The following is a 60948-nucleotide window of genomic DNA, read 5'->3' on the forward strand; positions in this document are numbered from 1 at the left end:
TGCTTTTTCACTAGCCTGCCATGACAGAAGTGTCCCAGGAGAACGTCAGCCTTAAGTAATCCTGCCAAGAGTATGCGTTTGGGAAAGGTTTGTGTGGCCAGATCCTGCCTAAGCTCTGTGAAGTGGTTTCTTAGATAAAGTGTTTCTGCAGACAACTATCCATTTGAGAACACAATGGTATTTGCTTCTTGCATTTCTGAAACACTGTGTTAGACCTGCTCGAGCTTATTGCAGTAACAGTGCCCACAGAAAACAGCACTCAAGTGTTACAAGTATTTCTGACGTGGCTGAAAGTCTCAGTTTCTTTTAATGATCACTGTTTCTTTTTCCAAATGAACTGGCAGCAACTAGGTAGGAACTAGAGAGTCATCTATAGATTTTTTTTTGTAATTGTGAGGACTAAAACTGCAAACAACACACTCCATTCCTAGAACATATTCCAAAACCACAGTGACATTTTTCAGATACAATTAGGCCGATAATTAATTAATATAACATGATCCAGAAAGAAATCTTATGAAGACAGCAGGTTGTTAGGAGCCACCCAGAAGATAATCAACTGAAAAACTAAAGTGTCTGTGCCCTGCTGCAGTACAAAGAAGATCCCACCCCATCTCTGTTAAATCCTGTGGCTTTTTTGAGGTTCCTTCAGCTTTGCTAAGATGACACTAAGTCTGACAGCATTAAGGTCTTTTTTCCAGTGTGGGTTCACTGGTGTCTGAGCTCAAAATGCAGAATTTACTTCTGGAGGAGTTCTAGGATTTCTCTAACCCTGATTTTCTGCTTACACAAACTGATATAAACTTATGTTTGAGACATCTACGCTGCTGTCAAAGTTCTCCTACAAAGGCTTTCAAAGCTTTTCAGTCAGCCTCTGTGTTTGAAAAGAAAGTATTTTCTAACTCTTGTTTTCAGCTCAATGTTTGAACTTGCTTAAAGTCTGCATCTAGAAGTTCTGTGCTGTGCATGGTTCGTGGCTCTAACCCTCAGTTCAATCCAGGTGGCCTCGATCATTGAACTGAGATCAATGCCACCTGGAGTTCATTTAGCTCAAACATGGTCATTTCCCTAGTCTCCACACTTGAACAGAAGTCTAACACAAGTCAAATAGTCAATAATTAATACAGGGTAATACATGACAACCTTCCTCTACCACTCCTTGACCAGAAATTCAAGAAAGTAAGTGCTCTTCATTCTCCCATTGCTAACAGGGCAGTAACACCCTCATGCACATGCGGGTACACACACACAGAGCTATTTAAAATTAGAAGCTTTTCATTGATCCACTTCTTGGCAGAAGAGTACAAGTGTGATTCACACAGCTGTATTATTGTCTGTCTTGTTCAATGAAATTATCACTAGTCTTTTGAAGATTGTCATCTCATCTGCTGAGAAGCACGAGTTCCCAGGAAATGCAACAGGGAAAGAGTAACAAACTGCATTGAAAAGATGGCAAAAAATGAGGACCCTTCAGCAGTGGCAGCTTCCTGCATGACATGTAATTTAAAGAGCCTTCATTATCAAGAGCAATGCAACCCAAGCCAAAATGCTGAAAAGCAAGTCAAACAGTGGCTAGAGAGGACAACTTAAAACTGAACTAAATCATATTCTAGTTTTACAGCAGCATTGTCCCTACTCTCTACCCATCGCTGCCTGCATCCCTGAAGGAGAGACAGATCCTCTTGAAATTAGTGGGATGATCTATTCCTCACACTGAGTACATGTCAGTGGAAGAGATGTACAGATTCACAGGGTCATCCAGATTAGAAAGGACCTTGGGAGCGGTCATCGTTCCAACCTCCTCTTCAAAGCAGATTCACTATGAAGTCAGCCCAGGCTACTCAAGGCTTATGCCAAATCCTTGGGCTGGGTACTGTATGTCTTTTTTTTAAATGTTAAAATCTTCTGAAGACAATTCCCCTTCTAGAAACCGAATTTGTGGAAACTGCATGAAGTGAAGCTTGAAGAAATCAACTTGCCTTTAAAGTGTCCTGAAAAATAAGAACTTTGCTATGAAATATCAACCCCGAGCCTCAGCAGGGAGTTCATTACTCCAGATTTAGGGAATACTGTATGTGGCTGATCCTATTGTTTCTTGCTTTTATCATTAGGACAAAGATATAAACTAGTTTCACAATATAGTGTTATGTGTGTAATTAACATTCTAATTTCACTTTTCATGTTATTGTTGTCCATCCTAACTTGAGTTCCTGTCACCAAAATATTGCTTCTTATGCCATAAATTAGATCTCAAAGACATTAATTCTATTTCCCAAGACATATCAAAAACCTATATTATGTTATTGCTTTACTTCCCTTTGAAACATGAACCAGCTGTCTGATCCAATATTTCAAACCCTAAAGTTCTTAAACAGAAGCCACCAAGGCACTGAATGTAAATTACTTCTACTGGAAAAAACTTCAGGAAGTACTGACTGCTGAGCAGCATTTATTTCCTTTCCATGTTAACACATTTAGGGGTGCTCTCCTTCAGTATGACACTTTTTTAACACAATGAAATATGACCAAGACTGTGCAGATCAGAACAGAAGCAATACAGTGATAATTATAGAGTCTTTCTGCCTTAGGTCCACAGCAGTAGAAACCCCGGGGCTTACTGAAGAGATTAGCACAAAGTGATCTTTAACACACCTATTGCTTGTAAAGTTTTTTGTTAAATGCCAGTACAATTGAATTATTCTGAGATATGATTTAATATTTCAGCACAAGTGTACTCCCATACAAAATGTGAATGAATAAAGATTTAGGATTGCAAACACTAGCAAGCCAAGAAGAAAACATTACTACAAGTCTGATCCTATGACTAAGATCAGCACAGGCACACAGACATGCCTGAGCAACTGTACTGATACACAGATCATTCTGGCTGCACAGAGCAGATACTAGGCTGAGACCTATGCCTCTGAAGTCTTCCTATATTATAAGGCCTACAAAACTAGGAAAAGCATCACAAGGCTTGGACTGCTTGTATGCTGAGACTTCAGCTTATCATGCTGATCAATATTGTCCCCTTACTGTGTGTACTTTTATGTCAAAACTGCACACAGTATGGAGACAGCAAATACATCTTGTCTGTCTTTACTAATGACAGCAGGTCTCTTCAACTTACCCAGCCCCATGAAACATTAGTTTGGGGTTCTCCTGTACGGGCAAGTTGTATTAATTGAAATGTCTTATGCAGTTCTGCCTTTCAATGTAAGAAAACAACAACCACTGCACTAGGCAGAGGCACATTTATGAGGCATCAAAAGATCCCGCAGCAGTTTGCTTCCATGTTTGGTAGCTCAGGGTTTTTCCCCTCGCAGCAATAATGTTCTAGGCCTTGGACATAGAATCATGTATTGGGAAAAGCAGCAACAAAAAACAAAGAAGCTGTGGGAACTGACATCAGTAGAGAAAGACAGCATAACAGGCACAACTTTGAAAAAAGTAAATTAATTTTAGAATAATAAATTCTAATATAGGATGTCTCTTTTCACACTTAGCATTTTCTACTTAGATCTATCTCAGATTGAAGTATTTGAAATAAATAATTGGATCCAAGTACATGCCTTTAAGTACAGGTAACTTTTCCAACCTCACCCACTCTCAGAAATGGATGTTATCTCAATCACATATAGCAGAGGCTAAGGTATTAAAGCACACTTCCAATTAACAGTGGCAGTGAGCTCTTTTTTATTTTGGATTCAAGTCTTAGGTATTGCCATTATGGAAACACTAACAACTTATACCTAGCTGATCCACCATGAAGGAACAACAGCTCCACTGGCTTCCCCTGCCCCTCACCATCTCAGTCAATGTGTGAATGGGAAAGACAAGAGTTTTGCAAGTGATGATAGCAAGTTGCACTAGAGAAAAAAAAAACATGAAAAAACTGGCAGATTACATATGGCTTTACATTGACTGATTTGAAGGCACAGTGTATAGCACACTCTGAAAGCACCAGCTGTTGAGTGTAACACTTGACACTGCTGAGACATTTGGAAGCCAAACATTGAACACTGAAACAGAAACCAAGATTTTTTGTCAAAAAATTTTTGAAGTCTTAGAGGGAAGAATTAACTGGATTTGATTACTCAAACTGGCAATATCAATATGAAGGCACTTGAGCCTTCTTACTTGGCATCTCTGTGAATCACGTAGCCTTACAGAAAGGCAGTGTTGCCAGAGGTCTTTGCACAATAGTCAACTTCAAGATGCAGAGAGCCATAAGCAACAGCATGCAGTCTGTATGTCCCACTGTGCCATCTGGCCCTGGGTTAACATGTCTGTCAGTGACTGCTTTCACACTCCCGACAAACTATTACTCAGCTACATAACTGCTAGGTAAATTGCAGTCTGCTTTGATTTGTAAGCTGTCTACCCCAAAGTTACAATTTTTTAAGGTTATATCCTGACTCAAAGAAAGATTTATTTCAAGAAGCATTTTTCAAATATTTTAGACTTAAAAATCTTGCTACAGTGAGATCTCATAAAAAAGCACGTATGAAATATCACAGTTGGAGCAACTTTTACTCCTAAGTTCGTATGATTACATGATTTTATGCATGCTATCAAGGGCCTGATAGCAACATTTCTGCCTACAGGCTTACTAGACAGACAGTCCATGTTGTTCTTGCAGCCTAGTCAGACTCCATTAGCAATCCTGAACGTAAACCTTTCGGAAGACAACTTCTCTCCCCTTCACCCACACACAGAGGTGCAGTGATGTTGATTTCTGTTTGACAACAATCAACATAACAGCTCAACCTAGTCAAACTTTAAGTTCATTTTCCATAAAACCTAAGCAATTCATAATTGTATTCAAGGTTCACATCCTACAACATGGGCTGAATGTTCTGCTTCCCAGTATGGATTAACAAAATCCCCACTGACATGAATAGCAGTCTAGCAAGCACATGACTTGCTGCACATATAGATTAACAGACCTATGAAATTGCTCTTTGTGAACATCCACAAGAATTGGAAAGTAATTGAGAGGCAAACAACAAAAAAACCCCAAAATTAAAAGATAGTAAAGCATACTCCAATATGTTCACAAACAGTATGACAAAGGGGGGAGGGGGGAATAATTTTTGGTGGTTTATTTAATCACTTTTATTTTTACACATTCCTGTGTCTCTTCTTATGGATTAAAGGTACCAAGGAACTAAGTTTATTGACATTCAACTATCAGCATTAAAACCAAAACAAGATCACTACCCAGCATAGCCCCTGACATGGGAGACTTAAAGGCTCCTCTGATGTCTCCTCTCTATGAAATTTTTCAACATTGAATTTCTAATTTTTGGTAAACCATTTAAAAATTAAGTGTGAAGAGAATGAAAATCTTCAAAAAAATAATTCTGTAGAACAGAAGATCATAGAACATTAAAGATGCTAACAGACAATACAAACTGTTGCTGCTCCACCTTTTTCCTCTAGGAATGATCAGCAATCTACCCAGCCTAAATCTTCAGTAATTATTTCCACACAAGAGTGCAGTATTGATTTCTCTAAAGCACATAGAGGGCCAGGAGTGCTTTAGCATCATTTGAGAGAGAAGTCTTAAAAACACAGTGGCTGCTGAAGAACAACGCTTACTTCATTTGCAAAAAAGAAAACCCAAAACCCACAACGAATTGCCAGAGCCATGAAGTTTGCAAGTAAGCCTTTCCCTAGCTTCTACATTCATTTTCTCATAAAAAATGACAACCATTAATTATCTGTATTTCCTTGTTATTATTAGTAATAAATATTGTCTTACAATCCATTAAAGCTAATGAATCTGTCTTGGGTTCTTTAAGCATGCTACTGTTATAAATAAATAACAGTGGCTTTAATACAGAGTTACACAAGGGCAGACTTTGACCTTTTGATATTTGCATATTCCCAGTGATGTAACATACAAAAAACCCCAAAACCCAAACAAACAAAAAAAGCAGAAAGCATTTACTTCTTTGTTTATCAAGTGGTGTTGTCTTCAAGCAGCAGGTTAATGATTGTCAAGGTTTTGATAGGAATGCTATCACACCATTAGACAAATGGTACCGCTCACAGGAAAAATAAGTCTACTTTCTGTATGCAGTACACCAGCTCAGCTATAACCTTCTCCTCTTTTGTGGAGAGGATTCCTCTTAACGGCTAAAAGGAGATTAAATAAAATTTTGTGTAAAATCTCCCTGCCCAGAGGACAGATACACTATCAGCTTTGAAGGTTGCTCTCAAACACATCAGTACTGCCTACAAAGTAGCAGTTAATTTTCATTACTTGATCTGCAAGACAGACTATTACTTAAAACAAAACCAAACCAAACCAATGTAAGTTACTATTCAGTGATACTACACTTGGCAAACAAAAGCACAACATATTCCTTATGGAACCTGTGTTGTCAGTTTCTACAGTAACAACAAAAGAAAATCTATGATGAAACCTGAATGTAAAGAATTTGATTAATTATAAACTGATCATATTTTAAGACTACTTCATTTTCTCTGAGTATTCCGTACAGTAACAGAAATTGCTTATAGCACAGTGAAAATGTCTCATACACAAGCACTTTTTTGGGGAAAAACTGTAAGAAAACAAAGCTACTGCTATAAGAGAATTCAAGAGCAAATCCAATATTGATTGTTAGTGCTACTCATAAGCTTTAATTTACCCTTTTCAAGCACACAGTAATAAAACGCCTTACAAACTACTACAGTGAAGATGGTTTTGAATAAAGAAAAGAGAAAGCAAAGGGAACAGAAAAGGAACAAGCTTTGTGTGTTTTTTGTGTTATATTTAATGCATTTTTGCGTCTTACAACCACCCTCAATAAAGGAGTCCTCTGGCCTAAAGACAATAATCAAATAATTAGTCATAGAAATTCACAGGCTGTGAAATACATACACAAACCCCAAACAAAACAAAGCTACCAAAGGATACATGGTGTATCTGTATAACTTGCCAGAATAAGGTGTTCAATAGACAAAAACACCATGCTAAAAAGAAAAGAGGGGATTTTACCTCATTTTTTAAAGAAGTAAATAGCATCTTTATACAATTTATAAATTCATAAAGAGGTAAGTAACTCTAGGTATGAAGTGAGCATCTCTATGAATTACAGCAAGCTTATAATTAAAAAGAGCTAGAAATCCTTAACCACTACTCTTCACCTAGTCATTAATGCAGCCAGTTACATACTGCAGTCAGTAACATACTGATAAATTGTTTACCTAGCTACTGTTAGACAGCAATTCTGTATTTAAAATGTGATTCCACTTCAATTGGATTGGAATTACCATATGTTTTATATGTGGATGCTACAGTAATGCCAGAAATAACAATAAAATCTGCTCAAAAAGTCATGACAATTTAGAGAATATCTTCTTTAAGAGAATAATTATGTACAATTCCAGTGTTCAAGAAAACCTTGCAGGTTCCGTGCATCCCTCCCTAAAGAACACAGCAGCTTTTTTGTTAAAAGACACCACTGAGATAAAATAAAGTCTGACGGCAGTGCGGTTTCATGCCAAGTTCCATAATGAACAAATGATGACCAAGAAACAAACTTAGCTCTTGGCTCCAGCTTGACCAAGCAGAGCATTTTCTACAAAAATAACAAACCTTCTTCAATAGTTTGAGAGTGCTAATGTCAGGATTAATATAGTGATACGCAAGCTTTGTATTTTTACTACATAAAACATCACACTTGCGCTGATCATTTAAATCTTTTATGATAGCACTCTCATATATAGTTTTGTCCCCTTACAACCAATACAGAAGAATACAAGCCTGTTCTTTGAATTTATATCAAAACCCTCTCCCAAATTATAGCTTCTTAATTAACAAAAAATTCCATGTTTCTCTACTGAACTGCTTACCTATCCCATGCTTTGTGTTCTGCAGAGTCCCTAACCCCAGAGCTTCAGATTTCGTATCGCCTGTGTGCTTGGAATAACATTTGACACATTCTTTTGGTATGCTGAATATTTCTTTATACAGCTGAAACATGATATAAATAGTATTTTACTTTAGAATCAGCACAACATACTTTTCTTTCAAACCTACTTCAGAACTAAAAAATAAATGTTATTGCACACTTTTAGCTAAAGATAAACTGCAAAACAATACTAGATGACTAGATTTCCATTAAGATAGAGAAGAAAAGACTGGTATACACCTAGGAAAAGAAGGCTTGTTTTTACTTGCTTTCCTACCTACAGCAAAATCAAAAAAGAGCGGGAGACTGAGAAATACTAATTTTGCAAATTTTTCCTGTTACAGCTAGCCTCTTCTCATCATAGCCAGGACAGCTAGGGCTAATCAAGGGTCTGAATGAAACAGCATGAGCATCCTACCACATAAAGACTTTAGAACACATAATATATCTATATATATAAACACATATAGACTTCTGTCTATAGTAATTTCAGAGTATTTTTTCTTATTAGTAAAGTTGGATTTGTCTTTAAACATGGTAAAAAAAGCATACCCTATATTACAATTAGCACCAAGTTTCCTTCCCGATGATGGTGTACAGTAAAAAGCACTAAAAAAAAAAATGGATAAAAAGTTTCGTTTTTTACACATACTGGGATAATAGGATGGGTGCTTTTTTATTGCAATGCAAATTCATAATGCGTTATGACATGCTTTCTTAAATACATCAAAGATCCCTGTATGTGGTCTGCTCACCATCCTACCTTTTTTCCTCAGGTACTCAATAATCTGAAGGTAACTGTTGTGCTCGAGTCGTTCCAGAAACTTCTCTTAATCCCTCTTCTGTTTACAGGCAACAGCCTAGAACACCACATGCTGTAACAAACAGCAAGGTGCTGCCCCAGGCCTCAGGTTTCACACTGTCCCCTTTCTCAAAAACAGATGTGTGGTTCTCCTTTTCCATTTCTTTACATTATTTTCAAACCACCAAACACAAATTACTTTTTAAAGTCTTAATAATTCAGTGGGAACATTATCAATACCTGGTGCTTTATTGTTCCTGGGTGTTCTGTTGCCTCTTGGTTCTTCTACAAATGGCTCAGCTGGCTAGAAAATTGCTGTTTGTTCGCCTTTATCCATTTCACCATTAAAGAGATCATTAAAATACTCCCTCCATCTTTCTCTAATTGCATTCTTTTAACTAAGATTTCAATTTTTGTCATTCACCTGACTCATGCACAGTTCACGTCTGTCTCAAATGCTGATATCCTGGTAAAATAATCTGAAGTTATCTTATTACACTGCCACTTCAACTGCATAAAGCCACTTCTGTGCCATACTATCTTTTTGCTGAATCCTTTGCATTATCAGAAGACCTAAGGAAGGCACAAAATCCTCACCACATATTGCTTTATTATACACCCCAGAAAAAATTCATTTTTTTTTCTTGGAGTTCTATTGTTTTCTCCTGCTCTTCTCTTTACTCCAAATGTTTCCCAGTTGGTATAAAACTTTTGCACAATGATCGAGTGTTCTGACCTGCATCCTTGGTGTTCAGGTCTTTATTTAGTTTCTCAAAGGTGAGTGTTACTCTTAGAACTTCATCAAACAACTCAAGTCATTATTTTTGTAAACCAGTAAGATATGTCTGAAGCATCTACGTTTAGCAGATTTGTTTACTAAGAGCTTTGAAGTATCAGAGTTACCGGCAACTTCCATATATTTGTTGCAAAGGACACATATGTTCACTCCGGAAGATTTTTAACCATCTTTTCTAGGACATGGAGCAGCAAGTGGAACTGTATATGCATCACTATTACCCAAAAGCAGCATTACAAAGTTTACTCAGATTTTGTTGTTCACTTTGAAAGATACTGTGGAAACACCATATACTGTTTTCAATTTCATGACTGCAGATGAGTAAAGGAGCATCCAAGCAAGTTTCTAGATTCCTCCTCCACCAAGTTTATGTGGTAGCAGGTATTTCTAAATGCTAACACAAGCTATTAATCTCTTTTCCAGTGCTCGCGCATGACTTTTCTCATGCTACTTCACATATTTTGTTCCTTTGTACACAATGATACCAGTAAGTTGCCCACAAAACCCCCAGCAGCTCTGCCTGTATTTACGGGTGCCCAAACCCCCCATCACCAGGGCGCTGGCCTCGCTCCCACAGGGGCTTCCTGACAGACCTGTATTATACACCACACAAAATGGTTCTTTACACTTCCTGAAAGAGTGATGAAAATCCTAAATCTGAGGTAAATGATACTGAGAATTTCAGTCCAGAGTACACAATTTTAGCAAAGAAAAGTTTATTTTATAAATTTTTTGGAAAAAACTTTCCTTAGCACCTCAGCCCTCCCGCCTTGGCTGACCGGGCCCTCTCCCAGCGAGCTCCCCAGGCGCGGCCTGAGGGGAACGCCGCCGGGCGCCTCCTCGGGCGGGCCGGGCGCCTCCGTCTCCTTGGGCTCCATCGCCGCCCGCCTCACCGGCAACTCCCGCCATCAGGCCCCTGTGGGGCCCCTCAGCAGCGCGACAAACGTCGGAAGCCACGACTCCCTACCCTGCGCAGAGCCTCCGGCCCCTCCCTCCTTTTTTAAAGTTCCACATAGGCATTTCAGCGGGGAAAGCGCCCGAGGCCCCTCACCAGCCCCGAGGCTGCAGCGAACCCGCCGCGGTCCTGCTCAGGCACGCCGACCGCCTCAGAGGGGCCGCCCCGCCCCCCGGCTCCGCCCCGCCCCCCGGCTCCGCCCCGCCCCCGGCTCCGCCCCGCCCCCCGGCTCCGCCCCGCCCCCCCGGCTCCGCCCCGTTCCTGCGTTCCGCACTTTCGTCACACCCGCGGCGTCACAGCCCCTCCGTGTTGCCCGGCTGTTGTCGCTGGCCGCCGCCTGCCCCGCCGGGACGCGGAGCCGCGCCGCCCTTTCACGTCGCCCTCAGGCTCCCGAAACCGAGGGCGAATCTGCGCGGTGCCGGAAGCCAGCCGAGCCTCCGCTCCGCTAGCGGAAGCGGAAGGCTCGCCATTTTGTTTCAGGTGATGGCGACTGTGGTGCTCTGGAGCTGGAGAGTTTAGTGCGGGCCCGGCCTTCTGGGGGACTCGCTTCTCGGACAGTCGTTGTTACTGCGAGTTTCCTCCTCCTCGCTGCATCCCCTGGTGATGTACGGAGGGGTCGGAGGTTCTCGACGGACTGCAGAAGAAGCAGGCCCGCCGCCCCTAATGTTGTTGTCAGGCGGGGGAGCGGTCCCCGGGCCCCCCGGAGGAGGTGGAGGAGGAGGTGGAGGTGGGAATAGCCGTGTGGAGCTGCTGGTGTTCGGCTATGCCTGCAAGCTGTTTCGAGATGATGAGAAGGCTCAGTACCAGGAGCAGGGGCGACATCTTATTCCTTGGATGGGAGACCCCAAGATCATGATCGATAGGTCGGTGTAACACAACCCCCAGACTGCTGCGAGATCTCCTGTTATAGCCTCTTTCTGTTCCTCCCCTTGTGCTGTGGGCAGGTGAGGGCGGGGGATGAACAAAGGGCTTTCTCTGGCAGACGTGTGGGGATTTTCTTCAGTGGCAGAGTTGGAGGGCAGCTCCTCCTGGTAGAGTGCTTCCAGTGCTGCTTTTGTAACGCTGCAGGGCCGCCCCCCTGGCAGCGGGAACTTGGGGTTCCCCGCTCTGGCAGTGTTGGGAGGTTCCCCTCCTTCTGGCAGTCTGTGTGTGTGGGTCTTTCCGCTCCACTTGTCAGGGTAGGGTTTATAGGGTGGAGTGGAGAGTGGGAATGATCTATTCCTTTTCAATGCAAACCAGAAACATCATCTTTTCTCACTTGGAAACCAAGGGAGCCTTATTGCATGGGAATGCTTGTTAGGCACTTTATAATGCTCTGTAAGTGAGAACTTAAGCGATGTGCGGAGTGGAAGGTTATTTATCCACCTTAGGGGAAATGGACTTTTCTTATTTCTCCTATGTAATCTGGCTGCAGGCCGTTAGTGGGATACCCCAAAAGCAGTTCTTGACCTAATAACTTTTTCCATGTGCCGTGATTCACTGTCTTAGGCAGAATGGCTTTGATTTTGGGTGCTTGCTTTTCAAATTTTATGTTGAGGTGGCGGTTTTGGTTGTTTTGCAGTAGCCACAGGTTCATGGCCAGAGAGGATAACAGAATCTGTGTTGATGTTTCTTCTGGTCTCTTAAGTTTTTTCAGCACTGCAGGGTGGGATTTAGAAATAAATTCATTCAGAATAAATTGTCTGAACGTTTTCCTGGGGAGGGGGGAAAATGGGAGGTCAGGTTGGATATATTTGAGTGGAGCGCTGAAAGTGCAATTTAAGAGTTATGGCTGACCCTGAAAACCTCAGTGGGAAAGATGGAAGGATTTTGGTTTGAAAAGGATCACATGACATACTATAGATATTTGTTCCCTCAATTTCATCATTGCTTTGGTGCTATACATGATTTTTCTTGCTTTGATTTAACAACTGTGTTTGGCTTGGAACTACTATCAGTAAGGGGAGGTCTTTCCATTTCTTTCCATAAGACTGGAAAAGAAAGAAATGCCCTTGCGCTACTTTGGGGTTTATGCCTTTAATGATTTTTATGATTAAAATTAATTTCTTAAATAAGAATAAACGCAAAGACATGAAAAAAGCTACCATAAATATTTGTAGCTGTATTTAATTTCTTTCTTATATGAAAATAGAAGTGTTACAATGCACACTTCTAATCCAGATCACTTTCGTGACAGACTTCATTAATAGGTACAGGCTATTTTTGTGGTCCTGTGCAGCAGTAACCCAATTTACAGGTGTTACAGAAATTGCGGGGAGCAAAACCTAAGTATGTGCATGTATGTGCATATAATATGGAAAAATCTAAATAACATTACATTTGTAAGTTAAGGTAGCTTGCAATTACTAATCTTATAAACTGCTTTGGAAGCTTAGATTCTTTTCATCTCCAGCAGCAGGAAGTCCTCATTTTCACCATTTTAAGAAAAGCGTATTGCTATGAGAAGAAATGGGTTGAAGTTTGCCTGTGGACAGAACTTGATTAACCAGACCTACGTGTTTCATTAACTTTTTGCTATGAGACTACTTACTTTCTTTGGTTTTGGTCTAGCAAGTTGGCACAAGTCAAGAGTTGTGTGTGGGAAGACACCTCAGCGGAGTCGAGTTTACTGTCACTTTACTTTTTAATCAGTTTCTCTTACTGATGCATAAACATTATCCCAATGCAGTGCTTTTCCTGCAAATAAGATTATTTCTGCATAGTAGAAAGGAACTGTACGTCATTGATCTTTGCCGTTTTTACGGTGAACCTCCTTAAATTGCATGTATATGTTACTGTTCCTATGTATGTGTGTCTCTCTATCACATAACCCAGAACTTATTTCCTCAGCCAAATGGCTAGGGGCCGAGCCTAGCCATGATTTTACCTCCAATGGACGCAAGTTTCTATGGTGAAGATATCTCCTGAGAGTTCGGGACTAGCAGAAAGAAGCGAGGAAATTTCGACCGTTTGGTTCTTACGGATAGGTATTTATGTATTCGGGTTTGTGTGAATGTAAGCTATTTGACTTTGCAGAAAAACGTATTTTGCAAGTGACATTGATTGGTTGGTTGAAGCACGTACGGTAAGAGCTGTTAAGGAAATGGATCCCACTTAAACTATTAAAGGATACCTTTGCCTTTAATTGTAATAATTTATTATTTGAGAGGAATGTAGACTATTAAACAAATTTTCAGTAGTTGGTGACAAATGATTAGCAAAATTAAACGTAACTTCTAAAAGGAAGTATGCTTTAATGTATAAGTTTGTGGTTTTTTTTTTTCATTTTTAATGGGTAAGTATTTAAGTAGTCGCATAAACACAAGCCCTAAGTTTTTTGCATTGACCAGCTGTTTCATCTTGCAGGTACGATGGGCGTGGTCACCTACATGACCTTTCTGAATATGATGCTGAATATTCCACGTGGAACAGAGATTATCAATTGTCTGAAGAGGAAGCTAGAATAGAAGCCCTCTGTGATGAAGAGAGGTATTTAGCCTTGCATACGGACTTGCTTGAGGAGGAGGCGAGGCAAGGTATTGCTCAAGGAAACTTCCCGAGTTTAGCACATGTTTAAATAAATAATTATGAAATTAAATTTACTCCTAATTTTATACTCTCTTTTTCTGATGTTATCTTGACAGTACCCAGTGGATTCGAAAAACAGGAGTCTTTGCGTATGTGAGAGGACCTCAGGATAGTTTAAAAATAGATCAACAGAGAAATTGGCCAGATACTGAGGGCAGACTGGGATTTCAGACCCAACCCCCCCCAAATAAACACATTCTGCTTCATTTTTAGTGTTCTTAAATGAAATTCTGTGCTTTTGTATGCATAATTACATTAGAATGTTTTAACCCGCAGCCTTTATCTCTTCAGGAAGAAGTGGTCAGCATATGTACATGCTGTCTTTTTCTATTCAGTTTTAAATCAAAGCTAAAACGATTAGATGAAAACTTCTCATTTAAAAACTAAAGTAAGATACATTATACTTTAAAAAAAAAATAAATTAGCTTTTAAATGTGTTCTAATGATCGGTAATTGCATTTTTGTTCAAGAGGAGGAATATAAAAGACTGAGTGAAGCTTTGGCAGAGGATGGTACCTATAATGCAGTGGGATTCCGTTATGGAAGTGATTATTATGACCCTTCAGAACCCACTGAGGAGGAGGAGCATCAGCCTGCAAAACAAAGAGGTAAGGGGTAAAAACAGGAGGGGTTAATTGAGATGAAGAACATAGCACCCCTGTCTCTCACTTGCAGTTGAAGGTTGAAAATGTGTGTTACATTAAAATGCAAGTTAAAAATCTTGAAGCATTTCAGGAAAGTTTTTATGGAACTGCGTTACTGAGTTTTTGCAGACTTTGCTCTTGGTGTGCTTAAATGCTGCTACAGCACGTTTTTTGAGTGTTTCTTGTCATAGGGGTGTATTTCATGTTGTGTGGATCTGCGTATATAGAGGGAAAAGCCTACTGAAAAATTGGAGGTGATAGTGAAGAACATGTTTGTACTTTTGCTCCCCTGTCTTTCTCTACTGCATAGTGATTAAAAAGGTGAATGCCCTCTCTCTGTTGGTCACTAAAACTGGAATCTGTCAAACCTTAAAGGCTGTCTGTATTGTAGGAAGCCTTTGCAAGACTGTGACAGTGTGCCATAATGTTACAGAATCTACCTTTGATCAATTATATAAGGAATAAATAAAAAGTCCCGCTTCATTTGATAAGAGAACTGCATTCAAGTTGTGTCTGGCTTGCCTCACTTTTGTTTTTCTTACCAAGAATGATGAGATTTATAGAATAATATGCTGCTGGGTGAGGTGGGTGCCCTGGTGACAAAGGATACAGAGGAGGTGGAATTACTGAATGCCTTCTTTGCTTCAGTCTTTAATGCTAAGGCCAGCCCGCAGGAATCCCAGGCCCTAGAGGCAAGAAAGCCTGGAGACTTTCCCTTGGTCAAGGAGGATTGTGTTAGAGATCATTTAGGCAAACTTGACCCCCGCAAATCCATGGGCCCCGACGGGATGCACCTGAGTGCTAAGGGAGCTGGCAAATATTATTGCTAAGCCGCTCTGTGTCATCTTTGAAAGGTCATGGAGGACAGGAGAGGTGCCTAAAGACTGGAGGAAAGGCAGTGTCACTCCAGTCTTCAAAAAGGGCAAGAAGGAGGGCCCAGGAAACTGCAGGCCAGTCAGCCTCACCTCCATCCCTGGAAAGGTGATGGAACAGCTCATCCTGGATGTCATCTCTAAGCATGTGCAGGAAAAGAAGTTTATCAGGAGTAGTCAACATGGAGTCATCAAGGGGGAATCGTGCCTGACCAACCTAATAGCCTTCTATGGTGGAAGGACTGTCTGGGTAGACAAAGGGAGTGTGGTGCATATTGTCTGCCTTGACGTCAGCAGGGCTTTTGACACTGTCTCCCATAACATGCTCATAGGTAAACTGACCAAGTATGGGTTGGAGGAGTAGACAGTGAGGTGGATTGACAACTGGCTGGATGGTAGAGCTCAGAGGGCTGTGATCAGTGGCACAGAGTACCTGGAGGTCTGTTGCTCCTGATTTATCCCAGGGGTCAGTACTAGGTCCAGTCCTGTTCAACTTACTCATCAGTGACCTGGATGAAGGGACACTGTGTACCCTCAGCAAGTTTGCTGATGATGCGAAAGTACAACAGAAGCGTGTGCTGCCGTTCAGCAAGACCTGGACAGGCTGGTGAGTTGGGTGGAGAGCAACCTAATAAAGTTCAGCAAAGGAAAGTGTAAGGTCCTGCCCCTTGGGAGGAACAACCCCATGCACCAGCACAGGCTGGGGCTGGCCTGCTGGGAGGCAGCTCTGCAGAGAGGGACCTGGAAGCTCTGGTGGGCAGCAGGTTGCCCGTGGGCCAGCAGTGTGCCCAAGGGACCAGTGGGGTCCTGGCGGGGCATGAGGAGGAGCGTGGCCAGCAGGTCAGGGGGGTGATCCCCCCCTCTGCTCTGCCCTGGTGAGGCACATCTGGAGTGCTGTGTCCAGTGCTGGGCTCCCCAGCGCAAGAGAGACAGGGAGCTGCTGGAGAGGGTCCAGCGGAGGACTACACAGATGATGGGGCTGGAGCATCTCCCTGGTGGGGAAAGGCTGAGGGAGCTGGGCCTGTTTAGCCTGGATCTTATGTGGTTATAGTTTCATTTGGTAAATTTCTTGATTGCATATCCTTTTAGATGTACTTTTTTTAAAACAAATTTTTATTAGCACTTGGGTACTTGATGTATTTTGTCCTATAGTATTTTATTCTGTCATGTCTTGTAGAAACAGCTCAGACAGAAAATGTAGAAGAAAATGAAGAACCTTTTGTTGCCCCTCCAGGACTGAACGTACCTTCTGATGTGGAGCTGGTATGTGTGTACATTTAGCGCCACTTATGTTTCTGTTAGTTTTCTAGGTGTTCTTTCTTGAATTCTTAATTTCTATAAACTCTCTTGATAGAACGCTATCAACTCTCTTGATAGAACAGTTTTTCACACTGAAATTATTCCAGTCTCATAGTGAGTGCATTCAGTATCACTTGTGATATTATTTTAGGTAATGCAGAAAAAAGGCAGGTGTTCTTGGAATGAATACTTACTGAGATGTCAAGGTTGACATTCCAAAAGTAAAGGACCATCAAACCAAATGATTGCTTTTGTTCAAAATTTTTTTCTGGATTCTTTTTAACTGAGTCCCAATCTGAAGGGGGTAGGAAGTGATCTGATATAAAGACTGTGTTTAAGACTAGCCTATTCAAGAAGAAAAGCAATAGTTTATTTCTAGCAAATTCTGAAATAACTTGAAAGGATAAGCATGTAGAAGCTCGCTCTTTCATGTGATGTTGTGAGAATTTTCTACATAGTAAATTGTAAACTTAATTGAAACGTGTATTTTTCTTGAAGGGAGCTGAACAGTTGCCTGCTTAAGTACAGTTGTAACCATGAGGATTTTAAATTTATTTCAAGTTTCCTAAAAGATACTGGGAAACTGGATAGTACTCTTTTCTCCTGTATCGCGGTGGTGAAAGTGTTAATTTATATTTGGGCTGCCTTCTCAACTTCATAACCTCAACCAGTAAAGCTTCAAAGCACTCTGTTAGGATAACTAATAGTGAACACAGGGTATTTGTGTAAGAGTTTTTCTGCTTCATTGGCTTTTAATTGAAAATGTTTATCCTGTTCTGGTTTTAATATGAAATAAGAGCTATATAACAAATGTAATGCACAACTTGTTATAATTTTACTTCCTCTACTTTTCCTTACAATCTTACAATATATTTTGTTAGTGAAGTGCTTACAAACCTACTTTTGAGTTCAGGGAAGATTTTTATACAATATTGCCTTTAAATTATGAGTTCTACTTTAGTCTTGGAGTTAGAACATTGAGTGCTCAGTGAGAAGCTGGTTATTTAGCATTTGAATGCTGTTTCCAAAAAGTAACTGCTGGTGAAAGAATGTTTGCTGGTTTAGATAGCTGCTTTGCTTGAATTTTGTTCTGAAACTTAAGGTATATTTTACATGTAAGTTGCAGAATGTAGTGTGGGGCTTACTGAAGCAATTCATCAGCTATTGAACTCTAGTATGTTCAAATGAACAGAAAGGAAATGTGGACACACTTGGTTTTGATTTAAAAAAAAATAAATCTAGACAGCAGCCCTGAAAACAGGGTATACTTCACCTTGGATTTGGAATTGTGAGAATTTTTTTTTTGTCAGCCTTGAATTGTTGTTCAGTTCAACTGAATGTTGTCAGTCGGTTTTCCTATTGAATGTATGTATTCTGTATTTTGTAGTTCAATTACTGTGAAGGATAGAAGTCTGGTAAATTATTGGTGGGGTTTTACAGGCATGTTTAATAAAAACTACTCACTCTACCCATTAAAAAAAAAAAGAGAGGAGGAGAGAGAGAGAGAAATAAATCAGAAATTCTGTTGCCATTATGTTGATACACAAGTGATTGGAAAAGGTGTAATACGTGGCTGATCTGTGGAACTACCAGGGTGGTGTTCTAGGTCTCTCCTGAATTTATTGCTAATTAACGTTCAAGTTAAAAGACACGGCACTTGTTGATGGTCATGTCAGAGGAAGGACACTTTTGGACTCTGAATGATTTTGGGGAAGAAACTGCAGTGCAGTGGAAATAAGATGAACTTTGAGAATCAGCTTGCTAACTTGGAGACTTTATTCACAGTCTGCAAGGTGCAGTTCGATAAAGACAGATATAAAATAGTTCCTGTAATACAAAGCAATCCAAACTGCAAATGTGAAATGATGACGTAAGTACCTAGGCAGTACTACTGCAAAACAGATCCAGAGGCTCTAGTGAGCAATAGAATGTTCAGTGTATGGCAACTCCAACTGCAGCAGTAATGTCACTCAGGAACTTAAAATACAAGAGTTGTGTCAAGGATGCAGGAGTTCTTCCACTGCTTAAAACTGTTGATGTAAGGATTATGGGCGAAGATGACTGTTCTTGATCGTTGCATTTTAAGAAGTGAACAGAAATGGGCTGCAAGAGGAAATAATCAGTTAAATTTACAAGGAGAGATTGAAAATCGCTTTGTTTTCTCCAGATGAGAATATTGAAAAGCAACATAAGACTTACTTTCCAGGCTTACTGAAGATTGGAGGATAGTTGCCTAACTTGAAGGAAGGCAGACTTGGTCATGAAAAACATCTAATTACTATACCAATTAAAGATTGGAACAGAATATCTGACTAGATGATAGCACTTATGTCATTGGGGTATTTTTCAGAAGGGTTTTTTCTCTGCTCTGGCAAGTACTGTTACTTTCAGAAGTTCTAACAGTTCTCAGTTAAAATGGTTAGTGTCTTTATTAAACAGCAAACTGGAGTATCTGCATGTCTGTCATTTAATGTTTTTCACTTTGTAAATTTTTCTGAAGTTTTGTAGATCAGTGGTGCTGGTAATCTTAGAAGTCAATTAAAATCATATTATTGTTATTATTTATAGTGCCTGTTTTCCAGAGCTTACAGTGATCTCAGTTTCAAATTCAAGACCAGATAGTAATTTCAGATACAGTCTTTTTTGAGCTTCCTTGCTGATTTGCAGCTTTGTGAATCTCTCAGCCTTAAATGTATTTTGTGTTTCTGCGTAAGAACTGTAGAAAGAGAAAACTTGATACATTATTGAATAGTGAAACTGGCAATGCACAGAATGTTTTTAGTTTATGGAGAACTTTATTGCCTCTAATTAAAATAATCTTTGGTAGTACTTTACAGGGACAATTAAAACTTGGAATAACTAATTATTTTCCATATTGAAAATGTTCCTCTAGAAGGGGATCCAATCAGCTAACAGTGTGCTGCTTGATCACATTCAGGTATTTTTTCCCCTGAATAGAACACCACTGTCTCATGTGCTTCCAATCTTCTGAAAAAGGTTTCCTGAGGTTTGCAACATACTTCTGTACCTAGACCAATAAAAATGAAGAGCTAAAACTAATCGTTAATGTGATACTTAAATCTTTATAGGCACACAGAGTATGTGTTTCTACAGTTTATTGAGCACAAGACAAAACAGAGCTATCTGAGTATGAAATTAAAGACAGCGAATGGCAAGGTTCATTCTTTAACTATATTCTTGCTCTTTTCACTTCTTGGGTTTGATACAACAGTGCTCCTTAGATGAGATTTCAGAGTGGAAATGCATGGATGCTGCTTGACTGTATTAATTTTCTTTTTATTGCTGAAGTGTTCAATGGCTCTTTATGGGAATGTGACAGCACATAGGAATTACAATTCTTATGTTGGTCTTAAGATGCAACATGTTCCTTCTAGGCAAATGTGTAGTAACAAGGTTTTCTAGTTAGGAAACAATATTTGCACATTTAGTGATAACAGAATAAAAGACAGCTGTTGGGAAGAAGACTATACATGTTGAGTCTTCGGAGCACCTTGAGGTATTGTATAGTAGGGCCACTTTAAGTTGGCACTGCTGCCTCAAGAAACTCGTCTCTTGTCTTGCACCAGAAGCCTCTGTATGGCTATGGAATGATCCTGGCTTAAAATAATTTTTGTGCTGCATCAAACGCAGACAGGATTTGTTCCCCTTTACAGTTTGGTGTGCAGTGGCAAAAATAGTTGTGCAGATGGGAGAAGATCTTGCAAAAGGAAATGAAAGAGCAGCTAGGGAAGATCAGGACTGTTTGTTTTTCTTTTAGTGCTGATAAGCTTTCACTAGTTGAAATTGATTATGAAAATGAGTAGCTAGAGAAAGCGGAGAAGAGGGGCAGGGAACTACTGCTCTTTCTAATTCCCTCTGGAGTTCTAACACGCTTCACAAGCTGCTTATGAAAATACAAATATATGTTATTTTACTCCCACAGCCACCAACAGCAAAAATGCATGCAATTATAGAACGAACTGCAAACTTTGTCTGCAAGCAGGGAGCACAGTTTGAGATTATGCTGAAAGCCAAGCAAGCACGCAACTCCCAGTTTGACTTCTTGCGATTTGATCACTACCTCAATCCCTACTACAAATTCATTCAGAAGGCTATGAAAGAGGGACGATATGCTGCTCCTTCTGAAAATAAAGCGGACGAGAAGAAACGTAAGTTGTTGCTTGTCAAATGGATGGTTTCAGGATGTGAATCATTGAAACATGCACTGGTCTTTTTTTGTAAAATAGCCACATCGTTTTGGTGTGTTGCAATAGCAGTGCAGTTATCCTGCAGCTGAGATGGATGTGGTGATTCAAAATTTTGCTTAAATTGGAGGAGATTCTTAAAATAAAATACTGTTTTGGGAAGCTTTCAGATACAAGAGCTGCTATGATCCTGAAGCTTTTAGAAATACTTGCATAGCTCGAGTTCAGCAGAGGGTTGGTCTGTGCACTTAAGCTTTAGTTTTATTGATGACTAGCAGTATCTTCTTATATGTATGTTTTTGTCAATAAGCACGTTTATGAAAACAGTAGTTTCTTAAGAATGCATGCTTATCCTGTACCAACTTTCCCTCCCAACACAAATTCATAGCAAACCCAAATAAAACTTAGACACTGCTTCTGTTTAGACTCGAGAGTCAAATCTGAGGAAGAAGATGATGACGATGACGATGATGATGGAAATTATCTGCATCCAAGTCTCTTTGCATCTAAAAAGTGCAGTAGGCTTGAAGAGCTCATGAAGGTACTCAACCCTAATAAAATTACTTTCTACAGTGTAAAACATCTGATTCATGAGCACAGAAATTGTAACATGCAAATGTTAAGATTTTCTGCTAACAAAGTTGGTTTGATTTTATTTCCACTCTGTCTTGGTAATTTAAGTTTGTTTTGTTAACTGCCAAGTTACCTTTTTTCTAGTACATAAATTGTTTTTCCATTTGTAAAGAATTATATTTCTGTTTTTGATGCCCTTTGGTATTGAGGGCATCGCTCAAGGATTTCCCCCACAAAACCTGTATCGAAGCTGGAAAGATTAAGATATTTAATGCCTTCTGTATATAAGCTGAGAATGTTTTCTTTTCAGATTTTAGTAGATAAAATGTTGACATGAAGTAATAGTTTCAGCGAATAATATTTCAGCAGAATGTAATATTCATTAAATGTAAATGTAGCTGGATTTGTTGTTTTTATTTTCTGAGTTTGATCAGTGATGGAATAATGGAATGACTGATGATTGTACATATATGAGACTTTCAGAGGAATGGCAGTGTTGCTGTCTGATAATTAGACAAGTCAGGTTCTGTGCCTGTGTCCCAGCATTGGCAGTAAATGAATAAGAGTAATACCCACTTTTTTTTTGATGTCATGAATTTCTGTTCACTTTAAAGTATATTTTTGTTTTCCACTAATTTTTAAAGTAGTTGTTGATTCTGCTGTGAGAGCTACAAAAATGGTAACTTCAGTGTTTGGACAATATTATTGTTGTGTATTAACTTAGATAAACTTGCTTTCCAAATCAGGTTGATGCTATCATGCTTTAAATACATAGTTCAAATTTTAATCTTTCTATTCTCAAAATGTTTACAGCCTTTGAAGGTAGTAGACCCTGATCATCCACTTGCAGCACTAGTGCGCAAAGCGCAATCAGATAATAACTCATCTACACCACAGTCAACAGATGGGGCAGCTGTACAGACATCACAAGCAGAATATTCTTCTGATTGTAAGTGCATTGTGATTAGGCAGCTGGTGATGTGTTGTGATGAATTGTATGTAGATGCTGGTGGGAAGAAAATACATTAGCTTCATACTTGGTCATTCATAACTGGTATTTCTTCTTCTTCAATCTCCTGAATTGTTGAAAGTGCATTCTTCCCGAGTATCTGTCGAATTGTTAGCTGCTTAGGAAAAACAGAAATGGGGTGGAGGGGGTGGGCAGGCAGGAGGCCAAGTCTCCAGTCTCTGAGAATGGTTAGCACAATACCTTTAATATTTTTTGATAACTTCCATCAGTTTCTATTAATGAAGCTTAACGAATGCCTTCACTGTTGAGTATAAATCTGTCCTATAAAGTAATTAATGAGATTCCCCTAAAAAAAGCTTACTATATTAAGCAAAATGCAGATGGAGAAGAAAAATCTGCAAAGGTAAAATAGTGTAAATTGAAGAATCTTGCTGAAGTGATAAAACCAGGTTTTAGTAGAATATTCTGTTCTAAAGCTGGAATTAGTTTTATGGTAAATAAGTCTTTTATTATACAGCCAATTCCCATGATTTTTCACTATTTTGCCTTTTATTTTGTGTACCAGTGCAATGCTATATGTAGAAAACGTGTAACGTAGAATAAAATTAAGGAATATGCAAGATTCATGGTTAAAAATTGATCTTTTAAAATTACAGAACTCACTACAATATCTGAGAGGGAGTACTAACTTTTAAGTTCCATAGCTACAGAGGGCCATCCTTTAAAAAGGATTTGTTACTCTGTTGGTTTTTTCCTTAAAAGAAAAGTGGTAACATATTTACATTGTGAGTGAGTGATGTGGACAGTTGTGTGGTCAACTGCTTTTTCTGTGTCTGATAGTGAAATACCAAGACTTTCTCCTATCTCCAAATTATTATTAAATCTTTAATCTTGGATTTCTCTTGAACCATTTCAGATAAATGTAAATACTGTCCTGTGTATAACTTCTTTTAAGAATCAACCTTGCTATGGAATCTTTAGCACCTTTATCTTAAATTTTGTGGATGTCTCTGGTTTCCATTATCTTTGAAGCTGCTTAAAGCAATTAAGCAGCTTCACTGTAACTTCTGTTAATCAAAAAGGTGAAGTCAAACTTATTTGGGTTTATATGCCTCTGACTTTTCAAATTTCAGGATTCTGAAAGTCCTTGTTTCCTTAAGTATAGAAATGAAACTTGGCCTTTCATTTATGGGACTTATAATTTGATATTATTGAGCTATAAGAAAAGTTACACTGCAGTGCTCGCTACCGTAGGGTTTCAGGATATTATAAATTTGTTGGTAATGAGTAGTGTTAATTCAAGGTGGTGGTGGTGGTGGTGGTGGTTTTGTTTTTGTAGTAAAGTTGTTGCAGTATATAAATATCACCTTAAGATTACAGGCGTCAGGGTGTAATATGTGGAGAGGAATATGCATGGAAGTAATTTTTATTTAAAAGTGAACCTTGAGAGAATCTTAACAAAACTGAAATAATGTTTCTGTGGAGAAAGTGGAAAATTACTGGTTATTTCAAGAAAGACTATACTCAGAATAAGTATCTCCAGAATAATGCTTGTCAGTTTTCTGATTACTTTTGTCAGACTTAAATCTGAACGTATATGATGCAAACTGGGAGATTATAATTTACTAGCAACACAAGTTAAGTTTGTAGTTTCTCTCCCTGTCTTTAAAACTTAACAGACCTTTATTCTGCTCTCCTTATAGATAACTTATTCTTAGAAGAAAGTAAATACTGCCACACAGGAATGCTTAGGAAACTTTTAAGAGGATAATTCATTATAAACTAATGCACTGATTAAGCTTTGCCTCCAGAAATGTAAACTCTTACTGTAAATCCTTTGAAATATTTTACCTGAATGCTTTAGTTTGTACGTCTTTCTGCAGAAAATCTTTGTATTTACAAGAAGTAACTGCTGTTTAAAAGCATTAAGCTTATTAAAGTATTATAATGTATTGTTCTTAAAGAAAGCAAGCCATATGCCTTTGCACTCTCAAGAAATACATATTTAGAACTGGAGAAGCCTCTAGTGTGGAAAACTTGCTTAGATTGGTTGTTCATTGTATTGGTGTTAAATTACAAAACTTGTCTACTTTTTGAGGTTTCAGTAAGTAGGTATATGTGTATGATGATGTAGTGGTTTAATAGTGATGCTAGTAGTTTAATTTCTTGATGTTAATTTTGTATATATGCACATTTTTTTCTTAATGCATGCATAGTTTTACCTGAGTTAAACTGCCAGAGGTGAATTGTATTAGGAGGAATGATTTCATATTAGGTCATTTTTTAATAGACCTTCTCTGGTTCACTTCATTCATTCATTGTTACCTATTTGGTTTCTAGCTGACCTTTAGTATGTTCTGATTATGTCCCTTAATCTACATATTTCTTATTCATTCTAAGTGTTTTAGTATGAGCATTTGTCGTTGTCTTTGGGTTTTTTACACAAGAAAATAGACACCATTTCTTGGTGTGTTGTGTGAATCTGCATTCTCAATGTGTTTGTACTAATGCAATATCGTTCTTTTTAATTGGGTCTTTTTCTTCTAATTAGAACATGGTTCTTAAATATGTCTTTTTATAGCAACTGTGGCAGCCATGTATTACAGTTACTATATGCTACCTGATGGAACCTATTGCCTCGCACCTCCACCTCCAGGAATAGATGTTGCCACCTACTACAATGCATTGCCTGCAGGGGTGACTGTATCAAGCACTACAGGGGTAGCAACAGTACCTCCACCCCCTGGTACAACACCTCCGCCTCCCCCAGACACAACCGATAGTAGCAATGGGTTGTCTTCTGCCACAACATCTACAAGGTACCGCATATAGATTTGCTTGTTGGTTGGAGGGGTGTCTTTGCTGCTCTTCAGTATCGAGTGTTTAGTAAGGGTGCTGTTATTGGTGATTCCTCAGTAGCGTTCGCCAGTGGTTATACAGCTCTGATTCCCTCCACTTTGGTCTTTGATACTGTACATGGTTATTGTTACTCAGCTACTATGAAGTCTTTGCATGATGGAAAATCAAGTAATTTTAACTGCATAACGAACCCAGAAAGCAAACTTCTAAGTAACCTATTTTTTTTTGTTAAAGCAAGTGTCTGAAAAATATTTGTGTTCTGTTTATAAAATTTACATACTTCTGATGTTTTCAGCACAATTGCTCCAGTGGTTGCCATTATACCTCCACCCCCAGATATCCAACCTGTTATTGATAAGCTAGCTGAGTATGTTGCTAGGAATGGAATAAAATTTGAAACCAGTGTTCGTGCCAAGAATGATCTCAGGTAAGAAGACATTATTTTAACTTCTATTTTTAAAGCTGAGGTTTTCATTTGAAAAGATTATTACCGGGACATGTGGGTCTCAAGAAGAGGAGTACTGTCTTTTTTTCTTCTTTTTTTTTAATTGAAATTCAGGGACCTGTTTAATGGTACTGCCAAAGCGTTATTGCCCAAATCCTCAAAACAACCAATATAAACAAAAGCGTCTCTTAGAAAGCCTGCTCTGAATGCATATCCTCTGGAAGTTTAGGCATAAGTTACAATGCTTCCAAACATAAAATAGTGTACCATTTGCTAAAGAAAATTAGATGGCAAAGGGTTGTTGGTATTTGCTATGCTCTTGTGCATTTTCATATATTCAGTTTTCTTTTAACAGATTTGAGTTCCTGCAACCATGGCACCAGTATAATGCTTACTATGAATTTAAAAAACAGTTCTTCCTTCAAAAAGAGAGCAACGACAACTGTCAGGTATGTGTGCGTTTGTGTTTGTAATATATGTGTATACACTGTTAGTGAGAAAAGGACTTGATTATCTGTTGTGTTACCATGAGAGGTTTTAAAAATGCACCACTGAATTAAGGAGAAATTGTTCAGGAAAAAATGTGAATGCTTTTTTGTTGTTGTTGCTCTTTAGTTTTGTTTAATATTTAAGTAAGGATATATGAGGTGGTGTGATATTTAGTTCTTGCTTTTTAGTATAAGTCACTCACTGTGGTTGTAATACAAAATGGCAACCTGAAAATCTTTCTGCTTTCTTACAAGGGAATGTATGCTTTGTGGAAGTTTAGAGCTTTGTAGGATTAGGATTAGAGTTATGTTGTTGGAAAGGTTAGTTATAGCTTTTTAACAACCTTACCTTCTCATATGCCTTGTGGTTCTTAGTAGAACAGTAGCACAGTAGATTGACTACTTTTCTGAGATGCCTTTTTCTGAGGGAGGTTTTATTAAAGAAGACTCCTGTCGTGATTGACTGAAAAAATATTGGAGCTTTAAAATCTTACATCAGTTTCCTACGTGGTTTGCTGCTTTTAGTCGATTTTATTAGAAGATGATACCCAGATTTAGCATCCTTGTTTTTAACTAGTCTCATTTGATTGTTCTTTTGCTGAAAAGAAAATTGCAAATGGTATCAGAAATACATTATCTGATGTTAACTTTTCATGGGAAAGAGCTATTTTTTTTTTAGGCCCTATGTCATTTGTCATCTCAAGGCTTAGATTGGGGAACCTTAAACTGAAGAAAGGTAGGCCTGTGGGTAAACTCCTCAAAATCGCTTTGTGGAAAATGAAGGAATTCAATACTAGTTGCTGTTTGAAACACTTGTCTCTAATATTTTAATAGTGAAAAATGTTTTGAAAACACTGTTTTTAAAGATAAGCTGTGGTAAATGTGATCTTACTCAGTTGATAAATTACAAACAAAATTGTCCTGTACCACAATGCTGACTGTTATTCTGTAATTTCTTATTTGCCAACCAGTGAGTTGAATTCATGATACTTATCAGAATTATTGAGGACTTGTTAACATTTATTTTGGGGGGAAATTGTACATTAACCAAAGTGTAATAAATTAATTTTAAATTTTCAAATGCATACAGCTAAGAAGCAAGCAGAAACTGGTTTAACTCCCTTGAGGTCACATGTAGCAATACATATTTTCCTACTGCATGGTTAGATAGATAACGCCACTGTCTTTAATTTTTTTAGAATAATGATTTCAATATTATTTTTATGCTTTAGTAATGTACATATAGGCAACTAATGCAATTGATTGTTCTCCTTTTGGCCATTAAAGTTAATAAGAAATGGTGCTAGTGGCTTCAGTAAATACAGGATGAAGTCCTTGATTTCCTTGTGTTTTTACCCTTCGAGGATTTTCAGAAATTAGTTCTGTTGGTCAGGGAATGGCTGCAGGGAGCGATGAAAGGATGTCTTCAATACTGGTATTTCAACGTTAAGTATACTTAGCAGCAACCAGTGGAAAGCAAACAAACTATTTATTGAGAAGTTCGTTTAAATGTTGTATTACTTTATGTAATCACCATGTAAAGTTCTTTAATGTTCTGCTATGTCCACCTTTACAGCCTTCATACTGTGAGTTTAGAGTTCATCTTGAATGATTCAGTCATGTAATTCTTTACTGTTCTGAAAATCTCAGCACATCTGAGTGTATCAATTTCATGCCACAAAAACCATTGATAGGCCCAAAATTTTTCAGCAGAATGTTGAAACAAGCATATTAACCTGTGTTGATCCCTGTAAAACCTGATTTTATATAGACGGTGTTGTGCAATTGCACATTAGGAAAAATATGTCGTAAGTTTTCATTCTGTGATTTTAACTTTAATGGATTTTGTCCTAGACCCTGGAGATCAAGACCTATATACTTTCAGGGTCTAATTTTAAAAATACATTTTTTAAAACAGTTGTTGGCAAAAGTGTACCAGCTGAAGAACGTTTTCTTTGCTGTAAAATAACAACACATTCTTATTGTAGGTCTGTAGTTTTTGCAGCCTGTGGGTTTACATGAAGCAGTGCATTATTTATAAGAAGCAGACTTTGGGGCATGAGTGCTTATTGATGTAAAACTAGCTTTTAGTGATTTTTGAAATGGCTGACAAAATTACAGCTCCACAGACACTGCAGTAATTCTTTCTTGAACTACCCAGTTCGTAAGCTTGCATGTTTCTTTTGAAAAGGGAGTATCTTCATCTGAAGATGTTCCAGCAGATACTGCCGGTGATACACCAAGTGAGACTCAATTTGCAGATGAACATGCACCTGAAGATGCATCTGAGCCAAGTGCTAAGGGAGTTTCAGGAACTAAAAAGGATGTTCCTCCTTCTAAAACTGTCAGTGATGGTAAACTGGTGAAAGGTATGTTAGCATGATTTGTTGGGTATGAAAATTTTTGTTAGCACTTAAAAAAGAAAAAAAGGTGGGGAGAAAGGCAGGGGGAAGGTAAGGAAAAGAATTTTATCATGCAAAAAATATTTTCACTGGAAGCATCAAAACCCAACTGAAATAAGTAATTTGATTGCTTTCATATTTCTTTCTTATCAGACTGTCAGGTATTTATGGTCTGACAGAATAAATTGCTTTATTTCAGTTTTGTGCAAAGTTGAAGGCTTTCATCAGTGACCCCAGTAGATTCCTATTTTTGTCATTTTAAACTTGACAGTTACAAGCTCTGTGCAAGAAAGAGGTTATTCCTTCTGAATAAAAGCAGTAGTCTTATTTGAAACCATGCATATGGAGGAAGTACGCTAGGCTTATTATTCAGTTGCTTAGTCTTCCTGTGTTGGATGTTAGTCATTCTGTAAAAAAGACCATTTTTGTGTCCGAGTGGAATATTTTTCCTCTTGTAGCCATGGCAGCAGAGGGACAAAATGGGAGGATCTCTTGGAAGCCTGTCAAACAAAGTCAGCTAAAATACTCTTAGTGTCCTGAGTTGGAGAAGCAATTATTTATACTTGGGAACCACCTTCCTAGTGTATGGGGAAAAGATACCCTAAAATTTCTTATTCTCAATAAAAACTAGAAACTTAAATCTTTTCACTAGAACTGAAAGCCACTGGTAAAAAAAAAAAAAAGAAACAGGAAAAACACTCTTGACCTGTGTTCCCATGGATAGGTACTGCCTTCCTGCCACTTCAGTGGCTTTCTGAATTGCTGATAAGTTTATCCCCTGTGGATCCCTGGAATTCTCTCCTGCTCCTCACTGCAATTTCTTTCCCTCCATGGGCTGCAAGCTCCAAGCTCATTGCCATTGTTGCCTGGCTGTCCATACTCTGCAGTTTCTTCTCTGGGCAGCTTGAGTGGCTTCCCCAGGGAAGGAGCAATCTTCCCTATCTTCAAAGATGCCCTATTAAGATAATGTAATATGCAATAGAAAATTATATCGTTTCTTCTTGTTGTGTTATTAATAAACAACACACTGGAGCCCGTGCTTTAATAATAATAATCTGCTCAAATTTAGATGATGGAATGTAACCAGTGAGTCATTTCATGACAATCCTATTTCTATAAACCTATTTTCATTTCCTCTAATATGGTACAAATCTCACTTTCTTGTAACCTAAATACAGTACTTGGCTGCAAGACAGACATAACATCCACACTAGATTTTTCTTCTGCCTCTGAGGGAGTAAAATCCCATTTTAGGATTTGTTTTGTCATATGAAGAAGTTGGAAAATCACTATTATAGTATCTCTTTTCTTGGAATTCTGGAGTTCTTAATTTCTGAGCCTATTTCTTTACCCCAGAATTACAAGATGCAAAGCTTATATTTTATAAGCCTTGGTATGTAATTTAATTACTGTATTTAAATTTCCCTGACTGAAATCTTTTAGGATATATATGCAAAAGACATCCTGAGAAAGATAAATGTTGCAGCAGACCATATGGTTGTAGGTTGCATTGCTTGAGATGTGTGAGAAATTCCACTCTTTATTCTTAGAAGTTGCATTTTGGATAAATGGATTAGAGATTACTTCCCCGTTTTGTTTTCAAAAAATGTTTCAAGGAAAATTCTGTGAGGCAAAAAGATTATTTCAGACTTAAATATTTTATATATTAGCTATGCTTAATATTTTTTTGAACATCCATTAATACAACCTAGCTTGAAATATCCATAATTTTCTTTTTGTTGTGGTATTCAGTGTTTCTTACAGGCATCCTTTTTCCTTTTGAGTGTGCTGGCATGAGCGTGGTGTGCTGTCCTTTTGTGTTAGAATAGTAGGGGCTGCTTGGAAGGAATAGTTGACCACCAATCTTGCTACAGCAAGACTAGCCAAGACATTTGGGGAAAAGTACTTAGCTTTTGCCTTTTTATCTCCTGTAATAAAATGTTGTTAACTCCCTAAAGTAATTAATTTTCATATAGATGGAAATGAGTCTTTAAATACTGTTCTGTGAGCCTGCCAAATGCTATTGTTGTGCAAAACATCTATTTAACGTAAAGGAAGCATAAGGGACTGTTTCCTACTGTCGTGTGTCAGATAGGAGCCTGAACACAGAGTGTTTTCATCCTAGGCCTGAATGAGTAGATTGTTCATTTGGGAAAAGAAATACTGAAACTAAAATTTATTTGGGACAGAATATGAAATTATTTATTTTATCTTAGGAAATGTAATTCCAGAGGTGGTTTGGAGTACCTTTCTTTATCCCTAATGGTACTGAAGTACTAGAAAAAGACTTTGAAATAAATCTTTACAGGGCAAATGAAGTTTCCAACATTTGTTTAAAGAAAAAGAAAAAAAGCTTGTGTTGTCCTTTTCCCCAGAATAATTAGCATAACATAAGGATGATATGAGTTTCTTTTGTGTGTGTGTGTGGTGTAGTCTGCATGGGTAATGGATAAGGTCAAGAAATTAAACCTGTTTTCTACTGTAGTCTAATGATGTGTAAATTCTTACCCATTCATTCACAGCATCATTTGCTCCAATAAGCTTTGCAATTAAGGCCAAAGAAAATGACCTTCTTCCTTTGGAGAAGAACCGTGTTAAATTAGATGATGACAGTGATGAGGAGGAAGAAGAGGGCAAGGAAGGCCAAGAGAATGCTAATAGCGCTTCAAACCATACTCCGACTGTTACCACTCCTTGTACTGCTGCTGAGGAGAAAAAACCTCAACTTACACAGGAGGAGCTGGAAGCTAAACAAGGTATCCCATGTTACACAGCAAACAAAGTGAAAGATTTGAGTCCTTCAGGCAAACTACAAAACTGTCACGTAAATAAGTATGGCATTTTAGCTATTTTGAATCTTGACTATGTCACATGGACAGGAATTGGAATTCTTTTCTTTTCCCACAATTTCCTGCTTATTGTTAAGCATGAAATCTTCCTTGGTTGCTCAGCTAAAATCAAACTCACAACACACCAGAGTTGAGTACTTTGCCCTAATGCATGATCTTTCAGAATTTTATTGTGTTTTTCCATTACAACCTCAGAGTAAAACACTAAACTTCTGGTTTCCAGATTGCATTAACAGAGCCCAGAAAAAGGCATGGCCATTTCTCATTTTCTTCAGAGAACAATGAAATGCTTCAAGCTATTTTTCAGTTGTATAGCATTCCCATATAGACCAATATCAACTTGTTGATGTGGGCAGAAGGGTATGCTCTGTGATTTTGAATGAAAGCATATTTTAAAGGGATCAAATTTACCCCATTCCTCCCCAAGGCTGTGTAACAGCAGAGAGTGTATAATAAAGTGGAGGCATTGTCAGTGTTCACCAGCTTAAAAAATTATTTCTCTTCCAATATGAGTATACCACAGGTATTTCATTTTTCATCTTCAAAATATTTTGGTATTTTGCTCCTAAGTAGCAGTTCCTTTTGTGAACTTTAGTAGCACAGGGTATGCTATGGTGATACAAATCTAAAGCAAATACAAAATACTTTGTATGTTAATAAACATAAAGTGTAAAACATGTTGGGGAAAAAACTGTGAGTTGGAAAAACTGTGCAAATGTTTTGTCTTGTACATACACAGAACACAAAAGTAGAAGTGTAAGATGGAAAAATTAGACAAAGTATCAGTTAGGTGCATAGGTAAAGAAACTGGCTTACTCTTTCTGTAATCACATAACAATAACTGTTGGTTGTAACAATGGTGAAACAGTTTCTGCAAATTTCTGGAGCAGCCCGTGTGTAAACATTTTAAGATGTATGTGAATAGGGCTGGAAAACGTAAGGTAAGGATCAGATCTGTGGAAAGAGCAAAATGGAGAGTTTGCATCACTCTTAACAAGCACAAGAAAAAGCTTCTGAATATACCATGCTACTTTCTGTAGATAGCTTTTGTAAATAGAGAAGGACAAGTATCCTGGATTTTCAGGACTGGATTTTCATGTAATTTTCTTTAAGCTTAAAAATGTTTACTTCATCAGTACTGCTTTTCATGAAGCAAGTGATGTATCTGTGAATTAAGATCTTTGAACGGATGTACTACAAAGGTTTGAGAATGATTGGAGGGCTGTTTGGTGGGGGGTGGAGGGTGTTTAAGGAAACCCAAGTTCCCCAAGCATGTCTCACTCTACACTTCGCGCTTAATTGTCCTTCTTAGCAAAACAGAAACTAGAGGATAGATTAGCAGCTGCAGCAAGAGAGAAGCTTGCACAGGCCTCCAAAGAATCAAAAGAAAAGCAGCTACAAGCAGAGCGCAAGAGGAAAGCTGCACTGTTCTTGCAGACCCTGAAGAACCCTCTGGCAGAGGCAGAATCTGAGAAAATCGAAGAGAATTCCTTCAGTAACGAGGTAAGCAGGAAATAAATTTCTCGTTACCATAAAGCTAGCAGAAAACTTAGCTATGGAGCGTGAATCTGACAGTAGGTTATGAAGTTGACTGAAGAGATAGAAACTTTTCTAAATGGGGAGAAATTTGAATTTTAAACACTTAAATCTTTTTTTCAGTCATTTTACATATGTGTGTCATCTGTTATTAAAGATCTGGTAGAGAAATAACAATGGATAATTCAGAGGTTAGTTAGCTAGTTAGAGAATGGGAAGCTCTCTAAGTTGAGCTTGCAAGTTTAGCTCTGTACTAGTGAGTGGTCCATGAATTAGAATACGTATCTTTCAAGAGTATCTGGATATCTGTTTTGATACTTACTTAATGTGCATGTTGATGTCTTTGAGTTCAGAAAAAAATCACAGGCAACTGAGCTTTAGGACTTATTTTGCACCTGTTTTGCTGGATTTTGTTGTTTGGTTGGGATTTTGTTTGGGTTTGTTTTTTTTTTTAATTAAACTGGCATGAAACTGAGGGGAATAATTAGTGAGCTCATCTGTGTGATTTAAGGTTTATAGCTGTACATCCTTAATCAAGAAAACAAATACATAGGTGGGAGAAAACTAGGCTATATACTTGTTGCACTCCATCATCTTAATGTTAGTTGTGTATTTCATGTAAACTCCTTGAAAGCTTAGAATGCTAGGATGCTTTTTTCTCTTTTAGGCCCAAGTTTAGTGTGGGAGTTATAAAAGATTTTGTTTTATTATAAGGATGTTAATTTTAAAACAAAGCTGAATTTACAGGTAGTGGCACAAAATTCAGACAAATATATGTATGCATGTTATTCACTGGGCATAGGCGATGAAGAGTCAAAACAAGAAACTCACAGTGAAATAACTGAGTGGGCTAATTATACTGCTAGCTGTCTTCCAGAGAACTGGAAGTAGGCACGCTGCCTGTGCCTACTTGATCATGAAGTGACCTAATCCTTTCATTCAATTCAGCAGAATCTCTTATTTTAGAGAGTAGAAGCAAGTATCTTTCTGTAGCAAATCAATTTGGAGTGTTAGTATTCTTGCACTTCTTTCAAAGAACAATTTTTGATAGATGTTAGAAACTGAAATCCTCTGCTTTTTTGTAGACTACTAGAAAATAGTCATGTGGCAGAGGCAAACTGTTTTCCATGTTTCTTCTGCCTTTTAATTATCTTTTCTGTCTGCATGCATTTTCATTCTTTGGGTAGTCAGCCACCTTAGGTAGTACTATGGTAATAACAGCTTGAGGGTTTTTAGAAGCTCCGAGTGGGTCATCGTGATACTGCACTCTTAGGCCAAATCTAAGAGTAACCTGGATATTGATGACGACCTATTATTAGGTTTTAGGAACACAATAAGATTGCTAGTAAGTTCCCTTGCCATTTGGCTGTTTGTGATAAATTCTAGTAGTTCAGTGCATGGCTATGAAAAATCAGCTATGAATTTCCTTTGGAAACAGTACTCCAAAGACGAGAAACAGGATTTATCTTGCAGAAGTAATTGTGAATCAGTTAGTTGGCATTATCTTCTGGAGTGAAGAGAACTATTACCAGCCAGTCTGTTGACGGGTGGTGATAATAAAAGCATCTTTTTTGGGTAGAGTCTCTAGAAGTCACTTTAATAAGATTTAGAATTTTTGAGTAGGCAAGGGTAAAGCAGAATCTTGGGCCAAAAGACTTTAGTAATTAAACTTCAGTAATGAAATATAAAACCAAACTCTAAAAACCTGTATTGATCAAAGCCACACATTTGCTTTTTTCCCTACTAACAGACAATGCTGTTTAAAATAGCTAAGAAATAATTGTTTCTCGTAAACCCTTTCTGATTTGTGTAAAATAAATACAATTTTAAAAGCCTAAATGAGGGATTTGAATTTATTATATAGGAAAATCCTTCAAGTATTGATTTGTTCCTGCATCGTAATGCTGTCCTGAAGCTTTTCTCTCCATCTGCAGGTTTTGGCAACAGAGTATGTTCTCTATCGAAGAGTCACATTCCTATTTACATTGTGTATTGTCCATTTAAGTTCTTAATTGCCTAACTTCACCCACAGAGGAGATAGGCTATTTTCCTACTTTGTTTCTGTTTGTTCTGTTTTCTTTTCCCTTTGTTCCAGCTTTTTCGCAGAGCCAATCTCCTTCTGCCAGTATAGTGCTTGTCCTAGCTTTAGAAGTAGTAATTTTACTTCCAGGAGTGTCACTCATTTTTATTCAGCCTAAGCATCATTTTATCCATAAGCACATGCCAATCTGGTGTGTTCTTATGCATGCTTGCTAAAAGATGGGGGAGCCTGTGTTTCCAGTACTTGTATGGACACCTCCAGCAAGTCCAGACCATCTCCCTTCATAATGGAAGAAAAACTGTCAAAATCCATTTTCGACAAATTTACCTTTGACATTCGTCTTCACTGCAGTAGATGTAAACAGCTGTGGGGAAAATGTCGGAATGGGATTTGTTGTAGACTGTGTAGTTTCTGGAAACAACCTAAATAGGGCTGGAAATTTATGCAGCTTAGGGTGTGTTTGCAGGATCCTTCACTAAGCCAGATTGAAACTACTGCATTTGTAAATGCTGCAGGCTTTCTGTGCACATTGCAAATACAAATATTGTTGGGAAGTAGAACCTGTTTCCTCATTTTGAAATTATATTGCTTCCACAAAAGTCAGTAAATCATTCTTGGTTGTACTAATCAAGCAAAACTTAATCTCTGGATACTGACAGAAAATTTCAGGTATTGATTGTTACAGACTTGTTACAAGAATGAATGACACGCCTTTTCATTGTTTCCTTTCCCACAGAAAGAATTCCAGTACCTAACAAGTAATTCGTTGCCCCATTCTTGATTTTTTCCAAATAAATAATAGATTAGCCCTCAAAATGCTTTCAAGAGAACAGGCAATTGGAAGAGATACACCTGTAGTTCAGGTGATCCATATCACCACGGAGTATCAAATATGTGAATTGAGTGTGGTCATATCCCAAAGAGATGCTGTTTGGGATTCTCGTTGTTGCTCCTAACAAATTTTCCATGACTGACGTAAGTGATCAGTAGTTTTTTCCAGTTGTATATTGAAGAGTGACTGCAAAGAGCCAGTGATAATGCAAAGCTCCCCAGACTTGCAGTTCTGCTCTCCTTCTCAAGGGGATTTGTCAAGGACATAAAAGTTGCTAAGCTAGGGTTCTTTGGTTATTTTTCTTTAAGAGAATGCCTGAAATAAGGAGTAACTCCTCAGTAACAGCTGACCCTCTTTCAGAAGAGCAGATGGGTGTCCTCACTCACATCTGTACTTGCTGAAGTTCTAAGCTGAAATAGCTAAAAAGCAAGTGAACTTTTCAACAAAAACTGCACCCTAATCCCACTTCTCAGTAAACTCATTTGCTAAGAACTTCTTTTTCCTTCTCCCGTATATGTACAGTTTCAGAGAAGGCATCTCTTTTTCACACAGAAAAAAATTCAGTGTATTTAAGAATTTTAAAGTAACCCATTGCTCTGCTTCTTACCAATAGAAATAGTTTGGAGATGCTTTCTTTATAAAAGGGATTATTTAGGATTTCAAATACATATTTAAATGTTACTGGGGGTTTTTTTTGAAATAAAATTGACTCCTTTATTGGGAATGCTAGTAATGTGTTAATGAGCAGTCTAAAATGCCATAATGTCTTTGGAAGTAATATTCGTCCTAAGTGTAGTTTGCTTATTGACATGCTTGTCTATGTTTATATAGATACATGCATATAGAATTTCATTTTGAAACGTGAATGTTTTTCAGTTTTGTTTGCCTTTCCATTTTGCCGTATTTGAAAAGGCTTCCATCTGTTGCGACGGAGGGAAGACACAGTCACTCAGTATGAGTGATCAGCAGACTTTGTTTATTGTCCCTTACAGTCACCTTTTATGCCTTGTTATAATTAGCTCATACATATTACAAAAGTTAAGCTCATTATTGGTTAGTTGCCTAAATATCAAGCCCGCCCCTAGTTTCTCTTCTGTAGTTATCTGTTCCCACCTGCAACATTCTTTTCCCACCGAAATCTTCCTGTTATTGTGTAACAAGAACAGCCAAAGACAGTGTATTTTTGCTTTACTTCAGATAAGCTGAGAGCAGTGTGCATTTTTGTCCAGCCAGCTGGACTATGTCTATGTGACCCTTTTCAGCTAGCCAGGTATCCACATCCATCTACATTCATTCCAATATGTAATCTGCCTTTTGCTCTACTTGCCTGGTTTGCCTATTGGTAACAGCCCATTTGATTCAAGAAATTTTATTGGAAAAAGATAAGTGAAATCATAGTGTGGATTTGGTAGCCTCTGTTTTCTAAACACTGAGAATATAGTAAATTGCATCATGATGTCTAAATAAGTTTATAAATAAATACGTAGCATGGGGGGGTTAAGCTCTTTCAGTCATGTTTCAGAAACAAGAAGATGCATTTAAAAACACTGATTGCAATTAAAAAATGTGTGTATAAAAAAAGGTTGAGAGAGAGATGTAAATTTAGTTTTGTAGTTGGGTTAATGGTGCTAATTGGGGAAATTTCAGAATTTAAATATTTAAACAATACTATTTAAATATGAAAGTCCGCAGAAATGTCACTTAATGTATTTCATCTCCTGTTTGGGGGGAAGGAGCATCCAATGAAGAGTCCAGGAAACAAACAATTGATTTACAGCGGCCATAGAGTTAATGTACTTGAATTATTTTTGTAGCTTAAAATGTCTCAAAAAATGGAGTAATGACTGAGATGTGTAATAAAGCATGAAGAGAAGTTGAGAATGTTCGTGGGAGATGCATAATTCCTCTGAAATTGCCCCTGCCTAACAACTATATAAAAACTAGTTGATGCTATTTATGTGTATACACAGTGTATGTTTGTGCTGAAAACCTGCTTATCACACTGCTGTAGAGATGCATTAAATGAGCAAAGCTTTTTTTGAGCTCTGTCAGATTTTCCTGATACCTAGTATTTCTTGAAAGAAGTGCTAGTACTGAGTATATGTTACAACTTTGAACAAAATTGATTCTACTAACTGCATGTAAAGGACAGTCGATACCACAGAACATAGCACTTTTACGATTTTTTGGCTTCAGCTGAATCTTAAAAATAGTCAGATCTACTTTTTCCGTAGCTGAATTATTTCTTTTATATGGTTTTCTGTTTTTCCTTAAAGTGAAATCAAGCAAGAGGAACAAAAGGCTGAAAAATGAGCTCGAGCAATGGAGCAGCACAGCTTTTCATAATTGGCTCCTCACTACTCTTGCATGCATTACAACAGTAGAGTTATGCATCGTATTTCCTCAGCAGTACTTGGAAAATACGTAGCTTAGTTTCCACATCTGATCAGCTTCCAGTAACATGGTAGTGAAGTCTTTGCTGTTTTTCAGGACGTGGGTAAACAATGACTGAGTGGCACTTCACTTCTTGGTGTTTACATGTGTAATTCACACAGACGCTTTTATAACAAGAAAAATCAGGCCAACTGGCCCATCTGTCAGGCAGTGTCAGTAAAGAGAAATTGCAATTATTCTGCAGTGAACATAGGTTCTTTGTCCTGTAACAGCAAACAACCTGCAGTTCTAACAACTGCAGTTCTTCTAGGTATGCAGAGCTGGGGTACACCAGGTTATCTGGAGTGCTGCATTGAAGTGCTTTTTTATTTTTTAAAAAATAAAGTAAGGCGTTTCATGGTCTGAAATGCAAAGTTCATTCCAAAACTATTAAAATTAATTTAAATTTTAAAATTTAAGATTACACGTATATTTATATATAAGGAGAATAAAGGCTTGTGCATGCTCTTATATATATTTATCAAAACCTGAATTAAGTAGATTAGACATTGGGAGAGGTCATGTTAAGATGGTATGTTTGTCTTGTTTTACTTATACCCCCACCCAGCTTAACAGAACAAGCATGCTGGCTATTGGCATGAGTTGAATTCTGAATACAAGTGTCACCCTTGGTAGTAGGGCTTGCTACAGCACACTTGGTATGGTAGGCCTGTAACATTTTTCCCAACCTTTTTCAGGAGTCAAAATGTTGTTTGTCTGCAAATCTATCCGTTCAGGACTTTTGATTATACCTAACCCTGTCCATCTGAGCAGCATTGTTCGTGAGTGCATCGGGGAGCAAAAGGTTGAAAAAGAAAAAGTAAAAGAATCTGTGATGGAGCCCTGGGTCTCCATCTGTGTGCAGCCAAGCCTGACAGATGAAAATTGTCATAGTTCAGTGTCTTGCCTGTGAACACTTGCTTAGTGTTTTTGTTAACAGTGGTTGATAATGGTAGGAGGTTATAGGAGTCTTGCAGAGGGAAGATCTTAAGCTGCCAAATCATTGCTTCCAGCAAAAAGTCTTGGTAAATATAATTTGCCTTGGTAAAGTCCCCTCCCTGCTGCCCTTGTCAAAGGAAGGCCTGCAGACTTCATTTTATGTCAAAGAAACTAGTCATAAATGACCATTAAAGTAATATAACTGATAAAATTTCTCCCAGAATCTACTGGTGCTGATAATACCTGAAAAAAATAGAAGGGGCCAGCACTGGTGACTGGCTAGATGAGGCAGAGTGTATTTGACTTCTTGAAAGTAGTGACTTGATGTAGTGACAAGTGTTCTGCAAGTGTTGTACTGTCCAGGTTTTTTCTGCCAGGCATGATTTAACTAATAACATGTCTCATGGGCTTCTAATACAGATTATTCTGCTAATTCTCTTGTATTTTATCCTATGTCAGAAATGCTTTAGGGGCAATAGTACTTTGATACACATGTAAAAGACAGTTGGTTATACCGAAACTGTTACCGATATAAAACTTAGTATGTGATGTAAACAAGGAGAGAAAGTTGGCATAATAATGCTGCAAAACCAGACAGGCATGTGATTTGAAAGTAGCTCTATTTTAACGGCTTGTCCCAAATGTCACCTGCCGTGTGCCTCTGAATATAAAGATTCTATAGCACAAAACAAAACTTCACTTCTTTTGGCTTTTTCATCTTCCTTGGTTTGAAGCCCTCTTTTGTTATTTGTTTCTTTACATGGCTTGTCTTTGGTTGTTGTGTACGTAACAATTTTTATTTTTATTTCCTGTGGAAAATAGTCTGTTTACAAGTGAAATAGAAGTGTGCCATGTTTAAAAATGAGATGTTATTCAAGTTTTTCCAAGCATAACAGAGTTATGAACAACCGTAGACGATGTACGTCTTCCACACTTACTGTTGTAGTTGATCCTACTATTTTTAGCAGTGGACTGACTGTAGATATTACTGCATGTCTCTCTGGAATAATAATGTTATATTTTATGTTTACATATTTTCTTAATGTTAATTTGTGAGCAAAATGTAATTGTCTGATGAAAACTATCCAATCAGTACTTAATGAAAAAATGCTTTAGAATATTTCAGGACCATTAATTTCTTTACCTTTTTTTTTTCTGAATCCAAGTATCTGTATCTTCTGTTTAGCATGGAAGGGGGGGGTGTGTGTATGTTTATATATTTCCTTTATCTTGCTTTTTCAAAAGGACAGATAAAAACATAGAACAAAATGTCACATACTAATGTGGCATTTGGGGGGTGGATAGCTTGCTGGCACTTAGAAATTTTTCATTGCAAGAACCCTACTATAAAAATACACTTGAGTTTAATTCCTGATACTGTAATATTTTTATTAATATTTAATAGTGGGGAATAAAGGTAAAAATCAGGAACTGCCGTCTTAATTAAGATAGGTGAGGGAGCTAAGAATGTTCTATGCCTCGATTTTTAGTCTTCAGAGTACTCAAGATACAATGCCATGTTGATTGTCCATACACAAACAGATTCACAGCCACTTATTTCTTTACAGTTGGGCGTCCAAAATTGAAAATGCAAAATTCTGACTGTTTTTGGAGTACTTAACACAGTCAGTGTACTGTTAATAGCTGTGTTTCAGTGCAGCAGGTAAACCTTGATGAAACTGTTGAGTCTTATGAGTATTGAGTATTGCATTTGTTCAATAGGAACTTATTCTATACAAAATGTTTTTATCACTTCTGTTTAATCATTTTGGCCCAATTTATTGAGGCTAGGACTGACAAACTTCTGAAAGTGGTAACTGCTCGCTTTGATGTGCAGAGCGATCATACACTTGCATTGCTGGTGGACAGTTGCTTATTAATTCTCAGTCAGGGGATACTTCACCATAAGTTTTGGGGAACCTGCAGTGAAAAAGGTACAGTAGTAGAAAAGAATCTAGGGTATTTTCAGATTTTAATGAAGTAAAAGAATTGTTGATTAACTTCAAAGTTCTGACATTCCTCGCTTTCCAATTTTGATCTAACATAAGATTCAAATTACTGCAAAATTCAGCTGTTCAGAACAGAATAAATACTACCCAGTTGTAAAAGTGTTAGTAACATTATTGATAATGTTCTTTACCAGTAGATTTTGTTTGTACTAGGAACAGTGCTAGTGTTTTGTTCTGTTGCAATAAGCGCCTTTTGGTTCCCTTCTCGTGTTGGCTTTGTATTGCTTAAGTAGTGTAACCTCAGAATACCCAGTCTGTGTTCTGGTCTTAAGAATACTGCAAATATGCAAAGGTCTTGTGATGAACTGAAGTGCTCGTTTCTGTGCTCATAAAGCTATAATTTCTTTATGATACTGAGCTCTTTCCTAACCCATTCCTGCTAAACAAGTTGTTGAATCATTTTTGTTTTCCAAAAAGGTATCTCTGAAACATTTTTTTATACCAAGTGTTTACTGTAGGAAGCATTATTTTAGGCAGATTTGCTTCAGTCATGCAGATAAAGTGTTGAAGAGCAACTCTGTCAGTGAAATTGTCTGCCACTGTAACATTTAATAAGGGCCAAAAAAATTGTGGTGTTACCCAAAATGGACAAGGAAGTGAGATTAAGTGAATGCTTCCTGAACGTTTGCAGTGTAAGTCCTTAGAAGAGCTCTCAAAAAATTTAAATCTCTCATCCTTTGAGATGCATAATAAAATTCATCAGGTAACCAGTTTGTTACCGTGCTTTCTAAGACTGTTCTACTGTCCTGCAGATTTGCAAAGCCAGGCCAGTTTTGGAAATGCTGAATAATCTGTCAGTATCTGCTTGCTTTGATTTCACCACCACCACTCTACCCACACACCCACTCCCGCATTCCTGCTTCCAGTTTTAGTTCCCATTACCTTAGTTTGCCTAGATCAGCTTTCACTAGTGAAAACACAAACCCCTGACAGCTTCTTCTATTTGCCAGATGCTAAGACAGGGGGTTTGTTTTTTTCAAATTATTTTTGTTCAGTAGCATTACTTGCACACCCAGAAATTTTCTTTGTGGCCTGGTAACTTGTGGGCGTTGAGTTCTTTCACTGAGCTCTGTGCTGTGCTCTGATGGTGAATCAGGTCATTTTGCTGATGATTTTTTTTTTTTCTTGAAGGCAACCAGGGTTGCCACTGAGGGAATCAGCGCATTTGTTCACAGTTGTGTTGTGCCCTGACAACGATCAGCTGAGCTGCTGGTTTGCAGTGGTGCATTTGCGTAGGTTCAGATGGATAGGTGACGTCTCCCTGTGTGTTAGCTGTTGTATTGCACTCCAGAGCCTACATACTCACCTAGGGGTAGCTAAAATTACTTCTGTATGGCTTTCCAAACATGATTCATTAGTAACCTGAAGCAGTGGTGTCTGAATCTACAGCCAGCCAGCCTGCAGCTGTGCTTTTCTCAGAGGTGTCTGGACAGCACTGTCACCCCTTGGTGTAAGCATCCTGAAAGTCAAGGGGAGTCCACGGTTCAGCATCCAGTGCTTTTCGTGGATACGTAGAGGGGCTTAGCATTGTGGGGTTCTTCATTCTGGTTTCTGAGAGCACCTCTGTGTGAACTCAAAGTGTGTCATTCATATATTAACTTGCTTTTTGGCAGTGGTATGACAGCTTGTATTTTATGCGGCCAAATGAACTTGGGTGGTGAAAACCAATTCCCCCCCACGCCTTGTTCTCTTCTTAACTCTACTTTGCCTATAGCTCCTTTGTTTCAAGCTGTTAGAGGAGTCTACTTCAAGGCAAACCAGTCTGTTACATATTCAGTAGTGTTCAAAGCCAAGACTAAGATACTGTATAAAGAGATGAATAACATTGTCAAGGAGCAAAAGTCAGCTGCAGTGGTCTTTTAGCAAACTCCAAAGTTTGGGCATGCGTTGTCTGTAATTAAATGTGGATTGTGAAGTTAGTGAGATTGGAAATGGACCTCTGGTAAACCAGTCACTCAAATGATTGTGCTATAAAGTGTTTATAATCCTTGAAGCAAAGGTACTGCTTTATTGCTACTTCTGTAAATACTGCAGTAGCATTTATCAGTTAAAGCTCAGAAAAGAACTATGGTGCTCTAACTTGAAGCAAAGCTAGATTTCCAGTTATTCAAATGTGGTCAGTTACTGCCTCGACATATTCACAGTAGGAGATGGGTAAAAAGAAAGGAAAAGATAACCTGAAACAACCAAGTTAGGAACAGGCTTTAGTGTATTATGTTTTATTCCAATCACGGTAGGCATCCTTGTATCATATGGTGGAAGTGTCAGACCAGGTGGAGCAGAAATTATGACAGAGGGAAACTGATTTCTCCAGTTGCCTTGAAATGGCAGCTGGGGGAATGACAGGCTTTGAAATCAGGAGTATATCTAGAGTGCCTGACTTGAATTGTTTTCAACAAGGCATTGAGCAGAATTCTCTCAGGTGCAAGCTGATAATTTGAAAATTTCGTGGAGTATGCTATGTTTTGCTTAACCAACTGCAGCCAGAATTACTCACTGAACATAAACTGTGCATGGACCTGTTCTGTCTTTGAAATTAATAATATTTGTGATCTTCCTAACCCTGTCAATGCAAAACACTTATTTTGCAAAGTACAGAAATAATTTTTGTCGGCACTAATTCATCTTGTTGTTTTCCTTGGGGTTGTAAATTAAACAGCTCAATTCAGGGATGAAAGTGACACTAGAACTTAACTTTGGATGTCAGTAGTTCCTGATCATGTTTCCAGATTTATCCTTTTTTAAATAAAAGGGATAAATAGATGAAAAGATACCTGATAGTACCTATTTTTTTTTTTTTTTAGAGCACTTTTCTTCTAAAAACTGGAAAAAAGTTCTGAAAACTTCAGAACTATGTCCTAGTTAAGCTGACAGTCTTAGCATGCATATCCCAACTTGCATGTATATCTTTGGGGAACTGTATACCTTCATTAAATACTACTAGACACGTGTTCTTGAAGATGTCAGACCTACTTATGCGCGCTTTACATAATGCTGATGCAGCACTTCAAGTTTTTAAAGCATTCGTGGGTGGTTAGATTGTTACTGATTAAATAACTACTTTCTTAAGATCGATGTATTTCTCACATACTTTCATGAGTCAAACGATGCAAGGTGATTGTTAGTTATTATTTTCCTTGCTGTTGTACTCATTAATCGGCATTTCTGCAAAAAAACCCTGTATTGTATATTGGCAAGACTACCATGCAGGATATCTTAAGTTTCTCTGTAAAATTTGCATGTATGTGGCATGCAGAGGAGTAGATGTAGCTCTCTGTTTAGTATAAAGGACTGGAGATGCTTATGTGTTGTCCATACTTACAGGGTTTTCGCAAATTAAAAATTTGCATGAAGCTTTGAAAACTTAACACTGATCTTTGTCTACCTTTGATTTCAGGGTGTCAATAGTACACCATGTCCTGTGACTGCAGTCAGAGCTTTACCCACCTTAGAAGTTAAACAAGCAGAAAGGCCTTCAAGCAAAAGCAAAGATCCTCCTAGGGATGAAGAAAAGGAAAAGAAAAGAAAAAAGCACAAGAAAAGATCTCGGACACGATCTCGATCACCATTCAAGTACCATTCATCATCTAAATCCAGATCTAGATCACATTCAAAAGCAAAGCACTCACTTCCCACTGCCTATAGAACTGTCAGGCATTCAAGGTGGGTTTGGAAACCAAACATAGGCTTTAGAATTCTGTGTGGGCTAACACTTAAAACATTTTTGCACTTCTTCCATTATATAAACATCTTCATACCCATTACAAAGGCTACAGTCATCTTGAGGACAGTAAATATCAGAAGATGTGGAGGGTCTTAGAAAAGAGTTTTAATGAAATAATGAGTCTTTAATTTCTTATTGCATAGTGCAAAATTTGTACCAGTAAATGCTTTTTCACTCTCGTCTGTGAAATACCTGACAATAATCTGTAGGAATGTGATTCTAGCAGGAAGAAAACTTACAAATAAGCCTGTGGCTGTTCTGTTGCTGGAGTAAAGTAACCGGATAATATTAAGATACGAAAGAGAGGTAGAGAACCAGGTGGTTGAATAGCAAAGCTCAGAAGGAAAGCAAGCAGTTAGGTGGTGTGTGAAAAAATATGATGGATAAATATAAATGGCAGGAGAGATATGACAGGAATCCAAGAAGGGTGAAAAGAGAGTTGATGAGGAAGGGAGACCATGCAATAATGTAGCCCAGTGCAGTTAGCTCTGTATTTAATCATTAATGAGATTAAATTCACTATCTCAATTATCCAGCTATAAGATTATCTATATTGTGTTATATTAATGCTGTTAATTATATCTAAAACATTTAAATCTAGGCACCTTCTACAAATTTGTCGTATCTGAACGCCTCGCCATACAGCAGTTACTGTGGTCAGTAGGAAGGGTTTATTCTTGAAGTTACGTTCCCTGGATCATGCTACCAAACAGTGTTTAAGTAACTCATAGTTCAAACAGATGGTGCATATAAATACTACTACAGTTATATATGTGATGCATGCAAAATTATATAATCCTTTATCTTTGTGGCCTTGCCTGTGACATATGCTTCTTCCTGGAAAACACCTTCTAGCCCTTGACAGCGGTGTGACAGAACTTCTCGTCTTGTATTTTCCATGTGCATTTTTTTTGTGTAACAGAGTGTCTTAACTACACTAATATGAGGAAGTGTTAACATGTTGCAACTTTTTATTTTGTACTGTATTTTTAAGGTTAAATACAGTACTTCGCTGTAGACTTCTCTGCTATTTAGAGATGCAAGGAATTAGATCAACGTAACTTGGCCTGAAACGGTCGGTTTGACATGCTGCTTATTTGACTGCCTTTGACAGTAGGTGGTCATGATGCTCTATGTTATAAGGCACACTCCAAAATACTGTGTGCCAGTCCTTTTCTGTGCTTACCAGCGTGTAAAGGGTTTGGTGTTGAATGAAGCTGTCCTTGTTTAAGAAGTGAATGCAAATCTTCTCAAAACCTAAGTCTTCTCAAAGTTAAGGATATCTTGGGGACAAGTCTCCACTGGTGAATTACTGATCTTTTCAACTCCTTGTTGAGCCGTATCTTCACTTGAACCTCCCACATCGCTTCATCCAAGCTATGCTGCAAATATTTATCCATGATTTGGCTGACATGTGGTAAAACCAAGGAGAAAACTTTATACTCATGCTAAAAAAAAAATTAAGTCATCTTCTGTGATACCTTGAAAAGGACAAAGAATCATCTGAGAAGATCCTTACCAATTCCTGGGTATACTACTCTATACGATAAGGATAATCCTGCATGTTGCTTGAGTTTGCATTGGACAGTAACCAAATCAATGGGAACCTGCAAGTTCAGTTTGATGTATACTGAGATAAGTCTTTAGGGAGGTAAGATATCTGGTCCTTTAAAGAGGCTTGAATACTTCCACCATGGTCTACATAGCAGATAGTCTTACTATGTTTTGGTTGTTTGAAGGTTTTTTTTGGTGGCTGTAGTTCAGCCGGTAGAGAAATTACACAAAGAATAGCTCATCTACTGGAGCTAATCTTTGTGTGCCATCTTCAGTGTACCTCGTGGCACAAATCAAATAACAGACACACAGAGCCTCAATTGTTTCAGAAAAACTGCACCACATCTTGCACTGAAAACATTACGCACGTTATAAAACTTGACAGAAGTTAAAGCTGAATGGGAAGGAGCTTTCCATTCAGCCTGTCTTTCTGTTCTGCAAGTACTAGTTTAAACAAAGGTCTCTGAAGGGTCTCTCTCCCCTCAGTGGATTCAGAAATCCATTGTTTCTGGGAGCTTAAGGCAGTATCATCAGTGGTGAGTGGGTGCCAATTCCATATGAGCTTTTTGCAGGTCATATGAAATACTTTTATTGACAATTATGTCAGGTGGGAGACCTGTTAGAAATCTGAATGTACCTTCCTGTCCGTAGCATTCCACAAGAACATGGCTAAATCTGAACCTCTTGTAATTCAGCTGCAATGAATACCTTTCTTCTGCATCTGATAATATAGAAACTGTGCTGTTTTACTTTAATCAGTAAAGACAAGCAAGTCTTATGCAGGATGCATCAGATATCTCCTCATCTGGAATCTGTTGTTCTGTTGGGCCTCACCTAGAGTACTGTGTCCCGTTTTGTGCATCCTTTAGAATGAATTAGACCAGCTGGAGGAAGTTCAGAGAGAATCATCACAATTTTTGAGAATTAAAAAAAAAAAAAAAAAAAAAAAGAGTTGGAATGACTGCTTAAGAAGACTGAGGGAAGATGAAATGAGTCTTCACACCAAAACAAAGAGGGAATAGAACATTCATCTTCAGTCCTTGGGGTCTGGACAATAAGTAGTGGATTTAAATTGGTAACAGAGTGACTAGAAAGCTTTTCATAGTGTCTCAGTGGTAAAGGTAGTTAATACAGCTTGTGAAGGCTCCATTGTGGGGAATTTCTGTCTCAAGAATTATGGTTTGGAGAATATTGAATAGTCTTATTTCTTAAAGTCTTTTCTGGCCCTGCCTTTCTAATTGGGGTCTACATGGTCTCACATTGTACAAGAAATGGTGATGATTGAAGGTTTGCTTTATTGAAGGTGTTTGATGTGCCTTAACATACTCGCTGTATTTCCAAAATTAAAGCTTTTGCTCCTGAAACCAGAAAATGTATAGAGTAATCAAGAGTGGGAGGCTGATTCGTAACCCAGTCAGATACTGATGTGTTTTGTTTCTCAAATGTTTAGGCAAAAACAATACCTTACCTGAGTAATTGCCAAAAAAGGCAAATGTTGTTGCTTAGCTAGAAGATATGACTGGGGGGGTTTATTATTATTTATTTATTTAGAGTTGATTCAGAGAAGATTATTTCCATGCATTGTTTTATCTCATTCAAAACATGGCACGTTTCACATCTCTTCGCTCTTTAGTTTTCCCAGTGCTTCACCTAGAACAATATTTTTTTCCTAGATTCCCACAATATTGGGTGTTACAACTTACTGGTGAATAGTTACGTGAAGAGTCATACCCTCCTGGGATAAGTGTAAACTGTAGAAGTTAATGCATTTGTCTCATATTAAATGGGTGGTGCTTAGAGATAGCCTTTATTGTGTGGACATCGATGCTGAATCATAGTAGAACATCCCTTTTGAGTAACTATGCTTTATTCGAGTGTCTCAGTCTAATGTTGCATGTTTGAGATTTTGTTGCCTTGTTTTATTCTGTTCAAAACATATTCTAACCTACAAATCTCAATATAAAGTGACTATTGATGCTTTATTTTACCTCAAGAGTGGACTGGAAAAAGCTGGAATTTTTCTTTTCTGTAGTAATTACTGCTCTAGTTGCTGTTAATCAAATGATTTAGAATAACAAACAATTCTTTTTCTTAAGAAACAAGGTTTCATAACTTTCTTAGAGAGTAGCTTATTACATTTGACATACCTGCACAGTGATTTTGGATTTGAAGTTATTTGAACTATTATATTTAAATTAACTATGATAGCCAAAAGATGAGCCATGCTTATTTTGTAACTTTTCGTTACGCTATATTGCATTCAGATGATAATGAATTTTAATCTCTAAATTTTAATAATGGCACTCAACACACACCCTGCATTTGGGGGAACAATCTTAAAGCCTTAGATTTTGTGAGGTTCCCACATAGGCATTGGTTGACCTTTTGTTTAAAAACTCAATTTTGAGTATTTATTATTTAATTGTATAAGTTGTTTCAAAAAGTAAGATTAAAAATCACCTTTACCGTATAACTTATTGTGGCAAATTAATAGGGAATGAGATGTGGGAAGTGAAGTTAAACAGAGATTTGCAGTAACTTACTTTGTTCTTTATCCAGTTGATGTTCAGTGTACTTTTCTAAGCTCTCTCTTTTTGGTTTGTGCATCTTAACACACACGCACACACCCCCTTGCATATTGTTCTTAGAAATCCTACAGGTGAACTTCACAATATACTTTGCTGTTATACCATTTAATATCACTTCTTTATTAGTTATTTTTGCATTGTTAGAGGTCTAGAGGCTCTGCTTAATTTAAAAATAGTCTTTGGTGGTAAAATGCAATTTTTTGTACTGTTGCATTTTTTTGTATTTTCTAAGGCATTTTCAACAGTATTAAATTTGAAAAATTCTGTTTGAATAACGTGAAGTTGATTCAAAGCGTGTTCTGGATATTCATTTTTCTGGGTAGCACAAGCAAACCTGTTTTACAGAAGCAACTTTAAAAAACTGTAGCTACATAATGAACCCAGATGTATTGGCTTAGTTGTGGCATGTGGTGTGCTAACAGTGGATCTCTGTATAAATGCATGTTATTTTCTAGAACAAAATTTCTGTACCAAAATTCCTTCCATAAAGCTCCTGGTATCTTACAGCTTTAATTCTAGACTAACATGACAGATTAAAGTTAAAAAAAGTCATGGAAACAGTAAACCATGTCCAAAAGTGCTGTAAGGTATTGCTATGTGGACTGCTTTGGAGCCGTCAGTCCCAAAAAGATAATTAGTTCTTTCCAAATAAGTACTTAGTTAGCCCCATCTTTTACATTAAATCTGTCTCGGAAAACAAACAGCCTTTGGTACCTTTTGGTCATCTGTAGTAAATGCTGCATCAGTATCTTTTTTTTTTTTTTTTTTTTTTCTGATCAACTTCAAAGCACCATTAAAAATGATGTGAAATGTACCTGACAGTGCCCCTCTTTAAAGGAGCGTAGGTTGTCAGTCACTGGGGTTTTCAGTGTGCGGTTCTAGCTGAGAAGTTAGGTTTCACAGCTGGTTGGCAGTAAGTGTAAATAATGACAGTGTTGATCTGAATGTCTGTTTTCTACCAACAGATATTTGTTGTACATGATCTAAGCTAATGATATATTTGTGAGGGTGGTTTGTGCATGTATGTGAGAGGAGAGGAAGGGAAGCAGATGCGCTCGTTACTGAATGATTTCGTGGTTTGGTTAGATGAAATATGGATGCTCATTTTGAACTAGAGTAGAGATGGAAAGTCTAAACTTGTCTTTGATAGCAATTGATTTATATTTATACCATCTAGTAATAGGGTAGTAATAAGCCACATAATTTATTCAGTTAATGAGTTGTAAACCACTATTAGTAGTGGTGTACTTCAACAGGTTACTTTTCAGTAAGTTTGGATAGAGTACACTTGTGTGTGTGTTTGTGAGACTTTTTGCCTCAATGTTAGGAATTTAAGAGATGTGGAAGTAGCTGTTCTTTGTAAAAAAAAAAATAATAATAAATTGTTTGGGTGTTTTTTCTCCTTCCAAACTGATTTTCTTATTGCTGAGGCAACTCACATAGTTTTAATTCCTATTTTGCAGTGAGATATGCCAAGCTTCGTAACCCTTTGAACTTCGGGGGCCCTTCTAAACACGGGTGATACTGACTTTGAAGGAATAGAGTGCCTTTTGAAATAACAGTCTAATGAAAGTAATAATTGATGTATTGCAGTAAAACTATTAAGCTGGTTTTAATTGTTTGAAGCTAACGGCCAAAGTTCTTAGAAATTGGTGATTGGAAGAATGTTGTAGAACCACAAACGTCAGTTCATAAAAATGAAGCTAATGCTTTTTTTCTTTCTGATTGTTTGGACTTTTTTTAGGCTGGTCCATATAGGCATGTTTCACTAAGGTTCAGCTTTTGGTTAAGGGACTGAGCCTTTTCAGGATTCTAGTTAATACCAAAACTAGGACTTTTATTCTGAATGTGAAGTGTGTGCCTCCGTATCACAGACTCACAGCATCCACAGGGACACTGAGCATGGAGCCGGGTCTGAGCAGCTCATCAATGGGAGCAGCAACAGAGCAGGAAAATTATCAGGCATCTTCGACAACGAAAAGATTTGACTGCTGGAGCTCTTTTGAGGGAAATCGGTAAAATGTCAAGGTGTCTGACTGACCCCAAACTTTATAATCTGTTGTTTTTTTTTCCTTTTTTAATCCTTCTGAATGGCCTGGTAAAGATCAGATTTCTAAGTGACAAACCAGATAATTTGCAACACTTAACTGCCATTATGATTACTTCTTTCATTTTCAGTTGATCTCTTTTGTTGTAGGTTTAAGAGAAATGGCTCAGGAGTGTGTGTTTGTGTACATTATATATATGGTGTGAGTCCACAGAAGATCAGTGATTTTGCAAATGACTTGTCTTTTAGTCACTGAAAATTAGGTATTTTCAAGAACATGAATGTTTGGTGTAGATGGAATGACATACAGTATATAAATAAGAAAGGCATTAAAATAAATAAGGAAATAGAATTAAAATTAGTAGAACTATATATTTTATTGAGAACAAAACTAACTTACTGTCAGGAATTTTGAGTGGATATAGGGATTGGGTTTTTTTTTTCTTTCATTTTTCCAAACTGTGTCCCTGAATTGCCCCCTTCTCTCTCTTCTCCCCTCCCCTCTACGTCTCAGGAGTTTTCTCATTCCATTTATTTTGTTGTTACAAAATACTCAGGTTTTGCACATCCACTTAATTCCAAATCACAGAGAAAAAGAGTGAAGCTTTTAAATTGATCTCTGATCTTAACTGGGCATGCTTTCTTTTTTTCCCCTCTTGATCTTTTTCTCTGTCTCACTTTTCTAGGAAAAAATACCTCAAGTCAAAGTGCTAGTGCCAAACAATACCAATCATGGGTTGTTGGTCACTTGCATAGGTGAAGATATTGGCTGTGCTAGGATTATCCTGCGACATCAGGGACAAAATTTCCTGGACTTGTCAGTGTTGGAGATGGGCTGAAAACAAAAACTTGTATCTTATCTCTATCTATGCAGCAGTTCTAAAAACATACCACTAATTTGAGAAGATAGGGTCAGGCCTGACAATTCCAGGCTTCAAGCCAAATTGGACTTCTACATACTGATGTTAATAAGCTCTGTTGCCACAAAAGGTAACTGGACTGAAGTAAAACTTTGCCACCTACTAATACAGAAGTTGACATTAGCAGACAATAACAAAAAATTAATTGTCATCCCGTCCCCCCCCTCCCCCATTGGGAGTGAAAAGCAATGGATAACTACATCCTGAATGTCTTGGATGAGTAGGAAATTTGTATGCAGCTGACAAGTCTTGGAGACTAAATACCCCATGTTGTTATAAAATAAACATTTGAGCAGTGTTATATTTGCATTTGGTGACAGCACAATTCCATTGAATTAAAAGTAATGAAATAAGTAACAAAAAGCAAACTTTTGGATTTTTTTTCCTGCTTAGGTCACGATCAAGGTCACCTAGGAGGAGGACTCACACACCAGAAAGGCGGAGAGATGAAAGAAGTGTTCCAACAGCTTATCGCATTAGTAATAGTCCTGGAAATAGTAGGAAACGCCCACGTTCCAAGTAAGTATGTCTGGTCCTGGAGAAGGTGATGTCCTGGCATTGTACAAGACTTTAAGCATTGCCTGATGTGATGTATACTCACATTTTTTTATGCTCTGGAGCTTTATTTTAACAGACAAATACTACTGTGGAGAAAAAAAAATAATAATAGAAGCAATTGTTCTTTTTCTCCCATTCTTCCGTGCATTTGAACGCTAAATGTACAACCAAATCCGTGAATGTTAGTATGTTACTACCTCCTAGCTGTGAGAGTTCAGATTGTATTTAGACTTTCATATTTCCTTCTTGTGGGGTCATTTTTCATGCAATGCTTGTGCAAGCTGTATGACCTTGGCACAGAGGTCGTATGGTGGTATTGATGTTATTCCTACTGGCATTGCTTGACATCACAGCATAACTGCATAAGTAATGGGAAACTCTGGTTTCCAGTAAAATAACTGCTACATGTAAAGCAATGTGCTTTACATGTAGTGGTTATTTTACTGGTAGAGTAGTGGAATATGAAATGCGAATAAAGAGGTGCCATTTTTTGAAAGCACCTTGCATATAGTCTCTCTGAACCTATTATAATCAAAATGGAATACCAACCATTATTTCAGCTAAGCAATTGCAGAAGTAAAACATCTGCAAAGTGTGTGCCCAGAAGGCTTTGAAATGTTTAGTGTCTCTAATGTTTTATGGTGTGTTGTGTCTTCAACATGCATGGAAGTGAAAATGTTTCATGCTTGTATGTATGTGTGCACAAAGCTCAACACATTGAAGTTACTAAACTGAGCATACAGATTTTTTCTGCTCATCAGTGAAGATTTAGTCTTTAACCTGTTTCTCCATATCTCTTGTAGAATAAGAAGCAAAGAGATCGCTTTCAACTTTATGATTATTAAAAAATTTCTGTTGTTTCTTAAGATAACTTTCCATCTCTTACAGCCTCTATATTAATTAATGTGTAATTGAGAACTTCATCAGTGTGTACTTCAACTGATTCAGCTTTTTGCATTCAACTCGAGATAACAGAGGCATCCATGGAATTCAACATGCAAATTTGGTTAAACAGAAAAGATATGGAAGCTCATAAATGTTTTTCTTCCTATAAACACAAGCAAATTTTTTTGCATGGCCCTGTGCTATGTGGTGTGTCTGCTGCTTGACCACTCAGTGTGTTAAGCTATGAATTATTTTTAGACTTACACCACTCCACATGGGAAGTTATGATGATGATTGTGAAACAAACTAGATTCCTCTTTAGACAGTGTTGTGTATATAGGTGGAAACTGTAAACTGTTAGGCCTTAAACAGGAACATAGAACACTACACAATAAAATATGGCTGGCAGTAAGTGCAAAAAATGTAGTCAGAAGAAAGAATGTTGTAGTTAAACATAGATAAGGATATTTTGCAGTTCTGATTGCAAAGGCCTACTGTTTCAGCCCTGTTAGGACTGACATGTTAAATTTTCAAGTAAGGGTGTAGATGCTGTGGTAGACCAGTTTTCATCATCAGTTATGGAGTAGATTCTTCGCAGTGGTGTAATGGAAGCAACATTTGGGTTTAAGGGCTGTTAAAAGCTGATTAGCATACTTGGGTCTATGAACGAGTAATGTATATTTTGCCTGATGGCTGAGAGCAAGTTTCAGTCTTACATGGCAGCAGTCAGCTGAGTGGTGTTTATTAACCATAGTTACACTAAGAAGTAGGCAAGCTTTAGAATCCAGTACTTTCAGAGGACTGAAAATTAGAATTAACAAGTACTGCAGTATTTTAAACTTTCTCAGGGCATTGACCTGAGATCAGTTGTGATGCTGAAGAGCTGGCATTGCTTGTAAATTTTTAAGTATATTTCCAGAAGAAAATATGTGGGAACTAGGAAGCTGTGTTTTACTTTGTCTTGTCTGGGAATTGCTGGCTCACTGCTTGTACAATGAGGTGTACTTCAGAATAAATACAACAGTTGTTTTTTCTTCTGCTTATCCTGTATCTCAGTCCATCATAGTCACTTTAAAAAGAAGTCTAATGTAAATTAGCATTTTAATCTGACTACAGTGAATTACTTTCTGCAGAGAGTATCACAGGATCACAGAATGGTCAGGGTCAGAAGGGGCCTCTGGAGATGATCTGGTTCCACCCCCTGCTAAAGCAGGTTCTCCCAGATCAGGTTGCACAGAGTTATGTCCAGGCAGGTTTTGAGTATCTTTAGAGAAGGTGACTCCACAACCTCTCTGGGCAGCCTGTTCCCACGCTCTGTCACCCTCTGCTAGCTTTTGTACCTAGAAAAATATTAAAAAGTAAGCCTAGAAATAGAATGTTTGAAAAATAGAAAATTGATAGACACGTTTGTTCAGCTGTTACGATGTTTGTTCATCATAATCTGAGATGAAAAACACTGAAAAAGCTTACGGTAGAATGTTCTTTTTTGCATGATGAATGTTTGCTGAGATTTTCAAGAGTGAAGTATGAAATATGTTCACAGCTTGATTATATTATGATGTTTTAAGAAACTGAGCAATTACAGTACATAATTAGCTAGTCAAGGAATAACTAGCTTTGTAGCTGATGTTTTTTGTATAGTCATGAAAATGTTAGAGACTAGTAGAGCTGCAGGGTTTTTCTTCTACACTTAACGATAATTTATGCAAGAAAAGTTTAAGGGGGTTTTGCAGTCCTGAATGTTAAATTCCATATAAAAATCAGATATTTGTATGATAAATCTTAAGCATCAGAGGTGTATGTATTTATATGGGAATTTAATATGTTATAGCATAGCTGCTTTTAAAGTATCACATTCCTAAAAAAAAAAAAAAATATCAAAGTAAAGGAATGAATGATGGGGTACTTCAAAAATGGATCAAAGTTTTACAGTGTTTTAAGATGTTCTAGAAGCTTCAACAATGTTCTTCTGAGTAGACTTCTAGCAGTGCATGCTAGAGAGAGATGCCTACAATGAGGTATAGCCTAACCCTTAAGGCATTAACAGTAATATCAATACTGGTATGTAAATCATACAGACATAAATTCACAATCATATATAAAGACTTGGTAGTTCTGTTTCTAGTATATTACTAAATTAATTCTCTTTGAGCTTAATATTGCATATGAGGAGGCTACCTCTGTTTTCCCCTTCTGTCAATAATGAACATGTCAGGTACTCTGAAGTCCTTTGTTCCAGCTTTCATAGTGACAAATATTTGTGTATCTAATTTCCAAGTCATAAATTATTTGCACTTAAAACATGTTGCTAGGTTTAGGTTTGTTTGAATGGCATAGAAGAGCTTTTTCTATAATTTGGAGCCTGCAGTTTGTTGCAGTATAGATTGGATCACAAGGAAAAGGGTGGTTTCTTGTAAAAAGCAAAAAAAAAACCAACCATGGCTTTGCTCTGTAGATCTTTCACATAACTATGATTCCATGGTTTGCTCGTTTATGAGCTAGGAAGATTGTAAGGGATATAAACTCTTAATGTTTCTCATTATGTTCTAAGTGCCTGATGTTGTTTAGAAAGGAACTTCCCTCTAGCAAAGCTATTCTGCAAATCTCCAATGAAAGATTTTCCATTAATATCCTTCAAGTGATCAAATACTGGCCAGTGATTTCTGTGTACCCATGAAGCAGCATTCCAAGTGAGAACCTCGGGTACTAGTAGTTGCCTAATGTAGTATGTCATAAAGAGCTGCTGAGAATGTGTTTTGCACAGCCATAGAAGTGCAGTATCGGTGTAAGACTAATGATTGCTGAATGCATGAGAAGTATCCTGTGGAAGAGGGCTGTATAAACTTTTAGAAGTGTGAAAAGTAATTTCAGCTGAGCTAGTGTAATATTGCTCCAAATAATCCTTCAATAAAATCTTTTCTGCTCACAGAAGTCCCCATGAAAAGAAGAAGAAGAGGCGGTCTAGATCACGTACCAAGTCCAAAGCTAGGTCTCCTTCACCATCCATGTCACCAGGCAAACCATCCACACACAAAAATTCTGTACATTCAACTAGTGTCTCTCCTGTGGAGAGCAGGGAATCCAGCCAGGAACGCTCCAGGTAATACACTTATTTATTATTATACTGCAGTGCTGATGTCTCTTGACTGCCAGCGTATCTTTTGACCTAACTTGTGGGGTAAGGAGCTCTGTGTGTGTGTGACATGTGGGCATACTAAAAGTAGAAGACACTAAGAGGACAGCACTGTGTGCATCAGTCTGATGAAGAAATTTGATCTCTGTTGCTTACTGGATTAAACATCTCTATTATACTCTTATAGTAAATATGGTGCAGGAAATTCTGCAACATAATTCTAAGTTAGAAATTGGAAACTCTCACTAAAGGAGTACTCTCTGAAGTAGAATTTTATTAATAGTGGTTTTAATTGTGTGTGCAAGATTCACAATTAAATTGTTTCTACAGAGCAGTCGTGTTAAAAGATCCCTAGGCTGCTGTCCTGATTTCTCCATCAGCTGTAGAAGTGACTCTTCTGACTGTGACTGAACATGGCTTCTAGTTGAATGAGAGAAGTGTTGACTGACATATGAGAGACTTGTACAATGAAATCCAAAATCATGGTGATGAGTTAAATGCATTTTTAAAACATTTACTATAAATTTCTTATTATAATTTTATTTTTTCAGGGGAGTTTCTCAGGAAAAAGATGGCCAAATCTCTTCAGCAATTGTGTCTTCAGTGCAGAGTAAAATTACTCAGGTACAAATAAAACAGATTCAGAGTCTGGTTTGTTGTTTTTTTTCTAATTAACTGTGTCCATCACATTGTTTTACTACCTTATACAATTCTGAGCTTTGCCTGTGATGTAGAGACATTCTTAATCTGTTTGCTTATGAGAAAAACAATTTTGTTGTTTCTCTAGCTGCTGTCCTTTCAAGTTTAATCAAGCTTTTAAAGACCAAGCTAAACTCACTGTTCTGTAACATATCCACTGTTAAGATATGAAAGTCCACGTTATGCTACAATACCCCAGTTACCCATAGCCTATCTTACCGTGTAGTGCTCTTAACAAGTTTGATGGAGGAAAGGAGGAAGGAGGAATACCTTGGCAAAGGTTAAGTTTGTGGGGTTGGCAGTAGAGGAAATCTATGTCCTCTTGCAAACTGAAGTGCATGCTTTGCATTAAGCAGTATCTTCAGCTCACTTATCTTACCCTTGTTGCTGTTTATGTCTCTGAACTATTGGTGTTATGATTTTGTTGATACATTCAAGTTTGCTGTGAATCATGGCATATCAGGTATCTGCCTGATATATGCTGTGCAATAATCTAAATGCATTTAGCTTCCCTAAGTTTTAAGATACCTAACCTCTGTCAAAATAATTCCATTCCCTTTTGAAAAGCTACTGCATGGTATCACTCTTTAACATTTTTAATTTCACTCATCCTTTTAGAGTCTTCACGCTTTTTTTTTTTTTTTTTTTTTCAATTGAATAGGCCAAGTTTAGAGGAGGAAAGCTTTTAATCATGCTTTGGAAATTTTGCAATATAATACCAGAGTTGCTTTTTTATATTCTCATTTTTTTCAATGGATAGACTATTTTTTCAATAAATTAATATTGTTCAAAGATTTAGTTTTGCTGGGGACTTAGTTGTAGTTGGGAATTAAGTCTAGTAGATTAGTACCTTACATACCATATTTGATCCATTTTCAATGAGAAATCCAAAACAAGAATATTCAGGAAAATAGAAAATAGCAAGTATAGACACCAGAGAAAGAAAGTGGAGTACTAACAACATAGCACTTGTTAGGTTACCAAACAATACATGCAAATACCTGGTATGAGAAATGAGATATGAACTACATCCTGGTCTTCAAAGTAGAGCAAAAATCCCACCCTTTAAAAAACACAATACCTTTCAGACAAAGGTAATTGTTTCTTGGGTTAAATATTGCTTATGGCATAGCATTTGCTAGTTTGATATTAGCCTGCTTGCTTGAAGTGCAGCTGTAAGAGGAGGAAAGATTGCTGTATTAAAATAACAGTTCTTAGTTACTGTTTGCAAAAAATAAAAAAGAGGAATGAAACTGTTATGAATCTGCAAGGTATTTCCCAACATAGATTAGTTCAGCTTTTTTGTAAGAGGCCAAAGAAATTTAATTTGCCTAATTATTAGTAAGATCATTTTGCTGCCAGTGTGCTGGCTGACCCTGACTAATTCAGTATCTTTTCTCATTCAAATCCTTCCATCTGTAAAGTGGCATAATGATGCTGAATTCCCCTGTGAAGTATTTTGAGAGCTTCAGATGAAAAATGCTTTAAAAGAACTAAGAATTTGTGAAGAAATGTTTTAAGTAACTTTAACTCATTACTGATAACACGCTTCTTATTTTTGTGAACATTTTTTGCAATCCACTTACTTGATGCTGTTTATATGAGATTTCATTTCCTTTTTGTAACGCTGTTCCCACTGGATACTTCGGCAAGACTGAGTTGCTGTTTGGTTTCACAACAGCCTTAATGTTTCAGCCGCTCTTGTCATATGTGAAAATAGCTCTGCTATGTAAATTTTTGGTTCAGGTTTACAAAGCAAACAAAAAATCCTTTCTGTTACAGAGTAATTGTTAGTGCTCTCTCTCTTTTTTCCTCTTTCTTTTTTTTGTGAACCTTCAGTGGTTAGTAGTTGTGTGTTCATTACAGTTTTTGTGAAGATAACAGTTATTTATTTCCATTTGAGTTGACATGATTTCTGTGTTTCGTTGTATAGAAATTGCTCTAAACATTTATGCGGAGCCCTTTGTAGCATTGTAGTAGAAACAGACTTCAGTTGCTGTCATAGGAACTTTCTCCAAATTATTTCATTCATTTAGTCCAGGGACTTTTCATATCTGATGATTGTGAATCTATTCTATGTGACTGGAGCATAAGCTAACCCTTTCATGCAGGTTTTTGTAATCGCATACTTTAGCTCTGGTCAAAGCCCAGACATGTCTGATCATTGTCCTTTTATTTTCTACAGGACCTTATGGCCAAAGTGAGAGCAATGCTTGCAGCTTCCAAAAACATCCAAACTAGTGCCTCCTGAGACCTGTTGAACTGACCATCAAGAAATTGTGTGAAAAAGAACAATATTAAAAAAAAAAAACAAACTGCCTCATCTCAAATGTACAGCTGAGCTTAGCTCACTTGGTTCACAACTCGTCTAATGTTACCAGACCTTGAGGAGCTAAACCCTATCTTTCTGTACAGAAGCATCTCCTTGAAATTTCATTAAATTTTTCAGCCAGAATATCTTTGGAAAGTTTCTGGGTTTTGTAAATTGATTTTTTTGACTAATTCTTCAGTAACATTTTATGATCAGCAGTCTATATGTGTATATTTGTAAATACCATGTTTCTGTGAAGTATTACACAGTAATAAAGAAGGAAACATCTTTCATTAGCTAGAGTTTCTGTGGAGTCCTTAATTGTTTACAGTTGACTTTTGTTACTAATTAATTTTCTTTAATATTTTCTGCTTTTTAAAATAACAACTGTCTAGCCTGCCTGACCACCTTAAGCTGAAAAATGCTTATCTTCCCTCATATATGGAACAATCTAAGAATGCTTGGTTGCTTGGGTGTTAGTAGTGGACAGTTTTTGGACAAGGGACATGGTTTCTGTCCATCATTTTAGAAAAATCATTGAGCTTTCATTGGAGGAGTTGACCTTTTGAAGTCAATAACTAATGGTCAGTAGTCCTTGCCTTAATGTGCATTGTCCTTTCTAGTTAGCTGTGGGAAAGAGGGTATATTTTTGTGGTCATTGAGCAGGCATACTTTACAGAAATCAGCATTCTTCTGATTCAACGTCTTTCATACAGTTGAGGAAGATCATTACTAACTGCTGTTTTACTGACATACAGTTTTCGAAAAGTGTGTGGCCTCTATAATTGCACCTTTGTTCATTATGCGTTCTTTGTAGTACAGTGAGACTATTATTTAATTGAAATACTCTTAAAATGAGTACAAAAAGGCATGTGTGGATTTTTCCCCAAGCCTGCTTTAACTGTGAGGTTTTGTAATAGTTGGTGTATTCAGAAGATGCTCTTATGGGCAGTTACCTGGTTCCATGAAGAGTAGAATAAAGACATTTAATGACTCCTGAAAAACTCTGTGATCTGTAGTCAGAAAAATTGTGGTTATAGTGACTCATATCCTAATTTTCTCAGATTTTATAGAGAGTAGGTGGA

At 37.6% G+C, this 60948-nt stretch overlaps 1 protein-coding gene across 5 annotated transcripts; it reads left to right on the forward strand.

The window, feature by feature from the left end:
• Positions 1 to 10796: 10796 nt before the first annotated feature.
• Positions 10797 to 60159, forward strand: SFSWAP (splicing factor SWAP). Of its 5 annotated transcripts, none has more exons than XM_013295852.3 (19): positions 10801 to 11344; positions 13827 to 13996; positions 14519 to 14656; positions 16742 to 16827; positions 20807 to 21032; positions 21494 to 21609; positions 22455 to 22590; positions 25193 to 25430; positions 25766 to 25897; positions 26271 to 26364; positions 28595 to 28772; positions 31328 to 31561; positions 32967 to 33157; positions 44842 to 45107; positions 51185 to 51325; positions 52671 to 52796; positions 56650 to 56820; positions 57405 to 57477; positions 59738 to 60159. In XM_013295852.3, exons 1-19 carry the CDS (start codon positions 11085 to 11087, stop codon positions 59801 to 59803), a joined length of 3042 nt encoding a protein of 1013 aa, XP_013151306.1. In that variant the 5' UTR covers positions 10801 to 11084; the 3' UTR covers positions 59804 to 60159. The 5 variants fall into 5 exon arrangements, with proteins under 5 accessions (XP_055650530.1, XP_013151306.1, XP_055650528.1 ...); XM_055794553.1 differs by having other exon boundaries at positions 10803 to 13447; positions 13827 to 13949; XM_055794554.1 differs by having other exon boundaries at positions 11220 to 11344; positions 13311 to 13949.
• The last annotated feature ends 789 nt before the right edge of the window (positions 60160 to 60948 follow it).

The sequence above is a fragment of the Falco peregrinus genome, chromosome 2 (assembly GCF_023634155.1).
Source record: "Falco peregrinus isolate bFalPer1 chromosome 2, bFalPer1.pri, whole genome shotgun sequence".
NCBI classification, from domain to species: Eukaryota; Metazoa; Chordata; class Aves; order Falconiformes; family Falconidae; genus Falco; species Falco peregrinus.

Coding starts and splice junctions, on each gene's coding strand:
- SFSWAP (XM_013295852.3), top strand. CDS start 11,085: ATGTACGGAGGGGTCGGAGGTTCTCGACGGACTGCAGAAGAAGCAGGC. Junction 16,828..20,806: donor TACCTTCTGATGTGGAGCTG/GTATGTGTGTAC, acceptor TTACTCCCACAG/CCACCAACAGCAAAAATGCA. Junction 31,562..32,966: donor GGAGCTGGAAGCTAAACAAG/GTATCCCATGTT, acceptor TGTCCTTCTTAG/CAAAACAGAAACTAGAGGAT.